Source organism: Dromiciops gliroides, chromosome 1 (genome assembly GCF_019393635.1).
Source record: "Dromiciops gliroides isolate mDroGli1 chromosome 1, mDroGli1.pri, whole genome shotgun sequence".
Classification (NCBI taxonomy): Eukaryota; Metazoa; Chordata; class Mammalia; order Microbiotheria; family Microbiotheriidae; genus Dromiciops; species Dromiciops gliroides.
Window position 1 is genome coordinate 444,554,196 of NC_057861.1, and position 72,089 is coordinate 444,626,284.

At 35.1% G+C, this 72,089-nt stretch overlaps 1 protein-coding gene and 2 pseudogenes across 1 annotated transcript; 1 reads left to right on the top strand and 2 right to left on the bottom strand.

Annotated features, from left to right (window-relative positions):
• Nucleotides 1-20,917: 20,917 nt before the first annotated feature.
• Nucleotides 20,918-21,909, top strand: LOC122734490 (protein YIF1A-like). Its single transcript, XM_043975355.1, has one exon. It carries the CDS (start codon nucleotides 21,027-21,029, stop codon nucleotides 21,906-21,908), a length of 882 nt encoding a protein of 293 aa, XP_043831290.1. The 5' UTR covers nucleotides 20,918-21,026; the 3' UTR covers nucleotide 21,909.
• Nucleotides 21,910-26,039: 4,130 nt separating this feature from the next.
• Nucleotides 26,040-30,008, bottom strand: LOC122750220 (annotated as a pseudogene).
• A 15,900-nt stretch (nucleotides 30,009-45,908) lies between these two features.
• LOC122740636 lies at nucleotides 45,909-46,790 on the bottom strand (annotated as a pseudogene).
• Nucleotides 46,791-72,089: the final 25,299 nt, after the last annotated feature.

The following is a 72,089-nucleotide window of genomic DNA, read 5'->3' on the forward strand; positions in this document are numbered from 1 at the left end:
CAGATTGAATGCAGAAGCAAATTTGAGAATCCAACTGCCTTCTATTAAGCCAAACATTCAAGAGATTTGCAAAAGATATACACAACAATTATGCTCTTGTCACTAAATTGCTTTTGAAAAAATGATGTTTCAGGGCAGCTAGGTGGCACAGTGGATAGAGCACCAGCCCTGGAGTCAGGAGTACCTGAGTTCAAATCCGGCCTCAGACACATAACACTTACTAGCTGTGTGACCCTGGGCAAGTCACTTAACCCCAATTGCCTCACTAAAAAACAAAAACAAACAAACAAAAAAATGATGTTTCCTAAAAGAAGTTATTTTTGTTAACATGTAATAGGATAATATTTTAATTTTAAATATGATTTTTTTTGGAGGGGCAATGAGGGTTAAGACAACTAATAAGTGTCAAGTGTCTGAGGCCAGATTTTTAACTCAGGTCCTCCTGAATCCAGGGCCAGTGCTTTATTCACTATGCCACTTAGATGCCCAAATATGTTGCCTTTAATCTCATATTGTAAATATCAATATATGTTACCCAAATAAATAAAAGTTCTTTAGGAGTCATGAATTTTTATGAGAGTAAAGGGCTTCTTTGACCAAAAAGTTTGAGAATCACTTAGGTAAATACAGAGAGATCTAAATATGCAGTAACCTACTAGCTTAGTTGTTTGAGTATAACTTCCATGAAACCCAGTTCATTTGTTTAATCTTCATGTAGACAAGCGAGAGTTTATATCTTCCACAAATTGCAGAATGTAAACATTGTATTTTTTTGTTTTATGGAATAATTGATTACCCAAAGATTTGAAAAGGGGTAAAACAAGGTTGTATATTGTTATCTTATTTATTTAACTTATACACAGAGCACATACTGCAAAATGGCATGATAGATAAATCAAAAGATTGAATCAAGGTTGTTGGGAGAAATTTCAACAATCTCAGATATTCAGATAACATTACTCTGATCACAGAAAGTGAAGAAATAAGTTTCTTCATAAGACTGAAAGAGGAGAGTGGAAATGCTGGTGTGATTTAACATTAAAAACAAACAAACAACTAAGATCATGGTAACTGCTCCCATCACTTCTTGGCAAATAGAGAGAGAAGAAATGGAAGCAGTGTCCGATTTTATATTATTGGGCTCAAAGATGACTGCAGATGGTGACTGGAGCTATGAAATTAAAGGATGCCTACTATTTGGAAGGAAAACTATGGCAAATAACAAATTAAACAATAAACTAAAAAAGCAGAGAAATCGTCTAGCTTACAAAGATTCATTTAGTCAAAACTTTTTTTTTCCTAGTAGCAATATATGGCTGTTAGAGTTGGACTATAAGGAAAGCTGAACACTGCATAATTGGAACTTCTCATTTGTGATGCTGAAGATTTTTGAAAGTCACTTGGATATGGGGCAAGTAAGTGGCACAGTGGATAGAGAACTGGCCCTGAATTCAGGAGGAGCTGAGTTCAAATCAGGCCTCAGTCACTTGACCCTTACTACCTGTGTGACCCTGAACAAGTCACTTAACCCTCCTTGCCCCACAAAGAGATAGAGATAGAGAGTTGCTTGAATAGTGGATAGCAAGGAGAAAAATTAGTCAATACTTAAAGAAATTAATTCTGACTATTCATTGGAAGGTTTAATACTGAAGCTAATGCTTAAATGCTTTGGCCAACAAATGAGAAGGCAGTACTCATTGGAAAAGTTCCTGATTTGGGGGGAAATTAAAGACAAAAGGAGAAGGGGATGACAAGATAAAATGGATATATGATGTCATGGAAGCAAAACAAACAAAAAAAAAAGAGCTTTGACAGACTTTGAGAGATAGTCAATGATAGAAGGGCCTAGTATACTGTCATCCATGGAGGCATGAAAAGTGAGACATGACTGAACAATTTTATAGTTTATCCAAATAGTTTCAGATATTCTGGACATGTCACATGACTGTCACCACTTAAGTTTCTCCTACTGTAAAAAACAGGTAATAATAACACCTACCTTACATGGTTGCTGTGAAAAATCAAAGATACATGGGGGCAAAGCAAAGATGATGAAGGAAAGGCAGGGACTTGCCTGAGCTCTACCTAAGACCCCTCCAAATACCTTCAAATAATTCCATAAGGTGATAATTCCTGGAGCAGCAGAACCCACAAAAGAAGAGGGTGAAATAATTTTCCAGCCAAAGACAACTTAGAAGGTGTGCAGGAAAGGTATGTTATATCAGGGTGAGACTTGAGTGCAGCCCAGTGCAGGCCATACCAGCTCAGATACAACCCCAGTGCAGGACCGCAGGCCCAAATAACCAGTCTCTGAATCAGCAGCAGAACTCAGCCACAGGTGGTAAATAGGTCAAAGAATAAGCCATAAGGAGATTACAGGAGTTTCTTTGCTAGCACTGAGGCAGGACTCTGTTGCTTTCCTCATACTCAGATCCAGGTCAGAGTCTTTGGTGGCAGTCTCAGGTGGGGGAGGGGCATAAGCACACAAGACTTTCCAGGCACAGTGAAGCAGTTCTCTGTTCATAGATCCAGGGCAGAAAAACAGTCCTGTGGTTGCTTACAGAAGAGAGCACAGGCCAGGAATGGAGTAAATATGCCTCTCCCTAAATCATAAAAACTTGGAAGGACTAAGGCCTTACAAATTCCTAGAAGTATCTCTGAAAAAAGCTGCTCAAAACCCCTGAAGCTTGGAACAGTCCACCCTCCACCCTTGAAATAGTGCCCCGCTTTAACAAAGAGTTAAAAATCAAGAAATAGGCTGGAGAAATGTGCAAACAGGAAAAAAAATGCTGACCCTAGAAAGTTTCTATGGTGACAAGGAAGATCAAAATCATCTGAGAAAAGACTTCTAAAGACTTAAATGGACATTTTGCTGTTTTCCTTTTCCTATTGCATACACTATTTGTAATATCCACAACCTAAAGGGGACTGCCCCCATTTAGGTTTTTGTCAATGTGTCACTCAAATTCTCTTCTCTCTTTTCATTCCCCTTTACATTGTTACTCATCATAGAACCCTTTATAACTATCTGTAATATTATTGTTTCATTTAAGGAAACCATGTTTTTAACAAAGCACAGGGGGATTTGTGAGAAAATAATGTGTGTTTGGATGCCCAGAGGCCCCCTTGAGAGGATAATATGAAAATTGATTAGGGGGGCAGCTAGGTGGTACAGTGGATAAAGCACTGGCCCTGGATTCAGGAAGACCTGAGCTCAAATCCAGCCTCAGACACTTGACACTTACTAGTTGTGTGACCCTGGGCAAGTCCCTTAACCCCCTGTTGCCTCACCAAAAAAACAAACAAACAAAAATTGATTGGATTGACTTTGCTGATTAACTCACTTAAAGTTAACTTAATTAAAACCACACCTACCTGAAAACCTGGCCCTCAGAGGGTATATTCTCTGAACTCTGAACTCAGCATGTTCTGCTCATGGAGCAACCTCAAATCCAGTAAACCAATAGATTTGAATGAATGCTAGCCAATTAGCTTTGAGCAGCGTGGAAGAGCCATCTCTCCTCCAGACCCACCCCAAAGAAGCTTCCACTCTCAGTTAGGCTCTCAGATGCACCTGTGGAGGAGGACTTGGAGGAAGAATCAGGCCACGCTGAGCTCTATGATAGATAGGTCTTTTCTTTACTTTCTCAGCCAAGTATTCTCTCTTTCCTAATATTAGGTATGCTTTAATAAATGCTTAATGCCCCAAACTGGTGCTAAAGCTTCTAATTTGTAAGTAACAAATATATTAGAAACCCTAATTAATTTTCCCTAAACTTGGGACAGAAATAAGGTGATTACATATCATTTTATATGCCACATAGCAACTTCTAAATTAAAGTAATAGAGGGCTTGGAATATGATATTCTGGAGGGCAAAAGAACTGGGATTGCAACTAAGAATCAACTACCCAGCAAAACTGAATATAATCCTTTGGGGGGGGGGAAGGGAATTCAATGAAAGAGATAACTTTCAGTCATTCTTGATGAAAAGACCTGAGCTGAATAGAAAATTTTACTTTCAAATACAAGACCCTATAGAGGCATAAAAAGGTGAACATGAAAAAGAAATCAGAATTAATATTAAAAGGTTAAACTGTTTACATTCCCACATGGGAAGATGATACTTGTAACTTATAAGAATTTTCTCATTCTTAGGGCAGCTGAATGGAGTATATTTAGACAGAGGGCCCAAGTGTGAGTTCAATATGATACCATCATATCTTTAAAATAATAAAAATTTAGAGGTGAGAGAGGAATGCATTGGGAGAAAGGGAAAGGGAGAGGATGAATAGGGTAAAGTATCTCACATAAAAGAAATAAGAAAATTCTTATACAGTAGAGAGAAAGATAGGGAAGATGCTGGGGAGTGAGTGAATTTTATTCATCAGAATTGGCTCAAAGAGGGAATACATACACATTCAATTGGGTATAGTAATTTACCTTACCCTTCAGGAAAGTAGGAGGGGAAGGGGACAAGGGGGGAGGGTTATAGAAGGGAAAGCAGACTGGGGAAGGGGACAGTCAGAAGCAAAACACTTTTGAGGAGGGACAGGGTAAAAGGAGATAGAGAATAGAGTAAATGTCATGGGGAGGGAATAGGTTGGAGGGAAAGGCAATTAGCAATAGTAACTGAAAAAAAATGAAGCAATCTGGTCTGACAGGCCTCATTTTTCAAACACATAGAGAACTGAGTCAAATTTATTAAAACAAGACATCAAATTATTAGATAATTAAAAGATATGAAGTTTTCAAATGAAATAACTAAATCTACCTATAGCCATATGGAGAAAAATGCTCTCACAATTGTTTGGAGAGATGCAGGTCAAAACAATTCCTGGGGTACTACCTCATACATATTGGATTGGATAATAGGACAGCAGAGGAAAATGACAAATGTTGTAGGGGTTATGGGGAAAATGAGACATTTATGCACTCTTGGTGAAATTGTAAACTGCTTCAAATATTCTTTAGAGCAATTTGGAAGTATGGTCAAAGGGCTATAAAACCATGTATACTCTTTGACCTAGTAATACCACTACTAAGTCAGGATCCCAAAAGAGATGAAAAACAAAAGTTGAATTCAAAATTGAGGAGATGCCCATCAAATGGGGAATGTCTGAACAAATGGTGGGATGAGATATGTTGGAAAACTATTGTGCTATAAGAAATGATGAGCAGGTTGCTTTCAGAAAAACATGGAAAGAATTACATGATCTGATACAAAGTGAAATGTACTATATACAAAGTAAGAGCAATATTGTAAGGTGAGCAAGTGGGAAGGATTTAGCTATTTTCAGTAAAACAATAATCCAGGACAACTCTGAAGGATTTATGAAAAATGTAATCCATCTCCAGAGAAAGAAATGACAATGTTTGAATATAGATTGAAGCATAATTTTTAGTGCCTTTTTCTTGTTTGCTTTTTTCTGTTTTCTTTCACAACCTGACTAATGTGAAAACATTTTGCCTAACTACATATGTATAATTTATATTTAATTGCTTGTGCTCTTAAGGGGAGGTTGGTGAGGGAGGGAGATGAAAATTTGCAACACAAAGTTTTAAAAATCAATGTTAAAATTGCTTTTACATGTAATTTGAGGGAAAATTCCAAATGAATGGGAAAAAATTTTAAAAATAAAAAGAGAATCAATGATACACTATTTCTAAAGCATTTTCACAGTTGACTGCCACTTTCAAAAAGTGTTTCTTTCCTTCTTATCTACCCATTTATAAAATTTCATTTTCTCCTATACTGTTATCTCAGAGTCTTGAGAACTGAAAAGTTTCATACCACAGGATGATATTGTAAGACCCCAAACAACATACTCTTTAGAAAAAGGTGAGGCCCCTCGCAGATTCTTTAGCCCCAGCTTCTTGGATGAGGGGCTTGAGACAAAATGTTTTACTCTAGTTTATTTTCAGCATTCCATATTCCTCCCAATTTTAATCTCTGAAACCTAAACTCTATGTCAGGTATTGTTGGTTTGGCCAAGATCTACCAATGACAATGAATCAGCATTTCCATGCAGATGAATAAGTCAGGAAATGGTACAGATGCAAACTAAGATCAAGAATTAATGTCAGGGGCGGCTAGGTGGTGCAGTGGATAAAGCACTGGCCCTGGATTCAGGAGTACCTGAGTTCATATCCGGCCTCAGACACTTGACACTTACTAGCTGTGTGACCCTGGGAAAGTCACTTAACCCCCATTGCCTCACCAAAAAAAAAAAAAAAAAAGAATTAATGTCATTTTTAAATTTATCTATTCAGCTTTATTTCATATGAAATAGTCATGCCAAAGCTTCAATAGAACAATACATCCACCTATACACATTTCAGGAAATAATTCTTTTTTTATTCAATTTATCTAAACTTCTCAGAAGTCACATAAATCCTAGTGTATTTTACGTTTGGAATCTGAATCTAAAAAATCAGCATTAAGCAAGAAGGAATGCATATCTCAACAATTTCAAATATATTTACATCTCTATTCATATATGTATATATGTGTATAAAGATATATGTATATATTCACAGACATATATGTGTGCATGGCTGTGCATATGAATATATATGTAAATGTTTTTAATGTTTTCTTTTTCTTCTTACTTTCACCTTGTTACATCTGTGTCTTAGCTCCTAAAGAAAGAGCTCCTGATTCATCATGGGTTGCATTTTATATTTAAGAACGGAAAATATGAAAAACTTTACAGGGCGGACTCCAACACATTGGGTGCCTCCTCTGTCCTAAGAAGATCTATGAGAGAACTTGAAGAAGAATTGCACAGCTTGAGAAGGCATGGTAATTTAATAGGAGCAATATTTCCTAAGGCCCTGCCACATTGATGCCGCTGCTAATCAGAAAACGTAAAGATTAGAGAAGAAATTAGCATTGCCACCTTTAAGGTTGTACTCCATTGTGTGGCAAACAACAACAAAGCCCACAAATAAACAAACAGATAATCACAACACACAATTTTACATATCCCATTCCCTTAATCTGGAATGTACTCCCCAAATTATCCATTTCTTCTTTTTCATTTCAAAAATGTTTTAGCGTAACATTTATTACCATTATATCAACAATCAGCCATGTTATAATAAATTTAGGATAAATTATGTTCTGAAAATATGCTATATGCCATTCTTTTTTATATAATTTACTTTCTTCTCTTTTTTGGTATACCTGTGATTTTCCTTCATATTTGTAGTTTTTTCTCCAACTTCAATTAAACATAATTTTCAGATTCTCAGTAAAAAATCTTACTCATGAAATCTATATCAGATTTCATGTTAAAGGAGCTCTTTCTAAGTGCTCAGAGAGTAGCTTAGCTTAACCAAGTGTAAGTGCTTGAATTGTCAAACCACACTTTAATAGCCTTCTTTGCAATTACCTGATTTTTGTCCCTGAGCCTTTGACATTAACCAATTAAGCTGTATTTCTTGACTTTTAATTAGTATATTCTCTATCCCACTCTAGACTTGATAAGTTGATTAATGAATAACTGGAGCAATTTCAATCCTGCCAAAATAATGCCCAATCCATGTTATTTGTTCATGCTAAGTACAATTATTTAAAATGCTAATTCAGACTCTGAGGCCAAATTTAGTATTTCAAGCAGTTTGGCATAATAGAGGGTCCTAAGAGAATCTATGATAGTGTTTGGAAGACATTCTAGAAGCAGGAAATAGGTTTATCTACACCTTCAGGTAAGGCTGGAGCATGCAGCATACAGCAGGATTATAAGGGGCACAACCCACTTATTTAGGGTTATGTGAAGAAATCACGGAATCACACATTTATGAGTAGAAGGGGGCCTTAGAGGTCATATAGTTCAAAACTTCTTAAACTGTAAATTGTGATTCCATATGGGATTGCATAACTCAATTTTTGGTTTGCAAAAATTTTGGCAACAGTAAAAGGTTATGTATAACTATTTTATATATCGATATACCAAGGTTGTGTAAAAATTCTCAGGTGAAAAGGGGTCACAAGTGGAAAAATGTTTAAAAGGATCTAACCTAGTTAACTAACTTACTCTATAGATTAGGAAACTGAAGCCCACTTAGGTTAATGATTTGTCCAAAGTCACATTAGTGATAAGTGTAAGAGACAGGATTTGAACCCATGTATAATGGCTCTGTTTAACCAATCTACCATTCTTCTTTTTAATAACAAAAATTTGCAATAGAAAAGTCAAAAAATGTTTTTTTCTTAAAACATTGAAATAAACATTCTTCTTTCATCTTGGATAGATAATACCAAGAATAATTCAAGGCACGAGTTTTTCCTTGATAAGATTTTTTTTAATTAATTATTCACTGTCACATAGATATGGCTCAGATGAGAAAAATTATGGAATTCCCATACACCAAGCAAGAAAAATTTTGAAAGCCTTTGTGGAAAACAATTCACAAAGTTATAGAGAGCCAATGATCAATTATTTCTTTTGTTTTAAAATATAGTACAAATTGATCCTCTGAAATGTCTTGACTAAAACCAATCTTACCAGATTATATGAAAAATCAACCATATTGAATTATAAGAAGAGATGAAAATGTCATGACCCTATTATCAATTATCTGCTTTATATCCTGTATTAGTAGGGGCTTACAGTATAGTCTTCTTCAAGGGCCTTGTGGCAGATCCAATGGAGATGATCCTACATCCTAGAGACCTATGTGAGCATAGCACCAACTTCAGTCAAGTAGACACACAATCAGTTGCAAAAGTTTTAACTTTATTGTGTGCTGTTCTTAGATCAGTCTTGTCAAGTGCAGAGAGCCTCTTCATTAGAAGGCTGGCCACTTGGAAATGAGTGATTTCTTTTGACCATGATATGAGGTCGATTAAAATATAAAAGAAGCCTTAATTTCATCTAGTGTCAGAGAAGAAAGTGGACTTAATTTAACTGTTTGGATCCTCATTGTGTGTGTGTGTATATGTGATCATTTTTCAGTCAGTCAATCAGTCAACAAGCAATCATTAAGTGATTACCATGTACCCAACTCTGTGCTAGGTATTGAAAATACAAGATTGAAAAAAAACAAAACACCTTCTGCCCTCAAAAGCTTAGATTATGAAGGGGAAAACATAATTAAATACATATTAACTATATAGTGTATAGGGTGTTAATATGAAAGGTGAAGGCTCTAGCAATGAAAGCATAAGTCTGCAGACTGAGGAATTTGATCTGAATTTTTAAAGAAATTGTGGAAATTAAGAGGCTGAATTGATAGAGTGGAACAGTCTTAAACACCCAATGCAAAGACAAGGAGATGCAAGTTGGAGTGCAATGTTTGATGAGGAACAAGTGGGCCAGTGGAGTTGGATCAGAGAGTGTGAAAGGAAGTAAAGTCTAAGACTGGGAAGGAAGGAAGAGAACAGCTTGTGAAGGTCTTCAAATGTCAAATAGAGGTCTTTATATTAGGCACTGGAGCTCATTGACAAGAGAGTGAGCAATGCTTTAACAGAATTACATTGGCAGTTGACCAAACTGCCAACAACAAGGCTCTAATCTGTTTTTCCTGATTTATTTCATATTCTCTTTCTCATGATCCACTTTTCTGACAAAGTACTTGCTAATTGCTCCATTAACTCTTCATTTTATCTGCATTATCAGTGCTTTCACTCATCACAAGTCTGGAATGCACTTCATCTTTACCTCACTCTCTTAGAACTTCCTTCAAGACTCTAATGTATTAGAGAAAGAACTAATTAATGGAATTATGTATACAATGATGTTACATACATACAAACATGTACATATACACACACATACATATTTACAGCCATCTGTAGGGCTGAGGAAGAAGGAAGAAAAAAGGGGAATAAAGGAAAAATTTACATGATAATTTTTTTATAAATTTAAAAGAAATAGCAAGTCATACAAAATAGATTTACAGTTTCATGTGTATTCATCTCTTTTTTGTACTATGTTATGGAAAGACTTGCTTTATTCCATAAATTAAAAATAATATACAAATTTTTTAAAAGGAAACCAAGTCAATTAAAAAGATGATTCTAGTCAGGTTACTTCTCTCTTGAAAATCCAATCCTATTTCCTTGGTGCAGTGAGTATACTTTTCTCTTTTCTTAAATTGCCTTGTATTTATTTTTATGTGCATATTTTTTTCTCCAGTGGATCATGTCAATAAATCTTCATCATATCCTTTTATCCCTAGCACATAGGACAAGGTGCTACAAATAGTAGATGCTTGATAAATATTTGTTCAGTTGTTGTTGGTGAAGCATGGCACAGTGAAAAAAAAAGAAATAATTAAGGATTGAGTCCTGGATTTGAATCATGGTTTTTATATTTGTTGTTTATGTGACTTTGATCAAAACTTCACTGCTTTGAGTGTACTTTTTTTACTTGTATAATTAGACAGCTTGAAAGATTATACTTGCCATGTCTGCCAATTCTAAATGTTAGGATACTATGAAATGTTGGATTACTGACTCACATTTATATTGATGTTTGGATTCCAAATGAAATCTGAAGAAAAAAAAAGTTGCAGCTAAGTAGAAGGTCAGCTCATCATTTTTCCATGAAGGTATTAATAAATTAATAATATTATTTTTATAATGTGATCAGAATTATCATTTTATTAGACACTTATTCCGCTCACATTGCAACATACACAAGAAAGCTAAACACATAACAACCATAATAAATATTGTAGCTGATGTGCTGACATCTGCTAACAATGGTAAAGCAGAAATTTTCTATGAAAATTTTGAAAAGATCCTCCTTACTAAGCAAATACTTAAATATATAACTGCATTCTTGTTGACTTCAGTGAAGAGATGTACATGAGGGAAAGACAAAAAGGAAAAAAAAATGTTGGAAAATATGGTTCAGGCAAAAAAAAAACAGTTAGAAAAAGCTAGTAGACAACTCTGATGAGTCCTGAATATCATGAATATTTTCTTCAGGAAAACAATCAGCAGGCATTGAACGTAGTAAGCAGCAATCCATAATACAATAAAAAAGTGACATTCATAAGCAGGAAAATACATTAAAAATGAGCCATTTCTGTTTATGATGGGACAATGCTTCACTGGCTCAGAAAGAGGTCAAAATAAATACTAAATTATAAGAAAGTATCTAAAAATAAGAAAAAAAAACATACCATTCTTGTATTAATTCTAACCAGATGCAATACAATTACTTATTTTTTTGAAAAAAAATTAAAAACAAAAAAACTAAAGGGCAGTAACTTTATCACCTTTTCTTAGAAAAATGATGCCAAACAGTAAACATGTCTGCAATGAAAGATCAAAAGAGGTCTAAAATTACCTCAATTAGCAAACACATTTGATCTCTTTGCAAAAAAAAAAAAAAAAAAAAAGGCACCAGGCAGTGAAGCAAAATACTAATTGAAAATATAAGCTTTGGAAAAACATTATGAAGAAGCAAGATCAAAGTTTATTTAACCCAACAAACATACATTAAGTGACTTTTGTGTCTAAAATGACTTTTATATGCTTCTGTGTTAGGCAATAGGGATACAGAGAAGGAAACTCAATTCTTGACCTTAAGGAGATTACAATATACAAATAAATATGAAAGATCTTTGTTTGTTTGTTTGTTTTTTCTTACCAGACGTATGATTTCATTGCTATATAAAACTACCAATGAGAGCAGTCCCTCTATCAATTGTTGATGCATCTGCTCTACAATTTTAAAGAATTCCCTGAGGCAAAGAGAAGTTAAGTAATACATTTCAATTTAATGAGAGAGATAGTGCTAATAACCAGATATAAGGTAAAGTCAAGAGGAGCACATGACCTGTGTTTTGTAGAAAACTAGAAACTCGTAAAAATGCTGAAGTCTGAAAAGAATGCATTCTAAATATGGAGGACCATTTGTGGAAAGATCCAGAGGTGGATAATGTCATCTGTAGAGAACAGTTAGCTAGACAAATTGACTGATTTGACAGAGAATGGGGGAAGAGAAGCAATTAGGAAGAAAGACTAAAATAGTAAAGGGGGGACCATGTTGTTGAAAGCTTTAAAATTCCAGCTGAGAATATGTATTTTGTTTTGTTTAAATTTATAATCTAGGTGGTTAAGTGGATAGAGTCCTGGGCCTGAAGTGAGGAAGACTCATCTTCCTAAGTTCAAATCTAGCCACAGATATTTACTATCTATGTTACCCTGGACAAGTCACTTAACCCTGCTTAGCTCAATTTCCTCATGCACAAAATGAGCTACAGAAGGAAATGGAAAAACCACTTTAGTATCTTGGCCAAGAAAACACCAAGTAGGGTCACAGAGGATGCCATGGATGAAACAACTGAACAACAAGAATAAAACATACCATCCAAGTCATTCTCCAATTAAGAAATGGTCAAAGGATATGAACAGGCAGTTTTCTGATGAAGAAATCAAAGCTATCTATTCCCATATGAAAAAATGCTCTAAATCACGACTGATTAGAGAGATGTAAATTAAAACAACTCTGAGGTACCATCTCATACCTATCAGATTGTCTCATATGACAAAAAGGAAAAATAATAAATGTTGGAAAAGCTGTGGAAAAATTGGAACACTAATGCATTGTTGGTGGAACTGTGAACTGACCCAACCATTCTGGAGAGCAATTTGGAACTATGCCCAAAGGGCTATAAAGCTGTGCATACCCTTTGACCCAGCAATACCACTATTAGGTCTTTTTTCCCAAAGAGACCATACAAAGGGAAAAAAGACCCACATGTACAAAAAAGTTTATAGCTGATCTTTTTGTGGTGGCAAGGAGTTGGAAATTGAGGGGATGCCCATCAATTGGGGAATGGCTGAACAAGTTATGGTATATGAATGTAATGGAATACTATTGTGCTGTAAGAAATGATGAGCAGGCAGATTTCAGAGAAACCTGGAGGACTTATGTAAACTGATGCTGAGTGAGATGAGCAGAACCAGGAGAACATTGTACACAGTATCAGCAACCATGTGTATTGATCATATGTGATAGACATGACTCTTCCCAGTAATACAATGGTCCAAGATAGTTCCAAAGGACTCATGATGGAAAACACTCTCCAAATCCAGAAAAAAAGAACTGTGGCATCTAGCTGCAGATTGAACCATAGTATTTCTATTTCTTTTCTTTTTCTTTTTTTGAGGTTTTTCCCTGTTGGTCTGATTCTTCTTTCACAGTATAACTAATGCAGAAATATGTTTAATGTGATTGTAAATATATAACCTATATTAGATTGCTTGCTGTCTTGGGAAGGGGAGAGGGAGAGAATGAAGGGGAGGGAGGGAGAAAATTTTGAAACTAGAAATCTTATACAAATAAATGTTGAAAACAATTCCTACATGTAACTAGAAAATAATAAAATTTTTTTATGATTAAAAAAATTACAAGTGTGGGGGCAGCTAGGTAGCACAGTGGATACAGCACCGGCCCTGGATTCAGGAGGACTTTAGTTCAAATCCAGCCTCAGACATTTGACATTTACTACCTGTGTGACCCTGGGCAAGTCACTTAACCTTCATTGCCCCACCAAAAAAAAATGATTTAATTGTCACAAACATGAAATGTAGATATTTGGAAAAAATATGGATTTTGAGAGAAATTAAGTCAGTTCTGTAATGGGCATGTTGAGTTTGAGGTGCTACTGTATTATCCAAGTGGATTCTATGAGACCCTGGATTAATAGGAGGCTTCCGACAATTGAAACTGATGCTATCACCAATGGAGATAATAGAGAGGGAGAAAGGAAAAGGAAAGGGGTCTGGATGCTGCCTAGAAGTATGCTGAAGTTGAGTGGGGGGGGGAGAAAAGGAGCTGAGAAAGGAGATTTAAAAGAAATAGGTATGCAGAAGGAAAATCATCAAAGAATGGTCTTATGGAAACCTTAGAAAACATAGTGTCTGACAGAAAGAGTGATTTTAATAGTGAAATGCAGCAGAAAGGCCCTATAGAATGATTAATGTGAACATTGCTATCACTGATAAGAAATTGTTGGCCATGAAGATAGGAAAAGCAGTCGACATATGATCCATTTAAGTCAGGTCACACGAAAAAGCATTGATAAGTGAAAGTGGAAAGAGGGCAACAGATATCAAATAAAGCAGATTCATCAATATATCTAATGTGATTTTTTTTTGGCCCTGATAATAGACCTGCAGACCTTTTTATTCTACCTTTTCAGTATATGTGACAAAGTGGCAATGAAACTTAAATAAATGAACTTTAGAAGAGCAGTTATACTTGATTAAATATACACAGAAGAAAACCATGCTAGAGGCAATGCTATTTTAAAGGCCTTCAGAGATTGATTTTTTAAAAGATATTTCAAAAAGAGAGAAATTCTAAAAGAATGAAAAAAATCACAGGTAGTAAGTATTTTTTTGGGGAAAAAAGTGACTGAGATCACATCAGTGACTATTAACCTATATGTCTGTTTTAATCTATATAAAATATTTATGATAATAGTAAACATATATCAAGGGTATCCTTGATGAAAGTATGAGATAAAACCAGACAGATAATGACAGATCATTTTTTTTTTTGCAACAGATCACATTTTCATAAGTTTCCAATTGATTGAGAAGTACGGGGCATAAAAAATGATGTTTTATCTATTTTTATTGATTCCCTCTCCAAATCCTTTTCCCTACACCTCCATCTACCAGAATAAAACCCACCAAAAGTGGATACAAATGACTTTCTCAAGGTCACAAAGTTAGAATAACTCAGACAAATTGGCTCCAAGTCATTGAGACTCCTGTGACAGGTTTCTCTGTATTGCATCATTTTATCTTTTATCTTTTATTTTTATGGAGAGATGGGTAGTTTAGGGGAAAATATGGACAAAAGTTGAGCCTGGTGAAAGGAATCTCTTGAATGAATTCTCATTTGGATGAGATCACATATCCACCAAAATTCCAAGAGAGTTTTCCCTTACTCTGGCTGATGGCATGTGCCTATATTCTAAATACTCTGCTTTCTTCAACTGTACTCAAGCAATGAATAAATGAATAAACAAACAAAGAAAGAAATGGATGAATACAGAAATGCATGAATAAACAGATTAATAAATAAATAAATAGATAAATAAACGAGCAACCAAACAACCACCTTTTCCCCCAACCTCCTGTTTTACTAATATTCCTATTCAGTTGGAATTCTTATCTTACTACCCATTTTGTGATAGCCTCCAACTCCACCCCTTCCAGCCTAATGTGAACTATATGATGTGTATTTTATTAGAACTGTACCTGTATATACCTATACCTATACCTATATATATATATATATATAAAGACTTGTACATGCATGCATGTGTGTATATATATATATATATATATATATATATATATATATATATATATATATATAGAGAGAGAGAGAGAGAGAGAGAGAGAGAGAGAGAGAGAGAGAGAGAGAGAATGTGTGTTTGTGTTTCTCTAAATGATCCTGGGCAAATAACTTAATCCTAAGCATTGTTCCTAGACTGTAAAATAAAGAGGTTTGACTCTGGCTTCAAAGGTTATTTCCTACTCTAGATATATAATCCTCTTTTCTCTCTATCTCAGTCTTTCTCTTTCTCTCTCTCAAGTACCTACATATGCATATAATATACCTACCTAAACATATTCATACATATAATATGACTGAGATTTTCCTGATCCCTTAGATATAAGTGATTTAACATGTCTAGGCATTCTTTAGTAGCTTAAACTAATAATACTAGAATAAGACAGATATTGGTAGAACTGATTATATATATATATATATACATATATATATATATATATATACATATATATATAATAAACTGGTTTGGATAATTGAAACTATCAACTTAATTCCAATTGTGGTTAGATATCTATGAATCAACTTAAAGGTCAAATACTAAAAACTGTAATTTCTGAGTTAAAAAAGATCAATCAAGGGGCAGCTAGTTGGCACAGTGGATAGAGCACCAGCCCTGGAGTCAGGAGTACCTGAGTTCAAATCCAGCCTCAGACAGTTGACACTTACTAGCTGTGTGACCCTGGGCAAGTCACTTAACCCCAATTGCCTCACCAAAAACAAACAAAAAAACAAAAAAAAAGATCAATCAAAGCTTAGAGTAGAAGCCATCTAATGAAAATGGATTGATTCCTCCAGCCACCATCAGAAGACAAACTAGTGTTTTGTTTGTTTTTTTTTTTAGCAACTGAGTGGGCAGTCTTAATTGGAAAAATTAAATCCAAGGGGTTAGCAAATTGGATGATGACTGACTAATGATTTCCTTCTCTCTATTGTTTACTTATTGTAGAAGGACCACTTGGGTTGTGTTTAAATTGTGGGAAGAGTTTACTGTGTATATTTATACACAGTATAAAGCTCAGGTCCTTTGGGTCCTAGACCTGAGACAAGTTTTATTTTAAGACAGGATCCCTCTCTCAATAAACCGATTTTTCCTTGGCTTAGAGACTTTGTTTTTTCTTTGTCTGGCCCTGTGACTTAGAAATTTTCACAACAATGCACAGAAGTGTTATGTAAGAGTTTAGAATTATAAAATGATCATCATTATTTTATAATTTCTTTAGGCTTTTTTAGGTATAATTGAAGCATCCCATTACTTGAAGAGTATACCCTCCCAACCACACACACACACACACACACACACACACACACACGCAGCATACATAAATGTATATATGCAGGTGGAGATATATACATATATCCATCCATACATATAGAAGTCCCTTCACTCTATCTAATCAGTCCTTTCACCAGGTTTAGAAGTAATTACCATTGCTAGGTCACAACATATATTGAACAAGTCAATCAGAAGTATAAACTTGGTTTGAACAAGACCTAGATATTTCCATTAAATCAGACAATCAATCAAATTAATTTCAACTGAAAGTCTATTCAGATTGGCATCCAGAACGTTGTCATAATCTGTGGTTTTTATATAAATCCAGCAAACTACTTTACAAATTCAATAGAAGGACTTCTAGAAGCTATAAATTATTCCCTTGTAATGTCTTCTCTAAGTTTGAGCCCATTTTCCTTTTGATGCTGTATACTGATGGGAGAATGTATCATTTTTGGAGGGATGTTTTGAAGCAACTGCTTCTACTGTATCACCATTAGAAAAACTCTTTTCTAAAGCTAATTAAATCTGGCAGATACATTGATATCAAATTATAATCAATTGGGCAGCTAAGTGGGATGGTGAATAGAGTTTCAGTTCTGGAGTAAAGATGACTCTTCTTCATGGGTTCAAATCTGGCCTCAGACACTTACTAACTATGTGACCCTGGGCAAATTACTTCACCCTCTTTGCCTCAGTTCGCTTATTTGTAAAATGAGCTGAAGAAGGAAGAAAATGGCAAATCCCTCCAGCATCTTTGTCAAGAAAACCCCAAATAGTGTCACAAAGAGTCAGGCAGGAAAGAAAACAACTTAACAAAAGCAATAATCAATTGAAAGGTAAATTCATGTATGCTTGCAAGCCAGTCATAGGGGGAAGAAAATTCCAATTTCTCAGGGCTACTACTAGGACCCAGCTTTCAAATGTGAGTGAGAGGGGTAAGGTTAATAGAAATAACCCCAGAGCATGTGCAACAAGTGAAGGCCTCATCTACTGTAAATATCAGCCCCTTTACATTTGAAGTTATACATTGGATAAAATCTCTATGTGCAATTTTGTTAATAGATATCTTAATGTTGGATATTCGCAAGAGAACAATTATCATTTTCCCCTCTATTCTTTTAGAATATAATTGAATGGTGTGTTTTCCAATGTGTGTCCTTCTAAGTCAAGCAAGATTTTCTGAGATAACCTTTACTTGCTTGCTTGCATGCTTAAGTACTATTTCATGTTATATTACTTTACCCTTATGAGTATGGATTTTACAGTAGGAGTTTTTACAATCCTAAAATATTAGTGCCTGGCAATTCACCTAAATCTCAATATTATAGCTCATAAATGTTCATATTATTTTTTAACCTTTAAACCTACAATGCTTGCCTTATGATTATATGAGTACTGACACTTTTTCTGAGTTCCTTATGCACTGCAACTCCATGTTTTGCCTTCTGGGCTAGAAACCCCGAGTAATCAACTGTAAATGTTTACATTTGGGAGGAAATGGGGTTTGAGAGGTATTCTGAGATTTTTTTCCCCATTTTTTAATTCATCCTACTTATCTCAGTGCTTGATTAGATGGAAAATCTACTTATATTACCCTGCAGTGACTGCTCCATTAGTGGTATTATTGGGTGCCCTTTGATATAAAGTATCAAGAAGAAATTTCCCAAAACAATGTATATGGGGACTTGTGGGAAAAATTCAGTTTTCCCTGATAGAAAGCCATATCTGAACACTTTGTCTAGACCCCTGGAGGATAGTATTAAAAACTAGGAAAATCTTTTGACTCAGAAATACTACTCCTGGGCCTGTATCCCAAAGAGATCATGAATAAGGCACACATGTACAAAAATATTTATAGCAGCTCTTTTTCTGGTGGAAAATACTTAGAAATTATAGGGATGTCCATCAATTGGGGAATGGATGAACAAATATCTTATATGAATGTGATGGAATACTATTTTGTTGTAAGGAACGATGAGTAGATAGACTTCAGAAAAACCTGGACTTACATGAACTGTTGCAGATTGAAGTGAGTAGAACCAGGATAACAGTGTACATAGTAATAGCAACATTGTACGATGATCAACTCTGAAGGACTTGGCTCTTCTCAGCAATGCAATGATGCAGGGCAATTCCAAAAGACATGCTGGAAATTGCTCTCTACATCCGGAAAAAGAACTATGGAGTCTTAATATATATCAAAGTATATACTATTTTCACTTTATTTGTTATTTTTTTCATTATTATGTTTCTTCCCTTTTTGCTGATTCTTCTTTTACACTATGACCAATATGGAAATATGTATAACATGATTGTACATATATAACCAATAGATGATTGCTTGCCATCTTGGGGAGGGAGGAAGGAAGGAAGGGAGAGAAGAAAATCTAGAACTCAAAACCTTACAAAAATGAATGCTGAAAATAATTTTCCATGTAAATGGAAAATAAAATAAAATACTACCAAAAAAATAAAACTAAGGAAATCATAAGGAAATGTTTATCCAGGATAGTTGGTTTTCTCACCTGAATAGTGAAGAGATAATTTCCTATAATCCTCAGGTCCATCATGGCTATGGAGAGAGCCTCACCCACTGTGAAATCCCTTTAGTGACTATGCTTTCCTTTTAAGAGAGGAAGCTTGATTTTCTTTTCATTCTTCAGTTGGTCAATAATTAAACCTACCCTACACATATGAGTCCAGGGTAGAATAATCTGTCTATTCTGGAGCCAGTGTCAATTTTGTTATAGCATCTGGTACCTGATCAAAAACAGAACTGTCCCTCCATGACAAAAGGATAGCACAAGTGGCTTGATCACCTGCACTCAGTGGACCAGGGTTGCTACAAAAGCATCAATTCAAATTGGTTTGGTTTCTCACCTGAAGTGTGAGGGGGTGACTTCCAGTGCCCATGATCCTTGGGAAGAAAGTATCCTATGCTCTGAGGAGCTCTGTAAAGACTAGTCTTTTAACTGACTTGTTGGCTATCTTTCCTTTTTTTTTCTTTCCTTATTGTTTTTGGGTCGACTAATGAATTAATGGTAATTATAAGACACACCAGTGTAGTCTTATGTGCTATGGTGCTTGATAAAGATGCTCCCTTTGACCACCATTGGGTGCCCAAGAATCTCAAGGAGATAATTAGCAGCCGTCTTCTGAAGACTCAATCTACTAGTGCAAGTAGGGGAGTCATAAAAATAATCTCAAAGTTTATTACAAATTCTGAATACTTGCTAACTGAAACTACTCCCTGGTAATCTGATTTAGCATTCATTAACTAGTATTACATCTTCAATAATAGTTTTTTCAAAACTTATTTTAGAGATTCCCAGTCTCCAGTGCCATTCTCCTCTCACTTCCTTTAAGCACATGATTCTATTCTCTACTTAGAAAACAGAAGCCTTTGTGTGTGAGCTTCCTCATCGGCATCAGCCTTCATATATCATTTTATATTCCCTGCCTCCTTAATCCTTCAATAGTCCTATTTTACTTCCTTCCCTTCTCAGAGAAAGAAGAGCAAACTTCCTTACAATCCCATCTGCTTTAGCCTTTCACAAGATCTTACTCCAGTTATATCCTACCTTTTCTCTAACTTTAATCTTTCCGTCTGTACTAACTCCTTTTAATCTGCCTATTGAATATTATCAGACCCATATTTCATTAAAAACAACATATAGGGGCAGCTAGATGGCGCAGTGGATAAAGCACCGGCCCTGGATTCAGGAGTACCTGAGTTCAAATCCGGCCTCAAACACTTAACACTTACTAGCTGTGTGACCCTGGGCAAGTCACTTAACCCCAATCGCCTCACAAAAAAACCAAAACAAACAAAAAAACCCCATATAAATCTATCCTTCAATCACGGAATTCCTTCAAATTCAAATCACTATATATATATATATATATATATATATATATATATATATATATATATATATATATATCTTAGAGACAGTTAAGTGTGGATAAAGCATCAGGCCTGGAGTCAGAAAGATGTGAGTTCAAATCTTGCCTCAGATACTTACTAGATGTGTGAAGCTAAGCAAGTCATTTAACCTCTATTTGCCTCAGTCTCCTCTTCTATAAAATGGGGATAATAATAGTACATACCTCTCAAGGTTGTTGTGAGACCCAAAGGAGACAATAATTGTAAAGTACTAACATAGTGTATGTCACAGAGCAAGCACTAAATAAATATTATCTGTTATTTTATTCATTTTAAAACACACACAGGTTAAGAACACTGTGCTTAAAAATATCTCTGTTCCGGATGTCGTGGCCATGGCCGCTGCTGCTGGCTCGCGGGAAGACGTGTCCGGTGGCCAGGTAGCGGCAGTTCGCTCTCAGAACCCGGAGCTGCGACCCCATTAGCATTCCTACCCATCAGGCCTCGCGGCGGGAGACGTCTCGCTCATGGTTTATCACTCGGGGTACGGGGCCCAAGGGTCCAAGCACCGGGTCAGGGCAGCCCCAGACCCGCCTCCACTCTTTGATGACAGGAGTGGTGGGTATCCCACTCAGCCCGGTGCTTACCCGCCACAGGGCTCAGATGTGGCCTTCAGCGTCAACAATCTGCTTGGGGATCCCATGGCCAACGTCGCCATGGCCTACGGCAGCTCCATCGCCTCCCAGGGCAAAGACATGGTGCACAAGGAGCTTCACAGGTTCGTGTCCATGAATAAGCTCAAACACTTCTTTGCAGTGGACACCTCCTACGTGGCCAGGAAGCTGGGCTTGCTCGTCTTCCCTTACACACACCAGAACTGGGAGATTCAGTACAGCCAGGATGTGCCCCTGCCCCCTCGGCAGGACCTCAATGCCCCCGACCTCTACATCCCCACAATGGCATTTATCACCTACATCCTCCTGGCCGGGATGGCACTGGGGATTCAAAAAAGGTTTTCCCCTGAGGTGTTCGGTCTGTGTGCCAGCACAGCCCTGGTGTGGGTCGTCATTGAGGTTCTAGCCCTGCTTCTTGGCCTCTACCTGGCCACAGTCCGAAGCGACCTGAGCACCTTCCATCTGCTTGCCTACAGTGGCTATAAATATGTGGGTATGATCCTGAGCGTGCTCACAGGGTTGCTCTTCGGCAGTGACGGATACTACGTGGCCCTGGCCTGGACCTCAACTGCCCTTGTGTATTTCATTGTGCGCTCCTTGCGGATGACCTCTGTGGGCACTGATGGGGTGGGGGGTCCTGCCCCCCGTCAGCGCCTACAGCTCTACCTGACCCTGGCTGCGGCTGCCTTCCAGCCAATGATTATCTACTGGCTGACCTTTCACCTGGTCCGGTGACCCAGACAGAGTCCTACCCAAGGAAGACTTCAATGGAGCCGACAATGATGATTTTCTTTCCTGTACATTGAAGATTTTAATTGCCTCAGCCACATCTCTCCCTCATTCCTAGGGAGCTCACCCTGGACAGGACCTTGAGAGGGTCTGAGGAGGTGGGCAGGAACGGCCAGCAGGGATGGGCCAGAGGGAGTGAGGCCTGGCCCCACCAGCTGCCTCAGCCCCACACGCCGGGGTCAGTGCTCCGAGACGGCTCAGATGACACTTGGCCAGGCTCAGTAGCCAAGAGGAGCTAACATTTCTGCAGCCCTTGGTTAAAGCTTGCAGTGTGCTTGAAAAAAAAAATATATCTCTGTTCCAAACTGTTTCTTTTTCTTTTTCTTTCTTTTTCCAACCATTTGACAGAAACTGCTGTTACAGGCAGGTGTGTGTGTGTATGTATATATATGTATATGTTTATATGTGTGTATATATGTATGTATATGCCTATACGTGTATGTATTCATATGTGTGTTTGCATGTGTATGCGTATTTGTATATACACATGTGCATACATATATAATAATTGTCTATATCTATATTTTAGCTAAATAGATATAGATAGGTATACTTAATAAGTGTTTGCTTAATAGAATTGTTCAATTAATTTCAGGCTTTCAAGTTCTCATCTGCTTCAATATGTCCACAACACTGCCACAAGATAAATTTTATTAAATCATTACTATATTCATAACATTTACTTGATAGGAAAAAGTCAATTTTTCTATTAACCACAGAATAAAGATAAGAATTTTTAACATGAAATTTAAGATTCTCTACAACCATGTCCAAATCTATTGTCTAGCTTTATCTAATTCTATTCAGTACTATTTACTATTCCTTGACCAATTAATGTGTTTTCATACCACTGCTTTCAGTCATATGATACCCATTGCCTAGAATAACTTCCAATTTCTTTAGTTCCTCACAATCTTTGATTCCAAACACCCTGCTCATCCTTCAAGGACCAGCTCAACAGTCTCTTCTGATGTTTTGCCTAAATACCCTAAACAGAACACAGTGTGATAAAAAAGAAGGAAACTCTATTTGATAAAGGTTTTTGTTTGTTTGTTTGTTTTGGTTTAGTTGAGAAAGCAAGCAATTGGATATTGATTATACTCATAATGTTATGCAATGATTTTTATATTAGACATGTTGCAAAAGAAAACACAGACAAAAAATAAAATAAGAAAAATAAAGTGGAAAAAACTTATTCAAACTGCACTAAGTTCATCAATAACAGCCGCTATAAATATTTCTTTTTACAAAGAGATCCTTTTCCCTTTTCTTTAATTTCTTTTAAAAATAAACCTGGTTGTAATATTTCTGGGTCAAAGGGTAAGTATAGTTTCATAGACTTTAGGCACAGTTCCAAATTGTTCTCCAGAATAATTGAACCAGTTCACAACTCTACCAACAATGCATTAGTGTTCCTATTAATTCTTGACTGGGGTATTGAACTGACTTCCTCCCTACCTCAAGTCTTTCCCCATGTGAATTATCTGCTTACACACAGCTGCCAAAATGAATTTAATTAAATGTTGATCTGACTCAATCAACTGCTCAGTCAACTCTGGTGACAACGTATTTCTCTAGAATAAAATATAACCTCTGGCACAACTTAGCCCCAAATCATCTCTCTAGTCACATTATGAATGGCTTTCCTTCCTTTTCTTTATGATCAGTCTAACTGGTTTTCTCTCTTCCTCATATATGACATTCCATTAATTCAGTGCTGGTAGCAATTTAACAATCAACTCCCTTTCCCTTCCCCTTAAAAAATGTAGACACCATGTGCTTTTAAATTGATTCTTAATATTAATAGACAAAAGTAAATAAATAAAGCTCTTACTTTAACATTTACTGACTTACAAAGTATAAAGACTTACCCCCCAAATTTAATAATTTTCGCTAAAAAGCTCCAGCAGACACCTACATTCCACTTCTCTGTCCATGATTTTTTCCTAGTTGTCTCTCAGGCCTGGAATATACTCTCTTCTCATGCCTATCCCCATTAGATCTCTTTTCCTTTAAGATGCAACTCTAGTTCAACTGGAAAGACCAAGGTCACCCACTGTATCTTGGACCATCACCAGTCATCTTGACCTTTGTTTTGCACTGGACTTCAATGACTCTGGATGAAAGAGTGAGACTGATGACTTTCTGCAGTTCTGCTCCACTCATATCCAATTCATATGCAAGTTGATACATCACCCCTGTGATGGTGCTGATCCTCTTGGAAAGCAAAGGACAAACAATAGCAACCAGCTCAACCTTTTTCACATCACTTTTCCTGATTCCTTCAAATAGTAATGCCATCTTTTCTTCACTGTCTTGTATGTATTTTATATTTATTATAAATTCTGAATGTACATTTAACTATGAATTTTTATAATATACACATGTTGTCTCCTTAATAAAATATGTTTCTTGAGAGTAAAGACTTTCTTTTTTTTTAATCCCTAGCTTCCAAGCAAAGTATCGAACTTCAGACATAATAGCTGTAAGAACTGAGGCAAATCACTTTCTCTCTATCATTTTTGGTTTTCTCATTTGTAAAATGGTGATAATAATAAAACAACTCCCAGATAATATTAAAACATCTCAATATTGTCATGATGAAATGAGCTAATACTTGTAAAGTGCCTTTCAAACTTTAAATACCCATATAAATGCTAATCATTATATATATATATATATATATATATATATATATATAAAATGCATGTTGCTATAGAGAGCAACAGGAATATATGCATCAATGAATATACATATGTAACAATCAACATTGATCATATAGATATCATATACATGTATTATACATAACAGACTGATTATACATACATATATGTAATAACAGACATTTGTTGAGCACCTATTATTCTATTCTATATCTAAATATATAAATGTGTGCATTGGAGAGATTGACAAAGGGGAAAATAATAAGATAGAATGTGATAGAGAAAGGGAAGGCACATTGGAGTAAAAACTTTTTAACAAAGTAGCAAGCAATAAACTTTCTAGTGGGTAACCTACAGATAAGCAGTAGTTTAAAGTCTTAAAAGGTCATTTGCAATTCATACGGAACCCTATGTCTGTGTTTCATGTATTTTAAAAGGTTGCGTGCAGCAAAGCAGAAAAAGAAATTACCTTAATCTACTAAATATGGTCTTGCTACTACCTTCAGAGACCAAAAAAATGAAATTGGATTCTCTCACATTTAGTTATTTCTGGTTCTGACCATTATTTACAACCCCAGTGGCATTGTTTTATAAATATATACAGTGGAGATTCTATATTTTAAGAATCAAAAATAACAAAGATCATATTTTATTGCAGGAAAAAATGGCATGGTCAGTGGTTTTAATGCCTGAGAACTGTCTCCAGGCTTTTAAACAAATATTTTACTTAAATCTAAATAAATAGAAATTTATCCTCTGGTAAGTAATGAACCTGAAATATCTAAAGGATAACCCTGATGAAAGAAAGGAAGAAAAAAAGATTTAAAGAAAATAGAAGGAAGGGAGGAAGGAAGGAAGGAAGGAAGGAAGGAAGGAAGGAAGGAAGGAAGGAAGGAAGGAAGGAAGGAAGGAAGGAAGGAAGGAAGGAAGGAAGGAAGGAAGGAAGGAAGGAAGGGGATCCAAGCTGAAGGATGATAATAGTTTGTGAATGAATTGTCTACTAAATAAGTTAGTATCCATAAGTTCCCAGAGAAAATTACTCATATAAATAATGCAAACTGGTCACTAATTGTAGCAAAATGAAAAGCCAAATATAATTGACTATAGTAATTCAATTTCATTAGTTTGTAATTGAATTATAATCTAAAATAAATTGAAAAATCTTCAGATTGTATATAACAACAGTGCAGTGAGAAAGCCTAATGTAATGGCCTAATTGTAGGAATTTTCTGAATGTTAGGCATTATGTAAGTAAAATGACTATTTGTCCTAATATAATCTTCTCTCACAAAATTTTATGGCTATGGTGATCTAAGCAAGGCTATGATATAAAAACACATGACCACAATAGGAATCAATATGAATTATTTTTTCTTGGTTGAGAGGGTATCATCTTCTTCCTCGGGGTATTGTCTCATAAGATAGAGGAGCTCAGAGCCACACTCTCAGATAAAGCCTCGTTTAGCTTATCTAGGACTGTACAGGTGACCACATTGACACAATCTGGGGGAATGAGCAGAGGTACAGGTGTTTGAAGGAAGCAATTGAATATAAGGACAGACCACAAATCATAGGGTGCTTACCCCAGAAAGCCAACTTGTGCCCTTTAACTCTCCACCTCTCTTTCCGACATTAATATTCTCTTTATGTCTCTCCACATTAATATTCCTATATCTCCTTCCTCAGAAAACATTGCATTTGGCCCTGAAGAATTCACTTTGGCATAACTCAGGCTCTAGTGAGTTACATTCCTCTCTCAAATTATCAATGGTGTCTGAATATTTGACTGCAATCCCAAATCCTCAGGCTCCCTCCTGCCAAATTTCAACACAGACCACTTCTTCTCAATGATCATTACCATTTAGTGACCTGGGATGCCTAGAACAGTACTCAGTTTCCTATCTGATACACAGAAACATTGTAGTTAGCACTTTCCCAAGCCCCTCAATGTCTCAGTATTTTATAATGAATAGAGTGCTTATCATCTCATTAGGAAGATTTGATTTGAATCATGGCTCTGCTACTTCTGAGTTGTGTAATGCTAGTTAGAACATTTAACCCTTCTAGGCCTCAGTTTTATACTCTGTAAAATTGGTAACTTCTAAATGTCCCTTCCAGATCTAAATCTATGAGCCTATGATGGAACCATTTTCCCTTCTGTAAATACTGTATGGACAAACCCATTGAAAGTCTAACAAATTCACACAATAGATCAATTCTGGGGAAAGAAGCTAGAAAATGTATGAAGAAAAAGTTCACTATTCTTACATGAGCAATGTGGCCACATAACTGAATAGAGCCCCTGCTCTGAAATAACTTCTCACAGCAAGGGAATCAATCATCAGTATCAGAGTACTCCTCTTCATCCCCATAGCACCAGGCCACCATCCTCAGATGCCATGGCAGCTAACAGGACTATGCTCTACATAGGCTTTCTCCACTGTTACTCTCCTTGTGCTGCACACCTGTTTTTTTTAAGACTCAGTCTCTCCAAGTAGAATAGTCAACTAACTATGCTGCTTCTTATTGCATGGTAGTCACAGGCTTCTTCCCAGTGCATATGGATTTGATGATTTCTTCCTCCTCCTCGATATCCATGTCCCAGGGCACAGAAGCAACACATTTACTATGCTGACACTGTTTTCTAAAAGGGAAGTGATATATTTTTCATCAACACTTACCTCTTAACATGAAGACTGTGAACACTAAACCTGGCAAATATCATAAAAGTCTTTTCCTGAGCAGTGTTCTTGATGTGCTAACTTCCCACTTACTAAACTGTGTTTTTTTTTTAATTTACCCATAGGAAAAACCCTTCTGTTTTACTTGGTGTTCCTGGGATCATCAAAGTCTATTTTTAGATATGAAGCAGCTGTGTGACCTTGGGCAAGTCACTTAACTCTTTTAGGACTTGATTTTCTTTATCTCTGAAATGAAGGTTGAACTAAAATATAGAGAATTCAGACCAAATAAGAGGGATGATGCTGTTCCTAGATGAGTGTTGTTAGAACATTCTTCCTCTTTGTTAAAAAAAAAGCAAATGATATGGGGGCAGCTAGGTGGCACAATGGATAAAGCACGGGTCCTGGATTCAGGAGGACCTGAGTTAAAATTCGACCTCAGACACTTGACACTTACTAGCTTTGTGACCCTGGGCAATTCACTCAACCCTCATTGGCCCACAAAACAAAACAAGACCAAAAAAAAAGCAAATAACAAATGTGGAAAGTTATGTCTGTAAGTTGTAACATTTGCACTCAAGAATTTTGCTTAAATTCATGTGTTGTGTTGACAGGGGTATTTTTTTTAAACAAACAAGAAAGACTTTATTCACAACAAAGAAAATAAATAGCATAAACATAGAACAGACCACTGGAGGTTACAAAGCAGTGTGTCAAACTACCCACGTGGGAGACTTGGTTGTAAGTTTCCATACATTAGAGGAGTAAGTCATAGAGTAATTAAGAACCAAAGGTTCTTAGAGCTAACCAATAAAGAGAAACTTGTAACAAAACCAGTAGAAAATGGTCATGGTTACGTTAGATTTCTAATGGAGACAAAAACAGCCAGTTCCCTTCCATCCAAGCAGGGAAAAGGGAAAATGGCTTTGCTAAATACATGAAACACGACCCAGGTCACCCACCCCAATTTTCAAAGCAACAAAACCTTTAAAACTTATGAACTAAGGAAATGCTTACTTGTGTGTGTTTTGTTAACATTGGTATTAAGCCAACCTATGCTATTTATGATTTTCTTAGGCTAACATTACATTTAGCTTTTTTCATTTGGTGGCCTGACCTGGGAAAAGGAAAGAGCATTTGCCAGAATGACACTCAAAGTAGATGAGCTAGATGCAGCTACCCCACCATTGACTGGAAAGGATGATATTATGGAACATTTCTAAGCCCTCCACAAGACATTACATATATCAGTGTGCGTCCAGACACAACAAAGAAGTTAGTACTCTAATTTCTTCTTTTTTTTATATATATTCTTTTTTTTTTTTTTTTTTTTTTTAGTGAGGCAATTGGGGTTAAGTGACTTGCCCGGGGTCACGCAGCTAGTACGTGTTAAGTGTCTGAGGCCGAATTTGAACTCAGGAACTCCTGATTCCAGCGCCAGTGCTCTATCCACTGCGCCACCTAGCTGCCCCTCTAGTTTCTTCTTAAAAGAGCTAAGTCAATGAAAATCAAAGGGGTGAGTGGAAAAAGGAGGAGGAAAATGGCCTGGAATGGTGGTCTGCAAGCCAATCACATGGTCCTGCTATATCATACATCTGAGCATAGCAAAAGAGATGAGATGATGGAAGCAAGGTGAGAAGGGAAGTAGCATCTAAAAGGAAATATTCTTTGTTCCAATTTTGTTGGCCCTAGCACTTGAATTTTGCTCTGGGGTTTGGTGTAATAATAATGAATGAAAGAAGGGGGCATCTAGGTGGTGCAGTGGTTAAAGCATCGGCCCTGGATTCAGGAAGACCTGAGTTCAAATTCTACCTCAGACACTTGACACTTATTAGCTGTGTGAACCTGGGCAAATCACTTAACCCTCACTGCCCTACAAAAAAAATGAATGAAAGAAGAGATATCAGGCAAAAGGGTAGGGAGAGAGGAGTTTCAGGCCCCCAACCTTAAGCCTAGTGGGCAACAAGTTGGAAAATCCATTGACAAGGCACTTTATCTAGAACTATGTTTTTAGAATTCTTTAGAAAACATACAACTGAGTCAAGTATTTGCCAATATAATTTTCTAGATAAATTAGTTGAAGGGGAAAATCAGCCTCTATGTACTGTATTGATGACTCAAAAAATGAAAGCAAGTAACCTTTATAACCAGAAAATCTATTTATATGTGCCTGCAAAAGGGGAAGAGATTTACCACAATAAAGACTGGTCTTTTTCATGATCCTTGTTCATTAACTTCTCTATCTCCATCTCTATCAGCTTCATCAATCATTTCCTGCAGTTCCTCATCAGTCAGGTTTTCCCCTAGCTCTCTGGCCACACATTTTAAGTTCTTGAAGGATATTTTTCTGGTTTCATCATCATTGAAGAGTCTGAAAGCCTTCAGAATTTCTTCTTTGGTAACCTTTTCAGCTATTTTTTGAGTCATCACAGCCAAGAAGTCATTGAAACTGATTTTCCTTGTCCCCTCCTTGTCAATGTCAGATATCATTTTTTTTTATCTCTTCCTTTTTGGGTTTGAAGCCCAGAATAATCATGACCACCTTGAGCTCCTTAACATCCATTGTCCCTGTTCCATCAGTATCAAAGTTCAAATGCCTCTCTAATTTCTTGTTTCTGGTCCTCTGTGAATTTGGGTCTGGGTCCCATCTTCTTTCTTGGGGGTGTGGATCCCAGGTTTGCCTTCTTGATGGTACTGGCCATAGCTCCACCCCATGATGGCTAGCATGCAGATACTTGACAGGGGTCTTTTTAAGAGACAGTAGGATAGAGACATTTATTATGAAATAATTGTTTTGTCAAAATAAATGTATTAATGAAATACTTTTTATGCTCAAAATAATCTGTTCTCTTGATTAAAAAGTTCATTCCAATAGTACAAATCATAGTCAAACAATTTATGTTCTTCCTGTGCAATTATTGCCTATGTTTCCAAAAAATTCAACTCACAGATTCTATTTCACATGCTGGGGACCTTCTTCATTTTCATTTTTAAAATTACAGTTAAATGAGATATTCTCTATGATTTCTAAAATTCCCTTCCAGATTCCATGTTTTAATATTCGGTCAAAAATATATTTTGATAATGATGGAAATGACTAATTAAACTCTGCTGTTATTTTGAGTACTGATCAAATTGCCATTCTTGATTCGTCTAATGCCAAGATAAATTCAATTCCCATGTTTTCATAGATTTTTGTGGGGAAAATAATGTTATTGCACATGTTTGGCAAACTGAGTAAAAACAGCATATAGTACTTCAAGAAATCATTGATGATTAGTATTGTAGACAATACTGCAGAAATAAGGCATTTTACTGGTGTTCTGTGACCACAAGAATATAGAAACACCAATTTAGAGTTGGAAGCAAAATAAGAAAATGTTTCTTCTCATCCCCCACAATCACTCCATTATTTGTAAAAAAAAAAACATATGAGCAATCTAAGACACAAAGAGGTAAATGACTTTCCCAAGTTCATATCGCTATTAAGTAGCAGAGCTGAGATTGGAACCATACTTGTATTCTATATAAAACATATAAAAAGTTTATTATACATAACATTAAAATTATAACAGTGACTGAAAACAAGGCAAACAATAAAAAGTATAATGTTTGTGGTTTCCACTTGAGGTCTTATAAGTTTTAGTGATATGTTGGTTCAAATGCATGCTGAGTAATTAACTATACTAGGAAGATGAGCTGATTTTTCCATCTCTAGGCAAGTACATGAAGAAAGCAGAAACTCAGAAATATGTGGATGGGGTTACCAGCTATTAAACATTGCAGGAGGTATCATGAAACAATCGCCCTGAGTTTAGCACAAATGGGTAGTATCCCCCTCACTAGACCCTCAATGCTAGATGACAATATTTCCATTTATCTCTGATTAACCATCACATTCTACACAAAAGTTGCTTCAGATTTTATCTTCACTCTTCTAAGTCTGTACTCTTCCCTGTTTCCTTGAATCACAGCAAATGACCTCATTTCATACCTTACTGCGATTGAGGCCATTCTTATGTGAAATATCAAATCTTGTGTTTCTATGGCAATCATTTCTTTTTAGTACCCACACTGAAATTATGACATTTAGAGTCTCCCTACTCTGTACAGGATGTAATCTGTGAGAATGTCTCAATGGCACTAAGGAAGATGAAAAATTAACTATGGTTGGGCTTGCCTTAAATCCATAATGAAGACCATTCAATCTTTATAAAAATAAAGTCAATGAGAAGGTATGTTTACTTTAATTGGACTGTACTAAATCACCTCTGTGGAAAGACATAGATATAGAAATGGATAGATACACAGCGATAGTCATAAGAAACTGTATAGAGAGGTGGAAAGAGTTTAAAAGCTACAATCAGGAGACCTGTATTTGAATCTGGATACAACATTTATTGGCTTTGTGATGTGGTAAAATAATGGATTTTGTCAGATGCCCAGGGGTCTCACCTGAATAATTTAGTAGACTAGGGATGATTGGATATGGGCCAAACCTGGCCTACCCTGAGTGGCATATCCTGCTGATGTCAGCAGGGGAACCAATCTCCACAGGCAGTTTGAAGGACCTCCTTTTTGGGGGAGGGAGAGTAAATACTTGCTGAGGAGAGCTCTGTCTCTTTCCAGTTGGTGAGCTTCCGGGAGTGGACAAGAGAGAGATTTTCGCTGTCAGTTTGTCCTGTAGGCCTTACCAGTCAGCTCTCCTGTGGGCTTTGCCTATCGGTGCTGGCTGCATAGCTCATTCCTGTTGAAACTATGGACCCCAGGTGGTGAGTTAATAAATGAGCCAGGCTCTTTGAATTAGCTGAGCTGGAAGTGAGTTTGGGGATTGTATAGGCTTTTTTTAGAATTAGGGGGATTTTCCATTTTCCTCTTTCCCTATTCACTTGTCCTTGACTTTATTAATTTCACCTTTGCTGTGTATTTTATTCCCATTAATAAAACCTGATTTGTTTGTGGAAAAGAGGCTGTTAAGCTTCTTTCTTATTAGCCTAGGAGAAATATCTAAAAAGTCAGTTTAGAGGGGAGGAAGTTTTGGACCTAGAGGTCCTTCATTATCTTTTGATCCCCAATATTATGATGAGCCACCCAATTAACTCTCCACATATTAAATTTGGCCCCTACAGTGAACACAGGCCCCTGATCTCTTTAAATTTTATTTCTGCTCCCCATAAAATCAGGATATTGCTGGCCTCACATGGCTATGGTAAGGAAAGAAATCTGTCAACCTTAAAATACCAAAAAAAAAAAAAAAAGGGGATACATGTTACATCTATCTGTATCCTCCTTGACTTCATTCTTAATTTTGATAGTGTTGATGAGTACTGACCCTCCTCTTTCAAATCCTCTCCACTCATATTTTTCTTATCACTGTACTTTGGAGGTATCTAGTTTGCACAATGAGTAGAGCACTGGACATGGAGTCAGAAAGATCCCTTGAGTTCAAATGCAGTATCAGGCTGTGTGTTCCTGTGCAAGTCATTTAATCTCTGCCTGCCTCAGTTTCCATAACTGTAAAATGGAGAGAATAACCACACTAATTTCCGGTGGTTATTGTGATAATTAAATATGATTATATTTATAAAGCAGTGCCTAGCAGATCATAGGAACTTAATAAATGCTGTCTTTCTTCATTCTTTTATTTACTGTGATAAAATAGGAGGATTGGATTTGATGTAGAAATATACGGGTTTAAGTCCCAGTGCTGCAACTTATTATTTGTATGACATTGGGCAAGTTTATTTACCTTTTTGGCCTTCAGTTTTCTTGTTTGTAAAATGTGGAGATTGGAATCATGTATCCCCCTCTTTCTCCAAGTCTCTGTTTCTCTGATCCCTATGGTCAATGACAAAGCAACTATGTTCTTAGATTCCTGGAGACAAATTCCTATGGCAAATAGAGACTATGTTCTTGATAGTGGTATGGATTAAAGAAATCAAGCTTATGAAATTAGAAGAAAGGATACATTTTGTAGCATTTTTTTTTGTTAAGAGGGGAAAGACCTGAAACAATAACACTACAATATATTCCTAACAAGGCAATTTTGTAATATGACTATTTTTCTCCTTTATTTTTTCCTCCAGCTTACCCTCATTCTGTTTTCCTATGGTGCATATATATACACATACATACATATACATACACACAAAGACACAAATATACACATGTGTATATATATGTATGTACATATGTATATGCACACATACATATATGTATATACACTTATACATTCACACATTATACAAACACATACACAAATACATTTGTCCCCTGAAGCCACAGCTGAGTGCTGAGTGGAAGATCAAATGCTTGAAATGTTGTTTCCTCTGAGTTTTGTTGATGTTTTCAGGTGTTGTTGGTTTTTTTTTTTTTTTGGTTGGGGGGGGGGTTGTCTCACAGGAACACACTAGAAGCATGTATCAAAATAATCTAGGCAAGGAACATTGATCTGTGACTTTGATGGGTAATTAGTGGATCAGGTATCAACAAGAAGTGTGTAATTATTATTATCTGTGAAAAGTAACTCTCATGCTGTATTTCCCACCTATTATTTAAGCTACAGTATGTGGTTATAATGAGCCCAATGTGTGAAGTACTGCGTTTTTAAAGCTCTGAATAGTGATCAGATGTAATTATTCACAGAGTTGTTTTGAGAGCATGTATTTACTTTATGATGCCTGGCTGAATGCTTTTTTTTTTGGGGGGGGGGGAGACTTGAGACTTGTGTTTCCATCTTTTAAGTATTTAAAATTCTGACTCATGTGATACTTGTGGTTTTGAAAATAATACCGGCTCCTGTCATAAAGGCAGTTTGCAAGAGACAGGTATTTGATTTCACCTTTCCTTGTTGAATATTAACATTTTACTTTTAGAACAAGTGGTGGTAACCACATCTATGGGTTGCAAGTTATAATTTTTCTTCAGAAAATATTATCAGTTAAGCTTTACTGGCATTTGAGTAGCTAATTTTACAAATCTGCACATTCTTTTCTGTCACTTGAGAATAGTAAGAGAATTCCTCTGCTTTTCATTTTTTTCTTTTCCTCCATATTTTCCATTTTTTCTTGCAAAATGTAAAGATATTAGGGTATTCCCAAGCAATTGTGACAGGGTAAAGGTGTTGGAATAATGATCATTTTTCTGTCATTGGGGAAAATTTTCATGATCTACCACTAGGTTGAAGGGTTGCAGTAACTGAACCAAAGGAAGGTTGTAATTTATTTTTTTTCTCCTTGGATTTTGAATTTGTTATCTAATCCAGTATGAGAAGTATGTATATTGGTTCTATGTAGGGCACTGTCAGATTGAACAGTGCTCTACATTTATTAAATACTCCAGACTTCTCACCCTGTGGTCTTCTCACCCTGAAACATCCCTTCACCATGCGGGCTCCTTCTCCTATTGGTGAGCTCTTCCTGGGACCTGCATTTTGGTGATGGGCCCAGTCTACCATCCTTCTTTCTTATGCTAAGTCGGCCTCTTACTTTTTGGACTGTGCCACTATACCTCAGTCAACATAACACTGTCGTACTCCCATCAGCACCTGGGGTCTCCTCCCAAGGAACATTCAGTATACCATGTGGACTTTTGTCATTCTGGAACATCTCTCAACTCTGATGTCCCCTTTTCCTATTAAAGAACTCTTCCTCAGGCTTTCTTTTTGTGGAAGAGACCAGGTCTGCCAACCTTCATTCTCTTCCTGTCTCTGCTTCTGACTTTTTCAGGACTTTGCCTACTTCTTAGATGTTTTCTCACCCTAGAACTTTCCTCATTACTTGGAATCTCCTCTCATAAGTCTATCAGCCTTCTCTGTGGTATTCTCACCCTATAACATCCCTCCCCAAGCTGATTGCCTTCTCCCATTAATTCATTCTTCCCAGATCCATCATTTTGGGGAGAGGCCTGAGCAAGCCAAACTTTATTCTCCTCCTGGCTTTGCTTCTGACTTTCCAGATACTGACATACAAGTTCCTCCACCAACTTGATTTTTAGTTCTTTTTCATGTGTTGTCTTCCTCCATTAGAATGTAAACTCTTCAAGGGAAGGCATTGAATTTCTTTTTCTTGTATTTTTATCTATCATATTTGTGTCCTATCACAGTAACTAGCATATGGTAAGACCTAAAAATATTGTTGTCTTTTAAATGGTTCTTACATTTCCACATGGGCATTCCTCTAGACCATAATAATGGCAAATATATTTTCATTTGAATAAATTTTGAGAACTGATATTATATGCCCAGTGAATTTGTAGCCTAGTAAAAGCTAGAAAAGAAATGAGACCCAGAGAAAATAAATAAAGGAGTTAGGTGTGGAAAATAATAGTATTAAATGACTTTTTAAAAGTGTCTTGTTTTAGTTTTTTATTCCTTTTATCATTTAAGGGTGATGTTTTAATTGGTATCATCATTGAAATATTTTAAGAAATTCATTCTACAAAATGAAAAATTGTGAAAAGTACAAAGAAGATTTTATTTTTACCAGAAAGAAAAGAAATTTGGGAACTATGGGATTTAAGAGATGGACTGCTTCTTAGTGATCACTTAGCTCAGATGAGATACTTGTTTAGATAAAAAGAAGAAATCTGTCATTGGAAAAAAATAAATGAGGCAGATGAAGAACATTAAACATAGGCATACCTCACTTCATAGAATAAATGCTAACAAAGCTCAATTTGCCAATCACTTAAAAAGTACCTACTCTATGCCCCAAATTGAACTAGGTTCTGGAGATACACACATATTGACACACAAATGCAGCTGTCCTCACCCTCAAGAAACTTATATTCTACTAATGGTAGATAGTATTTATGCAGAAAAAAAGACATACAATATGTATACAAAGTAATTTCTAGAATGAGGGCACTCATACCTAGGGAGATGGATCCTTAGTTATTAAAGGAGTTTAGAATTCAGCTGGGCTTTGAAGGAAACAAGGGATCCTATTAGGTAGAGGTGAGCAGAAAGATGTGCAATCCAGCCATGGGAAAGAGTTTATGAAAAGGCAAAGAGAAAGGAAATGGTCTGGTGAATTCAAGAAAAAACAACCAGGTCTATTTGGCTAGTGTATAGACTCAATTGATGTAAGCCTGGAAAGATAATCTAGATAGAGATTTAAAAGGCTTTAAACCCAAAGAGAGAAATTTGCCTTTTAAGCTAGTGGGAAAGAATAAAATTGGATCAAGGAAGCAATATGGTCAGATATTTGTTTCAAAAAAATTTACTTGAACCTCTCTGTGGATGATATTTTAGAAAGAGGAGGGTCACAGACCAATTATGAGGTTTTGATCCAATGAAACTACTATATTCACTCATCCTTAGACAGTATATTCCAAATGAGGTTTCTGCCTTTGAACAACCTCCATACTTGGAATGCCCTCCTTCCTTACTTCTCCTTCATGGAATTCTGTTCTTCCTTCAAGATGTGGCTCAACTACTATATTTTATAGAAAGCCTTTCTGGATCCCTTCTCTCTCAAACTAACTTCTGTTTTAATACTTTGAACTTCTTTTTATGTTTCTTCCATATCTGAGTATGTGTGTATGTGCATGTGTATGTGCCTGTGTCTGTGTATGCATGTATATGCATATGTGCATATGTATTTGCATATGTGTATATGTTTATGTGTATACGTATTTGGACATGTATACTTGTAGGTAGGATCTCTTTCATTTGTTATATTTGTATCCCCACTGCATATTGAAATGCCTGGCACATAATTTGTATTAATACATACTTGTTAATTCATTGTTTGATAATTCAGTGATGACTGTAGATAACTAGATAGTGATGGACAGAAATACAGTTTTGGTATCTAAAGCAGGGAAAGCAAAAACAGAGAAAGAAAACTATTATATACTAATTTCCTCAATGAATAATAATACAAACAATTGAAATATAAAAAGAAACCTAGTAAGGGGATGACAGCAATATCACAAATATCATGTATTCTGATAAGATGGAATTCATCCCCAAGAATTCAGTGCTCATTTAATATTATGAAAATTATTAGTATAATTGAACATATCAGTAACAATAAAACAAATTTTTGATGAAATACATTACTAATCTCTGTTAAAAACACTGGAAAACAATGATGAATGGAGCCTTTCTTGAAATAAGTAGAATTGGTGCAGCTAGGTGGCACAGTGGATAAAGCACTGGCCCTGGATTCAGGAAGGCCTGAGTTCAAATACAGTCTCAGACACTTGACACTTACTAGCTGTGTGACCCTGGGCAAGTCACTTAACCCTCATTGCCCCACAAAAAAAAAGAATAAAATAAGTAGAATCTATCTAAAACTAATAGCAATAGTTATCTATAATAGAAATAAATTTGAAGCCTTCTCAATAAGATTAGGGGTGAAGCAAGATTGCTCATTATCACTCCTATTATTCAATATTGCACTACAAATGCTAGCTATCACAGTAATATAAGTAATAGGTGAGCAATAAAAACAAAAATGATTAAAAAAACTATTACTTTTTGTAAGAAGAATAGATAAGTTAGAATAGAATGGAAAAGCATCACATTACTTTTGTGATAAGAAGAAAGGATGGTATAACTAGAGATCCCTAGAAGGTCAAACTTAAAAAAAAAACTAGTTGAAATAACTAACATCAGCAAAGTGGCAGGATATTAAATAAACCCTCATAATTAATGATCATTTTATATACTAACAAAAAAAAAACAAAGGAGGGAGAAAGAGAGAAATTCTAATTATCTGCAGACCATATATAATACTTGGGAGTCTACCTGCCAAGACAAACCAAGGGGCTATATGAACACAATTACAAAATAACTTTCACAAAATAAAGATGGATCTAAACAATTAGAAAAATATTAATTCCTCAAGTGTAGGCCTAGCCAATAAAATAAAAATGACAATTCCACTTAAATCAAATCACTTATTCACTGCCATACCAATCAGAATACCAAAGAATAATCTTATAGAGATAGGAAAAATAACAAGATATGAACAAGCAGTTTTCAGAAGAAGAAACCAAACTGTTAATAATAAGATGAAAAATGCTCTAAATCATTACTGATTAGAGAACTGTAAATTAAAAAAAAAACCTCTGAGATACCATTTAATACCTATCAGATCATACACCATGACATAAAAGAAAAAGGAAAAATACTAGAGATGTGGGAAAATTGGGATACTGACACATTTGATGGTGTTGGGAACTAGTACAACCTTTCTGGAGAACAATTTGGAACTATGCTCAAAGGCTTATAAAACTGCATACCCTTTGACTTACCAAAACTATGACCATATCTGTATACCATTTTTTTTTTCAAATCAGACCAAGGCTTTTATATACTCATTTCTTGCATTTAAAATATTCTCCAATGGCATCTTTGGCCTGAGATTCCTTGCCATAGTCTTTAACAACAGAACTGCAGCCAAACACTTTGTACAGCTTTCCCTCTCTTTCAGTTTTACAGATGCCAGCCATTCACTCACTGTCTTGTTGTCATCAGCTTTGATCAAGTTAATTTGGTGCTCAGCACACAGGGCTTCAACCAATTTTACATACATAGGTTCATCACAGTTGGAAACAAGAACACAAATATGGGCTTGGTGTTTGTCCAAGGCTTTGGCAACTTCATGAATTCCATGAGCTAGGCCCTAGTGGATAAGTGCAGGTCTTCAGCACTTCTTGTAGAGCTGTGTTAATGTCCATTATACCTCCAGCAGCAATGCCTTCTCTGGCCATGGCAGTGGTTCATGGTAAAGCTAAATCTTGAAAACATCCAGGAGCCTCCACCTCCTGCTCGATTCAGGGACAGGGAAAGAGCCCCAAAATATTTTTTAATGGGGGAAAGGACCCATTTGCACAAAAATATTTATCGTAGATTTTTTGTGTTTTATCAAAGAATTATAAATCAAGTGAAGGTCCATCAAGTAGGGAATGGCTAAACAAACTGTGGTAAATGAGTATGATGGAAGACTATTGATGAGCAAGATTTTCTTTTCAGAAAAAACTGGGGGGAATATAACTTTATATTTTGATATGCTTATATTTATATATTTATATGTGTGCGTATCCATGCATATACACTCATTCAAAGTGAAGAGAGTAGAACCACTACAACATTTTACATAGTTACAGTAACACTGTAATGATGATCAACTTTGAAAGATTATGTTCTCTGGATAAGAAAATTATTCAAAATTATTCCAACACATGCCTATTGAAAAATGCTATCAACCTTCAGAGAGACAACCAATGAATTTTGAATGCAGTTTGAGGTGTAAATTTTTTTCTTACTTTGACTCCTGTGTGTATGTTTCTTTTGCAACAAGCTGATATAGAAATATATTTTGCATGACTTTGCATATATAATCAACATCAAATTGTTTTCCTTTTCAAGGAAGTGGGAGAGACATAAAGGAGATATAAACTTTAAGAACTCACAAGTTAAAAAAGAATGTTAAAAAATGGGAAATATTTAACAAATTTTTTTTCAAAAGTAACTCAAAAGGAACTATAACCAACCTCTACCTGCTACATTCGAAATCAGAGGTTCAGCTAAGCAGAGCTCTAACTTAGTTAATGAGTGGAGATAGCAGATTAGCCAGAAACAAGACAAAACAAAGCAAAACAAAACATACAAACAAAACCATCCTGGTGCTATGAAGTCACTGATCAAGTAAAGGATGACTAAGAATGACCTCAAGTCAAATTCACAGAGCAGCAAATACCAGTAAGACAAGACCTTCCAAATTATATATATGGGCACACATACACACACAATACATATATATGCATGTATATATGCATGTGTTTGCATGTATATATATGTATAGGTAGGTATGTATAAAGGTATATTTATATATACATGTATGTACATAGAGACACACACACATTCCATCTATCTATCTATCTATCTATCTATTGACAGAGAGAGAGAAGAAGACCTTCCAGAGATGTGCAGCCAAAAGGATTAGGTTTAGCCACCCAGTTGAATTATTCCAACATTATCCTCCATACATCTTTAAAAAAATATCTCAAATACAATTTTATAGTGGCAGAGTCAACAAAATGTCATGGTAAGACATTTTTCAAGTCTAAGAACATTTAAGAGATCAGCAGAATAAGTATGAGGTATCAGCATTCAAGTTTGTCCAGAGTCTATAGATATGGCAGCACCAAAAAGGCCTGTAGCAAGAGTAACAGTATATGTTTTAGGTACTCTCAGTGCAAGAGGGTTGAACAACTGGTCAGAAAGAGATTAAAAGGTACCCTGTGCTTGTACTAGGTATAGCTGGTGCTCTACTGACCACATGCATTTCTGGGTTACAGATTCAAAGAGGAGAAGGGTTCTGTTATTTGTTCACAAAGGACCAGAAACCCTGGTCTCAGTTTCAAGGCAAACAGGAGTACTGGTACTTGTGACCACAGGAAAAATGTAACCCTTTCTGGCAAAGACATGAGTGAAAACTTGGAGAGCAGTGACTATACTTCTCCCAGAATCACATACCTTGAAAGCACCAAAAACATTCAAACCTGTCCCCATCCCAAACTAGTTCTGAGAACAGCAGAACAAAAACTCTTGAAACTTAGTATAGGGCATCCCCATATATGAACATAGCCCAACTTTAACATAAAGTTGAAAGTCAAGAAATAGACTGAAATTTAGCAAACAAAACAAAACAAAAAACAACAAACCATAAACATAAAAAGTTACTATGTTGGCAGGAAAGACCAAGACAAATTTAGCAAAAGCAACAATATGAAAACAGCTATTCAAAAAAGATTTAAAGAAAAATACTAAATGGATTCAAACCCAAAAAGAATTCCCAGAATACTTAAAGAGAAAAGAATCATAGAAGAAAAAAATGGGTGGAAATGAAAGTGATGAAAGATTATTAAAAGAGAATTATCAGGAGGTAAAGTCAAGATCTTGGAGAAAAGACAGAGACTTGCTTAAGCTTTCTCTACAACCCCTACAAATACCTTTAAATATTGACTTTTCTGAGCTCTTTTTTAATTATTAGTAAGTGAGAGTTAATATGACCAAATATTTTCATCTCTACCAGAGATTCCAATGATTGCCAGGTGTTAGAGGCTTCAGTGGCGCCAGAGAATGTTAGCCATGGGATCAAGATTGATCAAAAATCGTTTGTTTTCTCTCTAGATGCCTAGAGGCATCCTCCCTGGTCTCCCTGACAGTATCAGAACTGAATTCTGTTACCTGGGGAAATTCAAATTGTCAGGAAGATGTATGTTTTTTCTGCTCCTATGCATGGGTGGGTTATACTAAATATAAAGGTCATAAGAATTGAGCATTTTGAAAAACTGGGAGTTTAAGGTGTCTGAAGATAGACAGAGCTTGAGATGGAGTAAGACACGTACCAAATAAATTTCAGACAAATGAAATTGACATAGCTGTGCAGAAAAGATCTAGATGCAATGGAGTGAAATGTTCTATCACTCAGCATCCTTCAGAAGAAAGGTTCTCGGTTTTTTTTCCCTTTCTTATTTCTGTATTTCTCTTTTACTCTCACTGCAATTATTCCTTTCACTGGAATAATCACTGAATTTATACATCACTTCATTTTTTACCATTCCAAAAATGAAATCACATATACTTCCTTGAACTGCCATTGTACTGTACAGCAATGGGATTAGTTGTTAATAGGGAATGTCAAGTTCCTTTCCCTGGAGAACTTTAAAGCTAAGAGAAATGCCTTTCAAAATAGGAGTTTAAATTAGGTTTTACTCTAAGGGAGAAGAATGGACTAAATGAATTAGTGAGATCCGATTCACTTCAGGGAGTGGAAAATTTGAAATCAGATATTCTTTCCAACCATCACCTACCTTTAACTTGATCCATTGATAGATTGGTAGGAACTGGCAGACTTTTCATAACATTGGCAAAGATTTACAGAACTTAAGATAGTAGCCCATTCCAATTAATATCAGAGTCAGTCTTGGTATTAGTAGGACAATGAGTATGTGTAGATGGATAGATAAGATAGATACATTAAAACAGATAAAATAAGATTGGTAGGTATTTTCATAGATATCTATCTAGATAAGATGGAGAGGTAGGCAGATATCTAGATATTTACCTTTCTCTCTACCTATCTATATTATCCATTGACCAATACAACATAAGTTTCAGGAAAACTCATAATTAAATTGGCTACAGGGGTATGAAAATTTTTGGTCCCATTAACTCAAGCACTAAGAATTTAGAAAAGAGTTGAGGGGCAGATAGGTGGCGCAGTGGATAAAGCACTGGCCCTGGATTCAGGAGTACCTGAGTTCAAATCCGGCCTCAGACACTTGACACTTACTAGCTGTGTGACCCTGGGCAAGTCACTTAACCCCCATTGCCCCACAAAAAAAAAGAAAAAAAGAAAGAAAAGAGTTGAGAAAAGTCAGTAGCAGGAGTACTTTCCTCAATTTAATCTCACATTCTTTATTGAATAAACATCCTATTCAATAACTCAATCATCATTCCCTAGTATTCCTTGATGTAGATATGTTTTCTGTTGTTGTTTTTTTTTATTATCATCTCAAAGTATTTTAATAATGAATGAAATTTTGAGATTGAAAGAATTAAAAAAAGGAAAGACAATAAATGCAAAGGCAACTCTGATAAACTATGAAGGAGAAAGTACATCACAGTCCTTACTACAGGGATATGCTGGAGCCAGCTCTAACTAGCCTGAGTGTCTGATTGTTAAAATTTCAGTGTGAATATTTACACTTCAGAAATTAACAGTGCTATATACATCAAGGCTTAATTTATAATGGTGTCAGTTTTATAAACTTAGGAAAGTGTTAATAATGAAGATTAAATTTAAAAGTGTGGGCATATATTTTCCCCAGAGAACACATTTTTAAAATGTGTATAAGTATTCTTCTGTATTTCTTTATAAGTGTTGTTTGAGCATAGAAGGAGTTCAATATAATGCTCTGAGATCATTCTCAGACCAGAGGCCCGGTCACTACTCTCACCACCACCACCATCACTACTACTACTACTACTACTACTACTACTACTACTACTACTACTACTACTACTACTATTACCAATAATAATAATAATAATAATAATTAGTAATAAACAATAACAACAGTAGCAACACCACCACCACCACCACCAACTGGCATGAATATGGAAATTTAAAGTTGCCAAAGTGCTTAACATATATTATTTCATTTTTTTATTCTGTTTTGTTTGTGTTTTTTAGTTTAGTTTAGTATTTGTTTTTGTTGTTGTTGTTGTTATTTGTGGGGCAATGAGGGTTAAGTGACTTTCCCAGGGTCGCACAGTTAGTAACTGTCAAGTGTCTGAGGCAAGATTTGAACTCAGGTCCTCCTGAATCCAGGGCCTGTGTTTTATCCATTGTGCCACCTAGCTTCCACCACATTGTCTCTTGTGAATCCAAAACACCCCTGCCTTAGTGAGAGTGATTTCCAATGATTTGTATAAGGGCCATAGAAGAGAGTCTTTCTATGTTTTATATCAAGTCATTAACACTAATCCTTTCTCTGATTCTCTTCTGGTAATAATGGGATGAGAAAACGCAAAGACTTTAAAAACACCTGAAGGATTATCTATGAAAGTGAAAAATATGTGCTCATTCATAATTTTTCATATATCCAAAAGTTTTGAGCATCTTTTATAAATCATTTTCTGTTTCTTCTTACCATTGAGTAAAAGGAATGGAAGGCATAGAGAACATCCAAAAGAAGAGTTAGAGTAAAGGTATGAGTGTGGGTTGCTAAGAGAAATATCAACAATCTAAAATAGGCAGACAAAACCACTCTGGCGGCAGAAATTGAAGAAGAATCAGTCCTATCTCTTCCTGGCAAATAGAAGAAGCAAAAGAAATGGAAACAGTGTTAGGCATTATATTCTTGGGCTGAAAGATCACTACAGGTGGTGATTGCAGTCATGAAATTAAAAAAAACAACAACATTTGAATCTTGTGACGAAAAGTATGGAAAATCTAGATAGCATACTAACAAGAAGAGACTTAATCTTTACCACAAAGGTATGTATAATCAAAACCATGCTGTTGTTGTTTTTCCAATAGTAAGATGTAGCTACAACAGTTAGACTATAAGTTGAGCACAACAAAATCAACACTTTTTAATTGTGCTAGAGAAGGGGTAGCTAGGTGGTGCAGTGGATAGAGCACCGGCTCTGGAGTCACGAGTACCTGAGTTCAAATCCGGCCTCAGACACTTCACACTTACTGGCTGTGTGACCCTGGGCAAGTCACTTAACCCCAATTGCCTCACTAAAAAAAAAAAAATTGTGCTAGAGAAGACTTTTGAGAGTCATTTGGATAACAAAATCAAATCAATCCATACCTAAATTAATTCAGGCAAGTCATTAAAAGGACAAATACTGAAGCTAAAGTTGAAAAACTTTGCTACATAATGTGAAAACAGGACTCTGAAAAAGACACTTTTGTTGGAAAAAGTTGAAGGCAAAAGGAAAAGAGGACAGCTGATGATGGCGATTAATAGACAGTGTTGGGGCGGCTAGATGGCGCAGTGGATAGAGCACCGGCCCTGGAGTCAGGAGTACCTGAGTTCAAATCCAGCCTCAGACACTTAACACTTACTAGCTGTGTGACCCTGGGCAAGTCACTGAACCCCAATTGCCTCACTACAAAAAAAAATAAATAAAAAAATAAAAGATAGTGTCATGGAAGCAATGAACCTGAGTTTGGACAGACTTTGGGATGTAGTGGATGAAAGAAAGACCTGATATACCTCATGTCCAAGGGGTCAGGAAGAATCAGACATGAATGAATGACAATAAGAACAATCTAAAAGAAGGGAAATATATGAAATAATGTTTGTGTTGCTATTTCTAGGTGATATGATTGTCTACTTAGACAACCCTAGAGATGCACCTAAAATTAATTAAAACAATAATTTCAGAAAAATAGCAGTATATAAAATAAAAACACATACATTAGCCTTTTTGCATACTATTATAATCTAAAAGGATAGAAAAATAAATAACATTCTAAATACACTTTGAAAATATGAAATATTATGAATAAGACCCACAAAATTATATGAAGATAAATTTAGAATACCTTATAAACAATTTTTAAACACATTAAAATAATGAGAGAAATTTATTTCTCTCATAATTATTTCTCATAAATAGACAATGCCAATACAACAAAATTACAATATTACCCAACTTTATTTATAGATTCAGTATCCACTCAAGCTACTTTATTGTGTTGGAAAAATAATTCTAAATTCATCTGGAAGAAGAAAGGGTCAAGAATATCAAGGAAAATAAAAAGAGAAAAACTGTGAAGAGGCTTAATTTTCCCAAATCTTTAACTATATTACAAAATATTAGTCCTTAAAACTATTTGGTACTGATTAAAAATAGCAGAGTTAATCAGTGAAATTAATTATGTACACAAGATAGAGAATCAAAACCTTCTAGCAACATAGTATTCTATCAAATGAAAGACCTTAAAGTTTGGGATATAATGAATCAATCTGGTAACAATTATTGATTTTTTTTTAAGAAATCAAGATTTATTTTCCTTCAAGAATTTTTTCCTTCTCTATTAGAGCACCTGAGGTAAAATTTAGGACCACTCTGTGTTAGTCCCTACCCACTCAGTGGCCTGAGCAGTAGGAGCCGCAGACCAGTACTTGGTAGCAGGCTGAGTGCGCCAGTCTTCAGTAGGGAACTGCTGAATGGGCACAGATGGCACCTGCACTCCCTCAGACCAATCGGCCACCTCTGGTTGAGCAGCAGTGAATTCTGGGTCAGGGGCAGTCCATTTACCCTGAAATTCTTCCTTTGTCACTGCCTTCCCAGCCGCAGCCTGTTCTTCCTTCTCGATCTCCTCTCGATCAGTATAGAAGTAAAGATCAGGCATCACTTCCAACTGATGTTCACAAGAGATGGTACTATGCATACATAGGACTTCACACGCCAGCATCCACCACATCAAACCCATGGAGTAAGCTCCCATGTTGTTGCATGGAATGGCAATGTCCACATAGCAAAGTGGAGAACCTGTTGCACAATGCAATAGTTGGGAGGTTAAAATATATGATGCTTCGCTGAGAGACTGGTCATCTGCCCGAGGATCAGTGACTACCAAGAGGTGAGGTTCCCTGAAAGCTTCCTGAATCTGGTTAGTGAAGGTGCCAGGGTGAAGCGTCCAGCAATAGGTGTAGCGCCAGTGGCAGCAGCAAATTTCAGAACAGCTTGCTGGACAGTGTTCCTGGATGAGATGACACTAACATCCGCAGGATTTTGGCAACAATGGCATGAGCAGAGAGCAGAAGATTTTCCCAAATTCTCTTCAAGTTACTGATGTAGACACCCTCACTCTTCCTTTTGTAGATATACTGTTCCATTTGGAAATCCAAATTAGTGCCACCCCAATGGATTCCTGCAGCAGAAATTTGAGGATATCCTCCTCCTTTATCTGCAAGACACCCAGGGCTCCAGGCATTGTAAAAGTTTCTCTTTAAGGTTACAACAGAAACGGAGAAAAACACTGTAAAGACCTCTCTTCTGGGTAGTGTGGAAAGGCAACAATGATTTTTAGATCAACATCTCATACTATTGCTACAAAAACATCCAAGTAGATGCTTAGCTTGAATATAATACTGATGCCATGAACAAATAAGAAGATTAGAGAAGGTGATACTTTTCAGAACTATGGATAGAAAAGTTCTTGACCAAATATGGCATACACACTTTTTTTTTTTCCACAGGAGACAAAGTATTAATTATTGAACATTGAAAATATTTGGCAAAAAAAAAATCAATTAAGTTCAAATTAGAAGGGAAACAGTAACTTGAAAAATATTTTAGTAATAACTGCAATAAAGATGATATCCATAATACTCATGATATAGATTCAGATTTTTCAAAACAAGTTATCAAATAATACAAATAGGCAGCTCTCAAAAGAAAAAAATATAATCAACAATCATGTGAAAAATGTTCCAAATAATTATTAAGCAAATTGAAATTAACACAATTCTGACATATCACCTCATCATAACAAAATTTAGTGTTGAAAAATGGGAAAATAAAATTGTTGGAGGACATGTGTGAAAAATTGGAACATTAATTCACTGTTGGTAGCACTGTAAAATAGTCCAACAACTCTGGAAAAATTTGGAAACCTTACCAAAAAAGTTACTACATGGTCTTTGACCTTTGACCCAACTACACCTTCATAAGTCATATTCAAATACATCAAAACATGTGGGAAAGTATTCATGAAGAGTGATAAAAGCCGAACAAAGAGGATAATTCTAATAATAACAATATCAAAAGGGGAAAAACACCTTAGAGAGTGAAGAACTCTGATTGATACAATACAATTTAAATATGAAAATGAATCATGCTTTCAACCTCTGAACAGAGAAATAATGAAATAAAGCTGTGAAATAAAGCTTATGTTTTCTTTTGTTCTTAATTATGTAATTTTATTGTTATCTTTCAAATCACCATAGTTTTCCCTATTATCACTCTTCTCTCTTCCAGAAAGCTTTCCAATATAAAAAATAGTATTTAAAGAAAAAAAAAAGATAAAGAGGAAAAAATCAACACAACTGATCATCAGAAAAATGCAATGTGAATTTCTGCAAATGGGTGGTTTGGGAATGTCTTTTCTTTTGAGCCATGCCTGTTCTATATAATCTTGCAATGTTAAATTTTGATTATATGCATTTATGCATGTGATATTCTTTCTTTTTACATCATTAGTGTATTTTTTTATTGGTTCTTCTTTCATCATTTGGTATTATTTCATGTAGATCTTTCCATGTTTCTCTGCCTTCATTATATTCAACATTTCTTATACAACAATAATATTCAATTACATTCATGAAACAATGTGTTAAGCAGTTGTTCAATTATTGAAAATCTTTGCTTCTAATTCTTTGCTGTCACAGGAAGTACTATTATGAATATTTTAATGTATCTGAGGACTTTTTTTAATCAATGGCCTCTTTAGGGCATAAGCCCAACTATGGAATCTTTGGGTCAAAACATATATACATTTTAATCACTTGATTTGCATAATTGCAAATTGATTTTTTCCCAAAATTATACTATTAATTTACAGCTCTACCAACAATGCTCTAGTATACCTGTAGTAATTTCTAACACTGGCTTATCTTTTTTCATCTTTGCCAATTTGCTGCATGTGAATTAAAATCTAATGAGTATTCTGACATTGTTGTTTTATTATTGTTGTTGAGTCCTTCCCAACCGTCAGGTTAAATTGGGTTGAGTTGGATTGTTGAGTTTACTCCAAATGATGACATTTGGGGTTTTCTTGGCAAGGATATTGGAATGGTTTGCCATTTCCTTCTCTATCTAATTTTACTGATGAGGAAACTGAGGCAAACAGGATTAAATTACTTTCCCAAGGTAACTCAGTTGGTAAGTGTCTGAGTCCAGTTTTTAACTCAGAAAGATGAGTCTTCCTGATTCCAAACCTGGAACTGTATCCATTGTACCACCTACCTTCACCACTGTTTTGATTTACTTTTCTCATAATTATTAATGCTTTGAAACACTTCTCATTTGGTTGTTAATACTTTGCAATTATTATTTTGTTAGCTGTTTCTAAAATATATCTTTACATATGTCCAATGTATGATTTGTTTTGAATATGTTTTGATATGGCTTCCCAAGCCAAGTAGAACTCAGAGCTTTAGCAAGTACTTACTGGAGAGAGGTGTACATAGCACCAGGTAGCAGAGGGTGCAACCCAATGCTGATTAGGTGGCAAATTATCCACATTGAGGAGAAAAGGTTAATCTCCCCATATTGCCTGCAAAAGTTAAGGCAAACTTGCCATGCTAGTTCAATCTCTGTTCTCTAGCAACCACTATTTCATCACGTATCTATCAATTCCTGTAGAGTGAATGTTATCTTCCCGGTGATTTCAATTAAAAATTGGAGACAATTTCTCATGGTAATGCCATTTTAGACTATTTAAACTTTCATAAATTAATGTCATGCTGGGTCTTGTAATCTTAATAACAAGTTTTTAGTACACACTCATTTCTAAGATCTCTTTTTCACTGTCACATTTATACCTACACCACTTGGGTTTCATGATTGCAATTATTATCAATGACTTCAAATTCTTAGTCTCTCACACTTAGTTCTCTTTCTCTACCTTTTGTTCAAGTGCATTGAATGACTAATAGAAGTGGGGTGTGTTATATCATGGATGAAAACTGGTTAAAGTGGGATGCATTAAAGCTTAGATAGTAGCATTTGAAGATTCAACACTATTATGTCACTTCCACTTCTTTACATGAATTAGACAACAAATGGAATTTAGTATACTATGTTCTGGGACACCAGAGAACACAATAACAATAACAAACAGTTAACATTTATATCAAGCATTATGTATATTATCACATTAGATTCTCACAACTCCATGTTTTTTCTAGTATATTATATGTGACTTTTTTAAACAAGATCAGGAAAAGAAAGATAAAATAAGAAAAATCAGAGAGATTCAAACAATATTCAAATTCAATTTACATAATCAGAAAGGAAAAATTATTTTCTTTGAACATTTCTTTTTTAATTTAATGAGAATATTTTAATGTAGAGAACAGTTTTACCTAATGTAACCTCCCTCTATTAAAAAATAGATAACTTGTTAATTTTCATAAGCAATTTAAAGGATTTGCTGGAGAGATGAGTATAGTTGGGCTGGTATAAAAACTGTTCAGCAAACTTAATCAGAAAGACTACATTGAGATGTTATAAATGGGGCATGAAAGAGTATAAGTTTGAAAATTTTGAATCCATATGCCAGTCTTGCTCATATAATTTCTAACATTGATTTCCTGGATAAAGAAAGAGAAGATCATTTGCTGGTTCTTTAAAGGGTTAAGTCATGGAATTTTTAATTTAAAAGTTGATGTATTCACCATCCCTGTGAAATAATTTTTTTAAATAAAAGTATTTTATTATTTTCTAGTTACATTTAGAGATAGTTTTCAACATTTGTTTATATAAGATTTCCAATTTTTCTCCCTCCCTCCCCTTTCCCCCAGACATCAGGCAATCTGATATAGGTTAAGTATATATATATATATATATATATATATATATATATATATATACACATACACATACATATACATATACACATACACATACACATACATATACATATACATATACATATACATATACATATACATATACATATACATATACATATACATATGTAATAACATTAAATATATTTCTGCATTAGTCATGTTATAAGAGAAGAATCAGAGCAAAAAGGAAAAACCTCAAAAAAAGAAAAACAACAGCACCAAAAACAAAAGTAGTAGTATGGTCCAATCTGCATCCATATTCCACAGTTCCTTTTTTTTTCTAGATTTGGAGAGCCTTTTCCATCATGAGTCCTTTGGAACTTTCTTGTACCATTGGATTGATGAGAAGAATCTAATCTACCACAGTTGATCAACACATAATGTTGATGATACTGCGTATAATGTACTCCTGGTTCTGCTCATCTCACTCATCATCAGTTCATGCAAGTCTCTCCAGGTTTCTCTGAACACCTCCTGCTCATCTTTTCTTACAGAGCAATAGAATTCTGTTACATTCATATAACACAACTTATTCAGCCATTCCCCAATTGATGGGCAACCCCTCAACTTCCAATTCCTTGCCACCACAAAAAGAGCAGCTATAAATATTTTTGTACATGTGGGTCCTTTTCCCTTGTTTTGATCTCTTTAAGGAAAAGAACCAAAAGTGGTATTGCTGGGTCAAAGAGTATGCACAGCTTTATAAGCCTTTGGGCATAATTCCAAATTGTTCTCCAGAATGGTTGGATCAGTTCATAGCTCCACCAACAATGCATTAGTGTTGCAATTTTTTCACAGCTTCTCCAACATTATTATTTTCCTTTTTTTGTCATATTAGCCAATCTGATAGGTATCAGGTGGTACCTCAGAGTTGTTTTAATTTGCATCTCTCTAATCAATAGTGATTTAGAGCATTTTTTTTATATGGGAATAGAGAGCTTTTATCTCTTCATCAGAAAATTGCCTGTTCATATCCTTTGACCATGAAATAATTTTTTGAGTACATTTTTAGTGTATAAACTTAAAGCTGTGGTCAAAATGCTTGCCTTTAAAGTAAAGTCCTGAATGAAGGCCCATTTCTGTGGGCATAATTTTATACCATTCAAAATGATTTATTTTAGTTCTCTATTTTATCTGAGTTAAACAAGGAAGGGAACGAAGAAAATTCCAGGTTTCTGAATAAAATTAGGATTGTTAAATCAAGACTGATAGCATGCAAGGTTGTGATATAAGCATTTTCTCTGTGTATTCTTCACAGTTTCTAGTTTCTGTATACCTTATTGACCACGCTAAACATTTCTAAGGATATGAATTTAAAGACAATTAATTGTGGGGACCAATTTTTAATTGGGGAGTGCTAGCTAAGCGGCTCGCTGAAATATTGGGGCAAGGAGGGAGACCGACAGCCTCCCTCAAAACAGAACAAGATTTATTTTAACAAGAACAAACTTAAAAACAAAACACAAACAGGATCAGTAGGATCAAGGGAAAGGAAATAAAATAGGGAAAGGGAAATTATAATATCTGAAAAAATACCACTGCCCAGGAATCAGCTGAAAATATGCAGCAGAACGCCTGTAGCTTTCCAGCTTCCACCTAGAATGCCCAATTCTCCTCCCCCAAACCTAGAAACTCCCCACACAGCCCCAGCCAATGGGATGGCCGCTCTGACAGTCACATGACTGCCCTCACTAGGCTTCCAATCATTATAATTTTGCCAGGTCCATGTAGGCGTTGGCGAGTGGTGATGACGTGAGGTGCCAGAGCCCTGGAAATGGCTACAACCAGTGGGTAGAGCACCCTGCGATTTGGGGAGCCCCAGGCCAGTGCGCGCTAAGGCATAAAAACCTCAAATAACAATTAATTCTTTACATAATCCTCTGGACTCAGATGGAGTTCTGGTAAGATGTTATGTTATGTTATGTTATGTTATGTTATGTTATGTTATGTTATGTTATGTTATGTTATGTTATGTTATGTTACCAGTTAAAGGGCTTGGTTCTAGTATTTTAATGGTGTTTGATATTATCTTAAGTCCACAGTGCTTACTACAGTTTTTAGATCAAATTGCTCTAGCAAGAATGGAGTCCAGAAGGGGAGATAGGAAAACTGTGATGTTACCCTACTGTTAGTGGAGTTATGAACTGATCTAGCCATTCTGAAGAGAAGTTTGGAATTATGCTCAAAGTGCTATCAAACTGTGCATACCCTTTTATCCAGCAATACCACTGCTAGGCTTATATCCCAAAGATATACCCAAAAAGAGGAAAAAGACCTATTTGCACAAAAAATATTTCTAGCAGCTCTGTTTTGTTTTGTTTTGTTTTTTGTAGTGGCTAAGAATTAGAAATCAAAGGAATGCCCACCAATTGAGGAATAGCTAAAAAGGCTATGGTAAATGATTGTGATGGAATATTATTGTGCTATAAGAAATGACAAGTAGAAAGGCCTGGAAAGCTTATATGAACTGATGTATAGTGAAGTGAGCAGAACCAAGAGAATGTTGTGCATAGTTACAGAAATATTATTTGATGAAGAACTGCGAATGCCTTAACTATTCTCAGCAATAAGGATCTAAGACAATCCCAAAGGTCTAATGATGAAGCATACTATCCACCTCCAAAGAAAAAACTGATAGTGATTGAATACAGACTGAAGCATGCTATTTTTCAAATTCTTTTATTTTTTCTTTTATTACAGTTTTCTTTTACAAAATGACCAATATGGTAATGTTTTACATAATTGAATATGTATAACTTATATCTGATTGAATACTGCCTCTGGGAGGGGAGAGGGGGAAGAAGGATAGAATTTGAAACTCAAAACATTAAATAAAAATGTTGATCAAAAATTATTTTAAAATAAATTATTAAAAAGATTGGAATCAAGACATCTATCCTTATTGAAAATATATTTAGGTTGATAACAAAATCGGTACTGGATTCTAACTATTGGTTTAATTTTAAATCAACCAACCCTTATCATGTTGTTCCCCACTCCCTTCCTAATCCCCATACCATAGGAATAAACAAGTTAGAATCTCTGGTCTTGAGGTCACCATTTCAACTACCTAGATTTCTGTTTTCTCACCTATAAAAGGAGAAGGTAGGACTAGATGACCTCTATAATGCTTTTAATTTCTAACATGTTATGAATTCTAAGCTATTTCCTGGGTACTTTGGCATAACCATGTTCATTAAATATGGCTCTCATAGTTTTAGAATAAGCATGGTCAATTGGTGGTTCATAAGACCTACTGTCAGTGGTTATAAACTTTGTGATATGTACTCTGCCAATTGTCTTTAACAGCTCACTTCCTAGAATACTATCTCTGTTCAAAGCCATATACAGTGATCCTCATACTGAGGTGCTTTAATCAAGAAATTCAAGTTACTATTTATCTTATACCTTCACTCAAAGGAGAGATTCATCGGTTTTTAGATGCACTCAATGCTGGTCAACACCAGGGTGCTTAAGGGGAATAATAGATTATTTTAGGCATGATGCTACTCATACTTTTCTAAAGCAAGGAATATTCAAGAAAGAATACTTAGGCTTGTTTCTACTCCGTCTAAATATATCCCATGCACTCCACAAATCCTAAGACATTTTTAATTAACATAATTTTTTTTTTTGATGGGGCAATGAAGGTTAGTCGCTTGCCCAGAGTCACACCGCTAGCAAGTGTCAAGTGTCTGAGGCAAGATTTGAACTAAGGTCCTCCTGACTCCAGGGCTGGTGCTCTATCCACTGTACCACCTGGCTGCCCCCAATTTTTAAAATTGTTTTTCTGAACTTGACCAACTCTCAATAAGATGGTCATTTCCACATGTATAGTAAAAAAAGGAGATTGAAAAGGAAACTGTGGGTCTCAATTCTGTACAGCTAGCTTTTCTTTTTCAGTATATAATAAAGTCAACCTGTTGCTTTCAAAGCAGTACTACTTGTCTGGCAGCCATTTTCTTCTGTCATTTTTCTCCATTAAAATAAAAGATGCATTAGGTTAAGTTAACAGGCATTTATTAAGCTTCTATTATGTGCCAGGCACTGTGCTAAGCATTGAGGGTCAGGAGGGAGGTTAGGAAGAGAAATAAAAAGAAACAACTATGACTCCCTTTTCTTTCTTCTCTTTTTTTTTTTGTTATTTCATCTCTGTCTCTCCTTCCACCACCCCCCAACCCATTTTCAAAAAAAGAAAATCAAAGCCTTTGTAACAATTATTTATAGTCAAGTAAAGCTTTGTTTGATTGCTTGCATTGGGCATGATGGAAAATGAGACACTCCATGTTTTATTCAGCATCCTGAGTTTATCACTCTCTTTGTGTAAGTGGCATTCTTTATCAGCCTCCTGGAATGGTGGTTGGTCATTGCATTGATCAAAGTTCTAAGGCATTTCAAAGTCGTTATCATTTACAGGTTTAAGAGCTGAAATGCTAACATATTTAAAGCTTTTCTCCTCATTAACAGTTCTTTATTATTATCTTGCCATACTGTGGGAATGAGGAGAGGGCTGTCTGGGTGCTTATTTTTCAGAACAGGGGGTTCCATGACAGGTCTTTAGCATTTGAGAGTACCACTGAGCTCTTTTCTTAATAAAATGCTAGCATTATTTTTTGTGGTTCCACAGAGTAATAATTATATTTAACATTTATAATGCCTGAAGGTTTACAATACACCTGGTATATATTATCTTATTTGTTCCTTATCATCAATAGACCATAAGCTTCTGGAAGAGCAGGGACTGTTCATTTTTCTTCCTATCCTCCAGGCTAATCATGGTGCTTGAAATATAGAGATGCTCAATAAGTGCTTATTGAATTGAATTAAACAAATATACAGGTATTGCCATTTTCATTTTAAGGATTAGGAAACTGAAGGAATAAGAATGCCTTTATTATATTATAGTATATGCTAAGCACTGAGGATAAAAATACCAAAGTGAGATAGTCCCTGCCCTCAAGGAGCCTACATTATTGCCCCCCTCCATTTTAAAAATATTTTAATTTGAAGTTTTGAATTCCTAATTCTATTCCTCTCTTCCTCCCCACTCTACTCCCTGAGTAAATAGAGAGTAAAACTATACTGGAGAAGGGACTTCAACTTTCCCCTTTCAGAACTAGATAAACTTAACCACAAAATAAACATGAAAGAAGTCAAGGGGATGAATAGTATCTTAGAAAAGTTAGATATGATAGACCTTTGGAGAAAATTATAATTTTCAGCTGTACATGGCACCTTCACAAAAAACTATCACTTATTAGGGCATTAAAAACCTCACAAACCAATGCAAATAAGCAAAAATTTTAAATGTACCCCTTTCAAATCATAATGCAATAAAAATTACATTTAATAAAGGGCTATGGTTAAAAGGTCATTTGAAAGTAAGTAAACTAATCCTACAGAATAGTTGGATAAAAGAACAAATCATAGAAATAATCAATAGTTTCATTAAAGATAATGATAACAATGAGCAAGCATCCTAAAATTTTTGGGATACAGGCAAAGAAAAACAAAGGGAAATATATCTATCTCTAAATACATACATCAATAAAAGAGAGAAAGAACTGATCAATGAATTGGCCTGAAACTTAAAAAAATTTTTAAAAGAACAAATTAAAATTCACTAATTAAGCAGCTAAATAGAAATCCTACCTGTCCAAGAATAAATTAATAAAATTGAAAAAATGAACTAACAACTAAAAACGGGAACTAGTTTTATGAAAAAAAATAATAAAATAGATAAACCTTTGGTTAATTAAATGAAGAAAGGAAAGAAGAAAGTCAAATTACCAGGTTCAAAAAGGAAACAATGAATTCACCACAAAATGAAGAGGAAATTAAAGCCATAATTAGGAGCTATTTTGCCCAATTGCATGCCAATAAATATGACTATTTTAGTGAAATGAATGGATATTTATTTTTTTAAAAAATACTCAAATTAACAGAAAAGAAAATTAAATACTTAAATAACCCTATCTTGGAAAATGAAAGTGAATAAGTTAACAATGAATTTCCTAAGGGAAAAATAAAATCTTAGGAACAGATGGATTTGTAAGTAAATTTTTCCAAACCTTTAAAAAATTAATGCCAATATTATACCAACCATTTGGGAAAATAGGCAATTAAGGAGTTCTACCAAATCCACTTTATGATACAAATATGGTTTTGATACCTAAACTAAGGAAGTAAAAAACAGAGAAAAAAAATAATAGACCAATTTCCTCAATTAATATGATGCAAAAATTTTTTATAAAAAACTATCAAGGAGATTAAAACAATATATCACAAGGATCATTAACTATGACTAGGTACGATTTATGCCAGGAATGCAGGGTTGGTTATACATATATATATATATATATATATATTTTGGTGAGGCAATTGGGGTTAAGTGACTTGCCCAGGGTCACACAGCTAGTAAGTGTCAAGTGTCTGAGGCTGGATTTGAACTCAGGTACTCCTGAATCCAGGGCCAGTGCTCTATCCACTGCACCATCTAGCTGCCCCAGTTGGTTATATTTTAGGGGAAAAATTAGCATAATTGACCATATCAATAATAATAATAAAAATAATGATGTTATCATTAAATATACAGTAATATCCATTGACAAAATGCAAAACCCATTACTATTAAAAACATTAGAAAGCTTAGAAATCAATAGAGCATTTCTTAAAATTCTAAGTAATAGGAGGCAGCTGGGTGGTACAGTGGATAAAGCACTAGCCCTGGATTCAGGAGGATCTGAGTTGAAATCCGGCCTCAGACACTTAAAACTTACTAGCTGTGTTATCCTGGGCAAGCCACTTAATCCTCATTGCATTCCAAAACAAACAAACAAAAAATACAAAAAAAATCTAAATAATATTTATCTAGAACCAAGAGCAAGCATTATCTGTGACAGGGATAAATGTGAAGACATGCCAACAAGATCAGGAGTAAAGTAAAGATGTGTATTATTAACACTATACTGAAATACTGGCCTAGCAATGTTAGCTTTAGCAATAGGACAAGAAAAATAAATTGAAGGAATAAAAATAGCTAATAAGGAAACAAAACAATCACTTTTTACAGAATATGTGATGGTGTACTTAGAGAACTCTAAAAAATCTACTAAAAAAAGTAATTGAAACAACCTCAAAGTTGTAGTAGATTAAAGGAACTGGCCTAAATCAATAACATTTTATATTTAAAACAATGGCAGACAATATAAATATTGGGGAGTTTACCTGCCAAGACAAACCCAGGGACTATATGACCGCAATTACAAAATATTTTACACAAAAATAAAGATAAATTTAGACAATTAGAGACATATTACTTGCTCATGGGTTAGCTTAGCCAATAAAAGAAAAATGACAATTCTGTCTGAGCGAATTTACTTATTCAGTGCAATACCAATCAAACTAACAAAAACTATTTTATGGAGTTAGAAAAATATGATTATCTCAAGAGATGGAGAAAAGGCTTTCAACAAAATAAAATACCATTCCTAGTTTAAAAAAGAAAAGAAAAGAAAAGCCCTAGTAAACATAGGGATCAAGGAACATTTCTCAAAATGCTAATAACCTGTATCTAAAAGCAGGTATTATCTGTAATAGAAATCAACTTAAAGTTTTTCCAATAAAATAAGTGAAGATACACATTATCACCACTAATAATGAATATTATTCTAGAAATGCTAGCTATTACTATGATATGGAAAAAAATGAAGATATTTCAATAAACAATGAAAAAATAGATCTAGGACTCTTTGCAGATGATATGAAGGTACATTTAGAGAGTCCTAGAGAATCAATTTTAAAAACTAATTGAAATAATTAACAACTTCAACAAAGTTTCAGGATATAAAATAAACTCACATAAATCATCAGCATTTTATATACTACTAACAAAAGCAAGGAGGAAAAGATAGTGCATTTCTATTTAAAATAACTGCAAAAACTATAAAATACTTGGAAGTTTACCTGCTAAGACAAACCCAGGAACTATCTGAATACAATCACAAAATACTTTTCACACAAATAATGTCATATCAAAATGATTCAAGAAATATTACTTGCTCATGATAATTCTACCTGAGTGATTAACTTATTCAGTGCCATATCAAATAAACTACTAAGAACTAATTTATAGAGCAAGAAAAAAAATTTTTTTTAAAAATTCATCTGAAAAAGCAAGGTCATGAATATCAAGGGATTCAATTAAAAAAAATATGGAGGAAGGTGGCCTATCAGTTCCAGATTGCAAACCATGTTACAAGATTTAATCATGAAAACAATCTGGTACTGTCTAAGAACTATAGTCATGGATCAGTGGAATAGATGAGCCACATCATACATAGTAGTAAAAGACCATAGTAATCTAGGGTTTGATTGAATCAAAGCTCATAACTTTGAGGGTAAGAACTCAACATCTGACAAAAAAAAAAAAAAACTGCTTGATGAACAGGAAAGTTATATAGCAGAAACTAGACATAGAACAACATCTCATACCATATACCATGCTAATGTCAAAATGAATAAATGATTTAAACATAAAGGTTGCTATCATAAGTAAAACAGGGCAACATGTAAAAATTCACCAGTCAGATCTATATAAGGGAAGAGTAGATTATCATAGAAGAATTAGAAGGCATTGTGGGGAATAAAACAGATAATTTAAATTTCAGGAAACTAAAAAAGCATTTTACAAAAACAAACTTAATGTAGCTAAATTTAGGGGGAAAATCCAGAAAACTGGAAAAATATTTCTAGCAAGTTTTCCAAATATATAAAGAATTCAGACAAATTCATAAAAATAAGAAACATTCACCAGGAGACAAATGGTCAAAGCATGTGAAACATCAATTTTCACAAGAAGAAATCATAGCTATATATCATATAAAATGCTATAAATCACTATTCAAGGAAACAATTTAAGTCAGTTATGATTCTGCTAAGTCTTATATCCATCACTATCTAGGGTAAAGAGAACTAAATGTGGCTTTAAAATTAAATGATTCAAAGTGAACTATTTTCATTTTAAATTCCAACAAAGAACCAGAAGACATAGATGTTTAAAATACAGAAAGTCATTGCCTTCCTAACATAACTTGCCCCTACCCAAATCCCAATAAAATAGATCTTCAGTACTCCTAAGCTTTTCTGCCTATGACCCATTTCCTCTCCTGGCTGGATGCTCATCCCCATAGTTGTGGAAAGGAGGCCAGAGTATATATTACCCTCAATCACTCAAACTCCTCTCTTCCCATTAACCAGCTTTTTTACAAGCTCATCAGAGGCAATAAGGATTTGGCCAGACACATTGCTTATATAAGGAGTCACCAATTACAATCATCCTTTTAAATCTCAGAACCATTGGGTCTTGCCAGCTACACTGCCCAGAATTCTAAGGACTATCAACACTGAACTATCTTCCATAAAACTGCAACTTCCTATATGTGTTGCCTTTTCCAATCATAGTTTGAGTACATTGTAAGCAAGGAATATGTTGATTTTCTATATGTATCCTCAATGCTTAGTATAATTCTTGATACATAGTAAATTCTCAATAAATTATCTTTTATTCATTCATTCATTCATTTTAAATTAATTAGTCTGTAGTATTAAATTTGTTACATGTCTCCACTGAAATAAAACATTACATATCTCATGGAAATTCTCCAATGATAACAAAATAACATCTGACTTTGAAAAGAATACAGGTCTATAACTATGCAAACTTAATTAGCACTGGAAGGATTTGGGATTGACTACAGAGGTCACATGGACCAATGAGTGAAAATGATACCTTAGTCCCCTCCAAGCAAGATATATTGATATCAAGACACAAAAGATATCAAGGAGAAGACTGTGGCTAAAGATGATAAAGAAGATTTATTGGCACCATGAAATCAAAGCTTAGTAGGAAGAATACATTTAAACTAATTAGAAGTTTCCCATATCTATATTAATGTAAAATATTCATCTAAAATGAACTATGACAGTTTGGGAAAGTAACCTTGTTTGGGGAAGGAGGGAACTACGATGTATTATAAATGAAAAAATTGAACCAATAACCCTGGGGCATCTATATTAAGACTAACACCATTTCCAGAAAGGAGGAAGAGTACTGATAGACATTTTGGGGAACATGTGAAAAAAATAGATAAGTGATTTACAGAAACATATTTGAAATAACCAAGCATCATTATTGGATATCTCAATTGTTAGTAATTGCTGTTTACTTCTCATTAGGAGCTATGAAATGCTGGAGATTCAAATCAGGAATAAAAATCTATATGAACTCATCAGGCAACAATAATTTTAAATATGTGTCTAACAAATAAATGAGTCATCATGATTGGAATCAGATCAGTGCTATTATAAGGAATAGAATAAAGGAGTCCAGATTTAGTGTTTAATATGGATTACATAAGTATATGATGAAAACTGAAACATTTTGCTACAGGATATAGAAATTTAGTATTTGTCAAATTTAGTACCAATCAAATGTTTAGAAAGATATTACCTGGGGGCAGCTTGGTGGCACAGTGGATAGAGCACCAGCCCTGGATTCAGGAGTACCTGAGTTCAAATCCAGCCTCAGACACTTGACACTTACTAGCTGTGTGACCCTGGGCAAGTCACTTAACCCCCATTGCCCTGCAAAAAAAAAAAAGAAAAAAGAAAAAAGAAAAAAAGATATTACCTAGGGGCAGCTAGGTGGTGCAGTGGATAAAGCATCTACCTTGGATTCAGGAGGACCTAAGTTCAAATCTGACCTCAGACACTTGACACTTACTAGCTGTGTGACCCTTGGCAAGTCACTTAACCCTCAATGCCCTGCAAAGAAAAAAAAAAGAAAGATATTACCTGGGTACTAAATTTTTATATTAAGTATTTGATCACTTTCATGAAGTAATAAAGGAAAAATCCCATAGTACAAATAGAGACCTCAAAATATTGTGGAAAGTTCAAATATATTATTGAAACTATAAGATTGTCATATATCAAGTTCTTGCCAACAAATGCCTCAATAAAATATTGATCCATAAAACTTAAGACCAATATTGGTAATTCCATATCAAATAATCATAATCTCTAAGGTACAAACAGTAGAGACCTTTCAAAATATAATAACCTGCCAGAAGTCAAAATCATATGTGAATGGGATAAGACATTTCTATCCATTCTTTTATGATACCAGAATTAGTCACCCCACTGATACTTTAAATAATAATTCAAAAGATGAAAGTACTTTCTAATACTTTTATTCAAATAAAAAATTTATATAGGTGAAACATTCCATAGAACTTGGCTTTGTAATATTGTTTGGGGTAAGGAAAGGGGTGTGTGTGTGTGTGTGTATGTGTGTGGGTGTGGGTGTGGGTGTGTGGGTGTGTGTGTGGGTGTGATGGTACTGTTGGGTATTCTGCTGAGAACAATGGACCCCTTCTCAGAAAAAAAATGCTTTTGAAGGCATGTGTAGGTCAGTTGAAACCACTCCATATTAGCTTTGCTACCATAAATAGGGAAACATATTTTTAATTGAATCAAACAATCAGAACTCAAATAAAAATTCTTACCTAGTTATATTAGCAAATACAAAATGAAATGGTACATCTCTACTCATATGTAAAATTATATTTATAGAATTAAATGTATAGAATTCACCTTGGACTCTTCTGTTAGATTTCCCCCCATGATTTTTCTCTGTTGCCAATATCTCTTGTGAGCATATGTCTCATGTATTATTGCTGTTCCTAATACTATTGATCAGAAGGACATTGAACAAAGGTATTGTTAGGTATTTCAAAGAATTTAGCATAATTTTGATGTATGAATGCGAGTTGCTTATGGAAAACCTTTAAAGCAGCATTTTTCCACCAAATGGAAATTACTTGTTAAAGTTTTGGTTCTTTTTTTTTATTGTTACTAATTAACTAAGTATTCATAGCTAAGAAAAATGTAATAATGATAATAGCTTTTCCTCTTATATAAGCACTCCACAGCTACAATTGACCTTCTTCATTATTATTATTATTTAATCCTATGAGTTGCAGGTATAATTATATTCAGGTTACAAGTGAGAGAAACAAGGTTTTGAAAGGTTAAGTGACTTGTCCATGATCTCAGCTATAATATATATTAATTTTATGACTCCAAGTCCAGTGCTTGCATCACTATACTACGCTTTGGTCAAGATCAATTTTTACATTTAATTATTTGTAAAGTGAAACAACCGCTTGAATGTACAAAGCACCATGTTTATGACCATTATCTAGTGCAGACTATGAATGGATCAATAGCTATTAGAACAGTGAACAAGCCCTATGCAGAGAAAGAAGAGACGCCCCAGTTGACAATCACTAAAGTAAAATGAGGAACATTTTATTTTTTAATTTCCTTATAGAAGAAACAACGAAATATGAAACTTTTATAAGCAAGTACATGTTTATTTTTTCAGTTGTTTCAGAAAGCATAGTGTAGTGTAATTTATTTATACAAATGTTTCTGCTCTCTATTAAAAAATATATTCTCTGCTTATATTTTGGAGTAAATGCAGCCTAGATTATACAAAATTTTAATAATATATTTCAATTGCATATGAATGTATCTCCTTTTTTGGTGTTGAACATATAACTATACACTATATATTTTGTTAAATGACCAGGACTAAACTTTATCAAAATAGCCTATTTTGTCCGTGTCTGTCTCATCCTAAGTGAATGGCTAGGGAGCTATAAAAAGAACAGATTTGGTTACCTCTGGGGCATCTTAATGAATGAATCCATATTTGAATTCAAAAATGCACAGATTTTGTTCACTCTTAAAAATAATTTGAAAGACAATAGCCTGGCTATCATTAAGTCCATTTTAGCTTCTGTCATATTTGTAAAGTTTCCAGTTCTCTAGAGCTACTAGAATGGAGGCCTAGCAGGTGGGCTAACTGAGAAATGAACTTCCAGAACAAACTGGGATTGAAAATTGGCCCAGGGCAAACTCAGTCCCCCAAATGCATGATAAAGTGGTTTGCCAGTTCTAATATATCCTACTCCAGGCTCATTGGCACCATTTTTACCTAAGAGTGAATAGTGTGGTTGGAGAGTTTTTCCTATAAGAGCTGTTACTATATACAATTCTGAGGTAAAAGTAGGTCTTCCGTGCATTTCTCTCACCAGTACTATAATTCCTTTTGCTTTATCGAGCTTTTTTTTCTTTCTTTTTTCTTTTCAGTTCTCAGGCGATGCAGCAAATGGGCTTGAAATCAAGAAGACTTGAATGCAAATCCAAATTCAGACACTTATGAGCTGCAAGATCCTGGGAAAGACAACTAATCTCTGCCTAAGTTTCCTTAATTATAGAATGGAGATAACAGCTCCTACATCATAAATTTGTGATGGGGATCAAATGAGGTAATATTTAGGAAGTGTTTAGCACAGTCTGTGACACATAGTTTTCACTCAATAAATGTTTGTTCCTTTTCTTTTGTGCTTCTTTTTTTTCTTTTGGTAAGGCAATTGGGGTTAAGTGACTTGCCCAGGGTCACATAGCCAGTAAGTGTCAAGTGTCTGAGGCCGGATTTGAACTCAGGTACTCCTGAATCCAGGGCCGGTGCTTTATCCACTGTACCACCTAGTTGTCCCTCTTTTGTGTTTCTTAATGTTCACATGCCCCTCCTCCTCTAGGGCATTTTACATGTACTCACATCGTTAAGAGCTCATTATTCAGACCTATTTTTGTTTTTGTTGTTTTAACTCTTTTCCCACTCCTTTCTCTGTGCCTAGCTAATTTCCAAACAATTGTTGTTCTATATCCAAATCCCTAAAGAAATTAATTCATATCTAAGCTAGTTGACAATTATATTCTGATAAACTTCTATTTCCTAAGTAGTTAATGAGCATATATAAACACACACTATGGCTCATATCTAACATTTTTTCTAGGTATATTTTTGGTTCCTTAATGAATGTCTTTTTTTTTCCTATGTGAATTCAAAGAAAAAAGTTGAAATATATTGTGAATTACATTAATTCCTGAGGAATAATATATGGTATTTTATAGCCTTATAACATTTAATTTCACAACACTGCATACAATGGTAAATTAATCTAAATCCCAGACTTGCAACACATAGTACTATGACATATCATTGAACTTATAATGACATCAGATTTAACCTTGATCATTGTTTAAAGCGATTAGTGATAGAATAGGGTATAATGTTATAACATAGTCAAAGGAAAGAACATCTATTTATGAATTTGATAAGACATGTATTAATTCTTTTTTTGGTGGAAACACACACACACACAAACACACACACATAGCATTTTCATCAAGTTTTGTGCATTAATTTTTTTCTGGTAAGGGAACTGGATATACTTTTCCTGCTCTCCCTCTACCCCACCTCCCCACAAACATCAAGTTACCAAAAATGAATGGTTCTTTCATAATATATTTACATTTTAATGGAATCAGTCCATGTCAATGGCACATTTTCTTTATATCTATCTATACAAACATATTTCTTGGGAAGGAGTGTTTGGGTGCCAATATGTGGGTAGAAATTTCCATATCTTTATAAATCATTAGATCTGTACATATGGTTTTCCAACCCTGTCCCTGAGAAAGAATCTACACTACAAAATACTTGATACCTTTGAAACTTGGGCAAAAGTGCATTGAATTTTTACTTCAGTATCTCTAATAGTAAGAAATATAGAACTGGGGCAGCTAGGTGGCACAGTGGATAGAGCACCAGCCCTGGAGTCAGGAGTACCTGAGTTCAAATCTGGCCTCAGACACATAACACTTAACTAGCTGTGTGACCCTGGGCAAGTCAATTAACCCCAATTGCCTCACTTAACAAAAAAAAAAGAAAGAAAGAAAAAAGAAATATAGTACTTCCCAAGGCAACTTATTTGACTTTTAAATGACCCTAATTATTAGGAAAAGTTATCTTTTTTCCCCATTAAATCAAACTTTTACTCTTTAAAAGTACCTTCAGGAAGACAAAACCAGGGACAAAAGGAAAACAATCACAAAATACTTTTATCACAAATAAAATCTAAATAATTGTAGAAATGTTATGGGGGAAATTGATGAGGGTTTGGGTTAGGGGTTCTTAGGAATTCCTATTTAAAGAATTATACCTTCTTGCACACAAATCCAATTAGAATAAAATAATAGTTTATTTAGAAGCTAGGGAAAGGAATCCAATAGAGAAGTCCTTGGACTTCTTCTCATGGGGAGAAGGCATGGCACAGAGGTGTGGCTCTCTGATACCTTTCTTCCAGAGCAGGAGACAGGCAGATACTTTTATGGAGGACCAATGGTGGTCCCATGAAGTGATTATCTGACTGTGAAAAGTTCCCTTATTGGGGGAGAACCATTCCCCACTGGTGGTGGTTGGGGGAAGTTGGGAGAGGGGTGGCCCCGAATCTCTCAAGCCATCTCTCTCATCCTCATGCCACAAAAGCAGCAGCCACACCTAATCTTATCTCCCCAAGGGGTGCAGGAGAATGGAATGAAGGGTGCTGGTCCTGGAGCTAACTCAGTCCCAATCCAGTGCCACTTATTTCTTTAGGTGTGTCTGTTCTTTGGTTTTGTTTCTCAAGGTGAAGGTTCTTTGATTTACCCCAGAAAACTACTGAGATACCCAAGGCCCAAAACAAGAAATATTAAATAGGACTAGCCGATATGATTACAAAATGACAATTTCACCTAAGTTAACTTACTTATTAACTGGCATGCCAATAAAACTACAAAAGCACTATTTTATAGAGCTAGAAAAAATAACAAAATTACATGGAAGAAAAGAAGGTAAAGAATATCAAGGGAATCAATGGAAAAAAATGTGAAAATTGGTGGCCTACCAGTCATTGCCTATTGTTAATCTGCAAATTAAGGAAACAATCAATATAGGAGACATAAGGTCTTTAATCAGGGCAGAAAAACTATAGCTCATGGTATCACAAAGCAAAAAGCTAGGAATACCCAAAGATGGAAACCGAGGACAGGGTTTTTATGGGGTAGCAGAACAAAAGAGAACCAAAAGACTGCTCCAGAGTCATGTACAGAAATTACTAACTACTTAATGTAAATTAACCTTTAACAAAAGAAAGTATAGAACTGCTCCAGAGTTAAGTATAGATGCTACTTAACTCTAAATAGAAACTACTTAATGTAGGTAGACCCTTTTACATAATAACATAAAGTCCAAGGAGTAAGGTGGGGAACCATGGGAGGTGATAGTTTGCTCGGAGGGAGTTGGGGGAGGTCCATAAGTCAGATCAAGAGTCTGGAATTGACAAAGATTGATTAGCCCCAGGCAATTCATTGGCCTGGGAAGGGGAATAGATGGGGAATCAGTCAGTTCTAGGGTAAATTTGTAGTGATCTCAGTCTTGCTGTTGGATTTTGATGACTCTGGAGGAGAGAGTTACTTTTCACAGCTCTGCCTCACTCAAATCCAATTCACTCACAAGACATGACCCTCATGATGTCATTGGTCCTTTTCAATAATGAAAGATGAAAAAAAAAAAAAGAAAAAGGGGGCAGCTAGGTGGCACAGTGGTTAAAGCACTGGCCGTGGATTCAGGAGGACCTGAGTTCAAATCCAGCCTCAGACACTTGACACTTACTAGCTGTGTGACCCTGGGCAAGTCACTTAACCATCATTGTCCCGCAAAAAAAAAATAATAATAATAATAATGAAGATGAACAACAGCAATAAGAACAATGGTTCTGCAGGAGATTGTTACACACAAAGACTTCTAGAGCAGGTGGCATGAGTTAAACATTGTCACACATATTTCCCACACATGGGCCTCACTACTGTTATGGTCTAAGTTTAAGTTTATTTCAACCATGAATGCTATCTTTGTGGGGAGAAATGAATGAGGTTCTTAGGAGAAGGTTATACATTAACTGTCTTTACCAAGTTATCTGAGAATAAAAGTAGCTGCTTTCTGGGGAGTCAACCTGCTAATTCTAGTAGAAGTTAGAAGTATTGCTAATTATTTTTTTTTCTTCTTGTTCTTATTTTTGTTTTCATCATTGTTTTATTTAAAAAATCTGGGACAGTTTACTTTTTTATCCTGCAGCTTTTATTTTTGATTTCTTAAAGTGTAGCTATAGGAAAACAGGCTTTTAAAAAGTCCGTTGTGTTTTAAATGGAGCTAGTTGACTAGACTTTAAATCCAAATCACCAAATAATAGCCTCATCCCTGTGGCTCATTATTGAGGGGATGGGGGGTTAAAAAGAATGAGTGTAGATTGCAATTTTTTTTCTATTCTGTCCAGAAACTTTTTTTTTTAAGGCAATTGGGGTTGAGTGGCTTGCCCAGGGTCACACAGCTAGTAAATGTTATGTGTCTGAGACCGGATTTGAACTCAGGTCCTCCTGAATCCAGGGCTGATGATCTATCCACTGAGTCACCTAGCTGCCCCGTCCAGAAACTCTTAAGGGTGTTACTCCCCCAATTGATATCTTTGTGATGGTAAATTGGATAATCTTTTGTCTTAATTCTTACCTTGCCTTTAGTCATTGAATGGACATGGTCTCAGAGAAACTGAGAACTAGGAAAGTCTTCAATTTAGAAAAGCCAAGACCATCTATTGCATCTTGGCCCATTAACAGTTATCTTGACCTTGATCTTGCCAGTAGATTTCAATTACTCTGGAGGCAAGAATGAGGCTGATGACATTGTACAGCTCTGCCTCACTTAAATCAATTCATGTGCAATTCAAGACATCAATTTCTGTCATTAGTTCTTATTGAGAACAAAAGGCAATAACAGGAAAAAAAGTGGTAATTATTAAAATAATCTAGAAATTAAAAAATCCCTGAATCAGTATAATAGATTAGATACACTATACATAGTAGTAAAAGACCATAGTAATCTATTGTTTGATAAACCCAAAGACCCAAATTTGTGGGATAAGGACTCAACATTTGACAAAATTGTTGGGAAAACTGTAAATTTGCTTTCAGAAATTAGACATAGAACAACACCATACACTATGATAATGTCAAAATGAATAAATTACATAGAAATAAAAGGTAACATAAGTAAATTGAGGGAACATGAAAAAAATATATCAATCCGATTTATGGATAAGGGCAGAGTTTATAACTAAACAAGAAAAAGAGAAGATCATGAGAAGTAAAAATGAAAATTTTGATTACATGAAACTAAAAAAAAACCTTTTTGCACAAAAAGAACTCATGTAGTGAAAATTCTAAGAAAAACATAAAACTGGAATAAAAAATTATAGCAAGCTTTTCTGACAAAGGCCTTATTTCTCAAATATGTATGGAACTGAGCAAAATTTAAAAGAAAAATAAGAGGCATTTGCTTGTTGATAAATAGTCAAAGGATATGAACAAGTAGCTTTCAGAAGAAGAAATAAAAACTATTGAGTCACATGAAGAAATTCTCTTAATCACTACTGATAATAGAAATACAAATTAAAAAAAATTCTGAAATACTACTTCATACCCATCAGATTGACTAACATGACAGAAAAGGAAAATGACAAATGCTAAAGGGGATGTGGAAAAACTTCGACACTATTGCACTGCTAGTGGAGTAGAGAACTTATCCAACCATTCAGGAGAACAATTAGCAATTATGTCCAAATCTCTAAAACTCTGCATGCCCTTTGATCCAGAAATACATCTACTAGGTCCCTAGCCTAAAGGGATCAAAGGAAATGGAAAAGGAACTATTTTCACCAAAAAAAAAATAATTAAAGTTCTTTTTGTGGTGTTGAAGAATTGGGAATCAAGGGAATGCCCATCAATTGGGGATTGGCTGAATCAATTGTAGTCTATGATTATGATAGAAAACTATTACTACCAGAAATGATGAGTAGTATTGTTTTAGAAAAACCTAGAAAGACTCATATGAACTCATGCAAACTGAAATGAGCAGAACCACAAGAACATTGTACAAAGTAACACCAATATTGTAATGGTGATTAACTATGAAAGATAGCGATTTTGATCAACATAATGATCTAACACAATCCCAAATGAACCATGAAGAAAAATGTTATTTATCTCTGAAGATAGAATTGATGACCTCTGAATTCATATGGAAGCATATTTATTCCTTTATTTTTCTTCTTTTTGATATAATACTTTTCTTTTTCAACATGGCTAAAATGGAAACATGTTTTAGAAAACATATAATTGGGATTTTATGAAGTCAAAAACATTTAAAAATAAATGAATAAACAGCAATCTATAGTTGTGATATTTGCATATTAGACTACTGGTCTTGGATTTATGGGGACCTAGGTTCATATATCAACACAGACACTTGCTAGTTCTTTGACTATGGCCAAAACACTTACACATAGATGTAAAGTGAGATAATATCTCAGAGGATAGTTTCTCCGACATGTTAATTTTATAGATAAGAAAACTGAGAACTAGGAAAGTTAATAAAGTGTTCCAAAGTTACAAAAGTAGGCATCAAAAGGGGGATTGAACCCATGCCTTTTGACTTCAAAGTCAGTGTTCTTTATCTGCTCCTGGGACACACTAAACTTGTATACTCATCTGTACACTGGGGATAGTAATATTATCTACTTCATGGGAAGATAATTTATGTAAAGCACTTTACAAACCTTAAAAAGTTATATGAATGGGAACATTGACAAGAGTCAGAAATACATACCAGTTTGTTTGCCCATAGTTTTGCCTTTCCACCACTACTCTGATTTTCCTTCTATACAAAAAAGAAACTCATACTAATCAGCCATAGTGGTAAAGAAGGCAAGAGGGCCTTTTTGGGCATATCTGGAGTTGCAATTAATCTTAGCTCCTTCTCATGGATGCCTAAAGTGACAGTATAGTTGTCTCTACTAACTAATTAGAATAGAGTTAATAAAGAATTAAATATTCTATGTATATCCTTCTTGCATTCATTAGAATCATTCAATGCCCAGTTTCATTTGAGATGACCCATGGAGTGATATTCAGCAAATAGTAATAGAGAAGTCCAAACTATAGTGGTGTTTAGATTTGGAAAGGAAACTTTCATGAATGATATGGGGAGGGGCAGCTAGGTGGTGCAGTAGATAGAGCACTGGGCCTGGATTCAGGAGGACCTGAGTTCAAATCCGGATTCAGACACTTAACACTTTCTAGCTGTGTGACCCTGGGCAAGTCACTTAACACTAATTGCCTCACCCCCCCCAAAAAAAAATGGTATAGGGATTTACCTTCATATTATTTCTACTTAAAATTGAATTGTGGCTTTTCTTTAATGTTTAAATTAGTGCATGTTTTCTCAGGCAAGATAATAATTTTTTTGTATTTAATAGTAATTATTTTTTACAATTAAATGTAAAGACAATTTTCAACATTCTTTTTTTTAAATTTAGTTTAATTTTAATTTTTTCCAATTGCATGTAAAGATATTTTTTGAGTTCCAAATTTTTCTCCCACCTCCCTTCTCTCCCCACTCCTGAGGCCAGAAGGCAATTTGATATAGGTTATACATTACAATCATGTTAAACATATTGCAACATTAGTCATGCTGTAAGAGAAAGATTAGAAAAACAAGAAAAAAAACACAAGAATATGCAAGAAAAAGAACTAAAAAACAACAAAAGTTAAAATAGTATTCCTTCATCTGTATTCAAATTCTACAGTACTTTTTTCTGCATGTGGAGAGCATTTTCCACCATAAGTCTTTTGGCATTGTCTTAGATCATTGTATTGCTGAGAAGTTAGGTCTATCACAGTTGATCAACACACAATGATGTTGATGCTGTGTACAGTGTTCTTCCGGTTCTGCTCATCTCAGTCAGCATCAATTCATGTAAGTCTCTTCATGCTTTTCTGAAATCCATCTGCTTATCATTTCTTATAGCATTCCATTACATTCTTATAGTATTCCATTACATTCATATTCCACAACTGGTTAAGCCACCTCCCAATTGATGGACATCCCTTGAATTCCCAATTCTTTGTGACCACAAAAAGAGCAGCTAAAAATATTTTTGTAAATGTGGGTCCTTTGTCCTTTTTTATGATCTCTTTGGGATATAGTCTTAGTAGTGATATTGCTTGGTAAAAGGGTATGAACAGGTTTAAAGCCTTTTGGACATGGTTCTGAATTGCTTTCCAGAATGGTTGGATCAGTTCACAGGTTTGCCAACAGTGCATTAGTGTTCCAATTTTCCCATATCTTCTCCAATGTTAATTATTTTCTTCTTTTGTCATTGTAGCCAATTGGATAGGTGTAAGATTGTACCTTAGAGTAGTTTTAATTTGCATTTCTCTAATCAGTAGTGATTGAGAACATTTTTTCATATGACTGTAGAAAGCTTTAATTTAATCATCTGAAGACAGCCTGTTCATATCCTTTGACCATTTCTCAATTGGGGAATGACTTGTATGCTTATATATTTGATTCATTTCTCTATATATTTTAGATATTAGGCCTTTATCAGAAAGAATCTGTAAAAACTGTTTCCCGGCTTTCTCCTTTCCATCTAATCTTGCTTACATGAGTTTTATTTGTGCAAAAACTTTTTAATTAATGTAGTCAAAATGATACACTCTGAATTTCATAATGTTCTCTAACTCATCTTTTCTAACTTATCCTTTCTCCATGGATCTGACGAGTAAGCTATCGCTTCCTTTTTTTAAAA

Bases quoted from the DNA above. Each gene is read 5' to 3' on its own strand.
- LOC122734490 (XM_043975355.1), top strand. From the start codon at position 21,027: ATGGTTTATCACTCGGGGTACGGGGCCCAAGGGTCCAAGCACCGGGTC.